Source organism: Rhopalosiphum padi, chromosome 3, assembly GCF_020882245.1.
Source record: "Rhopalosiphum padi isolate XX-2018 chromosome 3, ASM2088224v1, whole genome shotgun sequence".
Taxonomy (NCBI): Eukaryota; Metazoa; Arthropoda; class Insecta; order Hemiptera; family Aphididae; genus Rhopalosiphum; species Rhopalosiphum padi.
The window spans coordinates 36,840,537-36,904,405 of NC_083599.1; the positions used below are offsets into that span (position 1 = coordinate 36,840,537).

General features: G+C 33.2%; 1 protein-coding gene across 2 annotated transcripts; it reads right to left on the reverse strand.

Annotated features, from left to right (window-relative positions):
• Positions 1-6,048: 6,048 nt before the first annotated feature.
• On the reverse strand, positions 6,049-59,105 carry LOC132924067 (merozoite surface protein 2-like). Of its 2 annotated transcripts, none has more exons than XM_060988146.1 (5): positions 58,140-59,105; positions 26,820-26,859; positions 17,880-18,018; positions 11,785-11,891; positions 6,049-10,301 (listed from the first exon to the last, which is right to left on the reverse strand). In XM_060988146.1, the coding sequence occupies exons 1-5, from the start codon at positions 58,160-58,162 to the stop codon at positions 9,756-9,758; spliced, it is 855 nt and encodes a 284-aa protein (XP_060844129.1). In that variant the 5' UTR covers positions 58,163-59,105; the 3' UTR covers positions 6,049-9,755. The 2 variants fall into 2 exon arrangements, with proteins under 2 accessions (XP_060844129.1, XP_060844128.1); XM_060988145.1 differs by lacking the exon at positions 58,140-59,105 and adding an exon at positions 32,167-32,563.
• Positions 59,106-63,869: the final 4,764 nt, after the last annotated feature.

Here is a 63,869-nt window from a genome sequence, read left to right on the forward strand (position 1 = left end):
TGATAATTCGATATTAAGGAAATATAATTTGATTTAAACTGTTTTTCACGTATTTTATATTATTATTTGCATTCACATGTTTTTAATGTTTTTAATAATAATTTTAATATTTTGTATTTATTTTACGTTATTACAAGAAATTCCAGAATAATACATATATACACATAATGTACCTATATATTACGAGCGAACAAACATTAATAATAACAATTCCCAGTGTTGTAGTAATACACTGAAAAAAGTTATGATGATTATAGCCTCCCACCACCTAAACAATTTGATCTTTGCGGCGCATATGCATATACTCAAAAATTAACAGTCATAGTAATAATAAAATCATCTGGAAAAACAATAAAGAGAAAGAGAGAGAGAGAGTAATAATAATATTAGCAATATAGTAGATATATAGGTTGCAGAATACCTACTGCAAATCTACGAGCACTCATAATGCTCTACAAAAATCGAAATAAAACAATGTCGCGTCAATAACAACATAAGATTTTAATAGAAATGACTGGTAAAACGAGGTATTAAAAAAAAAAATCGATTCCAAACGGAACTCCGGAACTCGGCAGTGTTAAAAGTGAAGTTGTGAATTGTCGTTTTATGTAAATTTTTGATGCTCAAAAAAAGACTTTGCTTGTACCAAATGTGGAAATTTAAAAAATACGTAGGTATATCTAGAATATGCGTCGTGTAAGTATACAAATATATTATAATAATAAGTATATGAACTGTTGTTAACCCGACATTAAAACGTCGTGTCTTTGATTATTAAGAACATGATCAGATAGCTGTATAAGTAAACATTTGGTATAAACGTATAATACACGTGTAATGTACTCGTATAATGTACATATATACACATTATGTAGGTACCTACTTCATTATGTATAATATTTAATACTCGAATCCTTGTGAAAATAAACAATTATCATTTAAAATTGAGAAATACGATAGACTGACGGGTTAAACAAATATTTTTGTGGTTTAATCGTATAATTTTTTTGGACGCTTCTCTTTCTGATAATCAATAAATAAAAATATTTGATTTTTTTAACATTGAAAAACTTGTTTGTGTTCACACTTTTTGTGATTTATTTTGAATTTTATTTCAGGTATAAATATTAAATAATTATATTTTAAAACAATAGCGACAAATAATTTATGCGCACAAAACGATAAAAAATTAAAAGGCACTACGAGTCGAGTTATTGTATTTTTATCTTACACCATTCAATTAGTAAAAAAAAAAGAAATCTCATCGAAAATCATTTTCATCCGTCTCGATTAATATATTATTGTCTCTTTCGTATATTCAATGTTTTTTTTTTCAAACGAAAAACGGCGATTAAAAATAAATAATACGATTCGGTACATCACAATAATACGAAACATTATGTTATTCGACGGGTTCATACATCGGTGAAAGCGATTTGTTCAACATCGCAGCTGACAATCGACCCTCCTCATACGTATACCCTCAACGAAATTATATTAATATAATAATATGCGGATCGTTTAAACAGTTGCTTTGCTTTAAACGATTTATATGAAGAGGTAGGTATCCATTAGGAACAATTCAATTTTCGTTAATTTCTCAATTATAGTAAACGACAGGTGCAATCGTCAAGCCACCGTCAAACTACACACTTGAAAACCGTACAACGTACAATTGCTTCGTCTCCGTGCGTACCTTTTATTATAATGGCATTATATTATGTATAATATGTTCTTATCCCTGACCATCTGCACAGGACGTGGGACGGACACACGCGGCAATAGTATGCGTATACGTACAACACAATACTAATACGGTCGGGTTGTAATTTATTCGGACTTTTTGCCAACAAATATCGATCGGCGGTGCCGTGTACCCTGTGTAAATGCTATAAATTCACATACCGTCACATACTTACGAAATTCCCATTTTTAGATCATTTATGAGCTCCGGTGGGAGATCAAAACATCGGACGTAAGCACTTACCCAATAATACGCAACGCTCATCACCGCTGCCGATCAAATTCCGTCTTTATTGCCGTTGGTGCGTCGTACGAATATACATATAAATTACAATTTTCTGCAAAGAAAATCATGATTACAAAATCAATCGATTGCACCACTGCGGGAATTATTCGAGTGGCCTATTGCAGCGTTTAACGACGATCGTCCGATAGTTGTTTATTCAAATCGAATACGCTTTACATATACTTAGGATAATTAATTACACCTATCTTCTAATATTATTTACGTTGGTATATATACACGTGTATAGCTCGCTCCAAACGAGAAATCATTTGGACGTTTTTGACGTGGAATTCACGAAGGCGTATGTACTTCTATTATAGGTGGTTTAATATGAGAGAAGTCCGAATAGTATATTCTATAAAAATGTTGGCCTCTGTGGCCTTAAGCGATAAATTACCAAATAAAAATGTTGATGACCAACTGGCGACTAATCGAGCGTACCTTAATACTTAAATACTTTTTAAAAATTATTTAATATAATGAAATTTTTATAATATCATTTTATATTTTCTACATTAAGTCTTATGCTATATGACATGCTTGATAATATCAATTAAGTATGTGCAATTTTTTTTTTTTTAAAGAGTTAGTTAAGTAGGACGATAGTGGCGATGGTACCATATGAGTTTGATCGTTATACAAGCAAATAAAAACATTATGTGCCGTACCTACGTCAAAAAATATTTTCAAAGTTATTGCTGAATTAAATGACTCCTGTGACTAATTTAAAATAATAATGTTGGGTGTGATTAAACAATAAAAATAAAATTATATTACCCATCTATTATTTTTTAAATTTAAACTAGATAAAGATAATAAAGATTTATTAGATTTACCGTTGTGATTGTTTCATTTTAAAATGGGTTATTAACTGATAGTCAGTACTGATTATAATAGCATATTTGACACTTAACACGAACAATTTATTGCTTTTAAAATGTAATCAACGTCATAATAAACACACGCACGCCAAATCGCCAAGCTTTTTATTATAGACATATTTATTTATTTTAATTTTGAATATCTTAAATATATTCACTGCGACGAAATAACTTCTTATTCATCTTCTAAGCGGTTAGGTACCGGCATCACACGAAATGTAAACTTCACGTGTTGTATACACTTTATAGTTAGTTTATACTTAAAAACATAATAATTCTAAGTTTCTAAAAATACCAAACATTGCAAGTAACCTATAATAGTATACTACAATTAATTATTGGCTGCATACTATAGCTGCGGTCACAGTAAAGACTGAGATTTTACAGTGATAATAAAATGAGTTAAAAAAATTGGTATTAAAATTAAAAATATTAGTAGTAATTAGTATGATATTATAATAAGTATACCAAAAAAAATTAAATTTGATATTTGAAGCTCACAGTTTTTGAGTAGTCCAATCTGGAATTTTATTTCCTATGTACAAATTCCATGCTTAAACAAATGCATTTATCTAACATATTATTAGAGTTAACTTTAGAGTTATCAAATACCCTTGATATGTTTATTCTGTATATAATACAAACGGTTCCCAACCTTTTAGTTGTGCGACCACCAATTTTAAAAAAAAATCTTTGAGGACTTGAGTTCCACTAAATGACTAATAGCACACATTATAATATACTCGTAGATATATATATATAATATTATTAGGTACATAATACAAATATATAATAATATTATATTAAACATATACGTTATTAATGTTAATATTATATGGTCCACGGCCCATAAGTTGGGAACCGTTGGTATATTCTATACAGTTATCTTAAATGATTATCGACCATCACCGTTACAATAAAAGACGATACGATAATTATAATATTAAACTTCAACAGAAGTCGATCACTGTTGTTTTTTAAATATAAAAATATTCATTTATTTTTGCGCTTTTATCCCACTACTGAGGTGCAAAAGCGCAAAACTAATTTTAGTTTTTGGTCTATCGAAAAAATAGACGACGATTTGCGCTTCTAGTTTTCACCGAGACCAACAATTGAGTAACCGCAATTAGTAGGTAAACTTTTTGTTGGTTGACCGCAACTAGTATGTAATTTTTGATTTTGACCGCAGCTAGTAAACATTGCAGTTTTTTTTTTTACATATTAAACTTCCGTGCATTAATTAGATCTATTTTTCTCAATCATAATTTATCGTAATAATTCTTAAATTCATAATGTATAGGCAATATAATACCTACCTATTATAATATACTATATAGTAAAATTAATTATCATTGCCATCATTTTGTTAATTTTATTAATTCAAGTCTATATTTTTGTCTACAAACAAATGTTTTATTACGTCACTCAAAATATGCATTGAGCCTCGTACATTTGGAAAAAAATTGAACAAATTTAAATTAGAAGTTATAGTATATAATTATTATAATTAAAAAATATACATTCCGTTTCAAAAATAACTCTGCGTAAAAGTATATCGGTACCTAAATGGCTAAATTAACACTATTTAATCGAATTGCTCATCTGCTGTTGTGTAATATAATACATGTACAGGTATAGTTTATTTTAATATATGAGATAGATTACAATAATAACTCAATCAATTGATATTGTTGGAAATTATATCTTTAGAGTATTTAATTTTTAATTTTTTTAGTTTGAAATTACAGTGTTCCTGAAAAATTAACCGCGATTTACCTATATGCTTTATTGTAATATTAGGTAACTGCAATTACATCTGATGTTTATACTATCAAAGTACGTCCTTTAATTATTCATTGAAATCTAGTAATTGCCTAAAAGTTTGCCTATAATTTATTGGTAAAAGCAGAACACCCAATAGGAATGTGTTCGAAAATTGATTATAATATTTAAACATGATATAAACTATTTCATTTAGAAAATGATTCCGATCAGAGCGCAAATTATTCCAAAAATGTTTAAATGTTGTTAAAATTTTACGCAAAAACTTTTTGAGATTTCTTAGTTTTCAAAAAGTTTTAACCGAACACATTTATAATAAATACAGGCAATACAGTACAGCACAAACCCATAAGTTATGGCTGTCATTTATATTTCCGTTCCCAGTGTTAATTGAAATAACAGATGGAGTAATGCGTATGTAATTGTATAAATCGTGCCTAACACGCAATGATCAAATTTCAGCTATTCCAGATCTCCTCGTCGGCGATCACAATCGTTAAGTTTTTATTAGACTGGGTAAATTGATCATGTCGTTACGTATTACGACTGTTCATATTTCGTCATAATCCGTTTGTTTAATGTCTCTACGAGTACAAATACCTATGACGAGCTAATAGTTTATGTTATTATCGTACTTCACGATCACGTGCAAGTTTATATTAGCCGGATCCGTCATCAACGGGTTTTTTCAAAAACGTTTCCTGAATAATATGGCGCCGTGTACGTACACAATAATATATAGGTACGTGTTTATTTATATAGCAGCCACACGCTCGCAAAAAAAACAAATACCTACCTCGGAAAAATACCTTGTGCTATTTTTAAAACGACATAATAATATACCGACTGGTCGTGAAACACTGCATAATAAATCGCGTAAATTATCTATTAGGCACGCAGTCTGTCGGCGGTGGAATTATTAAAATAATAATTGTTTGCTGCAGTAGAGCGACATGATGGGATGCGCCGGTGTCCACGGGTCAGCCAATAATATTGGTATAATATAATATTGGCGGGTAAAACTCGCATGCACAATATAATATTATAATATACGCCGTAGATGGTGTTCATATACGTAGGTATATTGTGTACATTACTATTATATTGTACACTCGTCTTAAGCAATACACATTATCGTATATTATAAAATATGTGTTTGACATCACTCGAAACTCGTGTATATACTAATAGTATTCGACAGAGTAGCCACGGCGATCACCATCGCTACCATTATAATATTATTATAATATGTATAATATGCACACTGATTGTACACAATATTATGTGTGTATACTTATGATATTGAGTATGCATTTTTCTTAAGTGATTTGTTTTTATTGTTGAAAATAATGGTTAAGACATATTTTGTTTATTATTACAAAGCTTAATACATTAGGTTTTTTTATTTTTATTTTGATTACTAAAAGTAGTAGTAGTAGTAGTAGTAGTAGTAGTAGTAGTAGTAGTAGTACATTATTATTAAATCGCATCGCATTATGGCGAAACAACAAACTCACATACACACAAACATACACTCTCTCACACACACACACATACACACACACAAATATACATGTTTATCACACGACCGGCTACCTATACTAGTGCTGGCAGTGCTTGAATTGTGGGGTGACGGAGTCCCTCTTCTTTTAAAAAAATATTTATGCGTACCCATATATCTTAATCGATACGATATTATTTAAATATTCAGGTACGCAAATTTTATTTTACACTCTTGCATCCCCTTTCTATTTTTTTCGCAATTCAAGCACTGAGTGCGGGTATACATATTAAAATATAATATGGTATAGGAGGAAAGTGATGGGACAATAGTTGGGACGTGCAATAAGCGTACAATAATTATCGAATAGCCGGCGTGAAGTTTAAAAAAAAAAATAATAATACATGTTAGCGAGCGGCGATCTGCTCAGGTACCTAATAATAATAATAATTATAATAATATGTTTTGTTTTTATAATAATAATAACACGACGACGGTTGTTACCATATAGTATGATGTGCCTGGTGGGGGAGAGGTAATAATAGAGTTTAAATTGGAAAAAAAAAATTAATATAAATCGCTTGTATTGTACATTTGTACAACACATTGTACACATGAATTAAAAAAAAAAAAAACACAATAATAATAATCGTAACAATAATTATGTTAATGTCTATGTATACGTATATATATATATATATATATGCATATATTATATAGTTACAAATCAAATAAAAATAAATTTGTGGGTGTTGGGACAGGGGACGGGGCTATGAAAATAAAAACACATAATTACTGTGGATTTTTTTATAAATTATATATATATACATACATATATATATATATTATATTGTATGGCACCGGTTAACGCGACAAGCGTTTTAGAACATTACAAAAAACATGGGCGTGTGGCACTACCAACACGCTCATCTAAATATAGTTAATTATATACAACGTTATTTTTAATACTGCTAAATATTTTGGATAAAGACATATCGTCATAGACTTGTGTTTCAATAATATTGGGTCAGGTATTATAGATGTACCTGTACTAATATGGTGTTCACTGACGTCGAAGAGTCAGAACATAAAAGCGTAAAATTATTTTGTATAGTAGGGATGGTGTCACATAAATTATGTAAAAATGTATGTAAAAAAAAAAAAAAATTATAAAATAAATAAATAAATAAAAAGGGTGGTAAGGAATTTGGGGGCGGGGAGGGGAGGCAACTAAAATGGTACAGTTCCGTGTATGTACATAGTGATTATATATAGACAATATTTACAAGAGAGAGAGAGAGAGAGATAGAGAGAGAGAGACAAACAAAAAAATAAAAACGTTCATCTCATAGAGATTTATCGATAGTACATCGATATATTTTTTTTTTTTTTTTACTTACGTTAAACAATATATCATCCGAACGCGGTCGGTTCTCCTAATTCAAGTTTGTTAATTATTATTTGTATATGCTGATGAAATTTATACTGTATGGGTATACATTGTACAGTAGAAATCGTTTATAAAGACACCGCGGTTGTATAATATTGTCATAATGTTGTCGGGTCCCGTGTGAACTAAAATAATGGAGTGTCCGAGACTCCGAGAAAAACTCCCGTACATGCCATTCAGTTGTATGGCGGTTTGTTATAATGCTTATGACCTACATTTACTACTGGTCCCTCGAACGTCATTATAAACGATTTGCACTGTATAACACAGATATTATGTATTTAGTATAATCATCTTATATTATTCTCGTGTTTCCAGAACAGTTATCATCATCATTATTAGTGTTACTATACTACACATGAACACATTATTTATTTTATACTTATATGCTTAAGTCCGGCAACCCGTGGTTTGATCAAAACGAGACGTTACAAAACGGAAATATACTTATAACCTAAACTGTACACGGAGTGTTACTACATTATTATACAATATGAAGGTACACGCAGTCGGTGAAGTTTAAACGTTATCTATAAATTATATCCTCGCTGAAAAATAATTTAAAACCGTTTTAACTTTTTTTTTTTTTATTATTTATTAAGATTAACAATACACACTTTTTTTTCAATTTAATATGACTATGCTTGTACCTATAATACCTGATGGACACTCGTGACTAAAGAATTGTTTAAACGCTACAAATATTTTATTTTCTTCCCATAGCTTTCAACAAATGATTTTTTTTTTTTTTAGAAATTAGAAATATTAATACTTTTTGGTATTGAGAACGTTTTACTCGTTATATTTTATGTAGGCTCTAGATACGCAAAACAATATAATATATTATATAATATCATAACACTATATAGTTCAATATTCTACTATCGCGTTCGTTACTTCGTATTTTATTTCTAAGGCGTGAAATTACTACACAATGTTACGTCATTTTACGCTTTTATTTTATACTTGATGTTGTGGATTATAAGTGCTTATAATGGAAAGGAAATATTGACTAGATTTATCATACTAAACAATATTACTAAACATGTTTTCCGTGACAATTCAAATAATAGCATTGGACTCTTTCATTTTAACTATGCGCATTTTGTTCTGATGGCTACAATATGGTACACTGATGTTACCTGCTTATAGTATATGATAATATATATTATAATAAGTAACACGCGAGTAATATTTGTTGTCATTCTTATGATTAACGAGGAGCCAATCGTCGCGAGAAGGGGAGGTGCGGAAATAACAGCTTATAATAAAACACAATATACTTTGGGCGGTAAAATAAATATTAATCCCTATAATTATAATAAAAGTAATAATAATAATAATAATAATAATAAAATGTAAATCGGTAACATGCCCAACGGAATGTCAGACGTGCCCCCGGAGCAACGGTATGATATCATGGCATATAGAATGGATCATCCAATTTCGTACGAATATAAAACTATTGTACATCGGTCCTACAAACACTGGACCGTTCGGTTATCTTCGGGAAACGCGACGGGAAAATCCGTAGTCGATACGCGCGAGCACAGATTTTTCACCTCTCTCCGGGTAATGAGTGCACCACGCGAATCGAATCATTATGACGAGCACACGGTGTCGTCAACGACTGTAGTAACACAGTTAGCTGAGATACGTTTGAAAATCAAACAAAAAAAAAAAACGACGTTTAAACATTGCATTCACGCAACAAATATAAATATAATGATAAAAAAACATTTAAAGAAAAATAGTCCCCCCCGAGGAGGGTTTTGATTGTGTACCTACGTAAAAATACCTCAAACGCCACCGCGATCGTTAACCTATATAATATTATCTACCTATAAATCGCAGCAACATCGTCGGGTGTTCGTAGATAAAATATAAAAAAAAACTACGACCTATGCGTCGATGATCGGGAATTTCGTTCCGTTATAAATATTAAATTTACAATAATAATAGTAAAAATTGTGATGATAACTGCTTGGTTTTTTACGAGTCTGGTGTCACGAGAATACTATAACGATGACGATAATAATATAATTATAATAATAATAGTAATAGTCATAATAATAATAATAATAATAATAGTAATAATATAATACTATTCTAGTCTTGATCTAACGATTGAAGGGCTTCGGGACGGTGTCTGTTGCGTCGGTTGTGTCTGAACCGAATTCGACTGTGCTTGACTGGTGGTTTAGAAGAAGGATGTGTTGACGGTGATGGTGGTGGAGGTGGTGGTGGTGGTGTAGTGGTCGTTGTGGTGGTGGTTGTGGTGGTGGTGGTTGTCGTCGTGGTGGTCGTCGTCGTGGAGGTGGTCGTTGGCGATTTTCTGTTGTAACCGCCACCGGACGACGCAATCGGTTTCTTGGACGCACCGTTGCGCTTGCCTCCGCTGCCGCCGACCGCGATGGTCTTGCCCGACGAAGCGGCCACTTTGCGGTTGTGGTCGCCGATGTCAAACTTGGTGTCCAGCTTGAGGAAGTTCAGGCAACGGTTCAGCGGGTCCGTGTGGAACACGTGCCGCCGCATTGGACGGCCCCGCCGGTTGAAACCTATGTACCGCGACTTGTCGACCACCGACTTGTACCGTGTGTACCCGGTGGAAAGCATCTCCTCGTAGAACAGACACTTGGGGCCGCGGAAATGTTTCTGAAAAGCAAAACGAATTGTCGTAAATTAATAATTAACGCGGTGTTTACAGTGCATAGGTGCTACTACGTAAATATACGTAGTGTTTTGCAAATGCGTGTTTACCACGCGGTTCTATGTAATGGTATAACTACGCCGAAGAGCGCAAAACTATATTGGTACTGAAAACAGTGAAAACACGTAGGTATACCGTGTCACCGTGAAGTTTGACGTTTGAATGAATAGCCCCCATTCCCGTTAATTATTACGGATCAACAGATTTGGGTCGGATGTCTTAGGTCCCGTAACAGTACATAACAATGTTGTATATAAAACAAAAATACACTATATCACGCGTAATCGTGAATACTGATCGTTTGAAAAGATCGGGTGCCACGAGATTGTAAATCAATAATAATGATGATATATTTTGTATTAAAAAAAAAATTAATCTAGTAGGTAAGTAGTATTTTTATATTGTGATCGTTATATAATTTTCAATACAAATTATGTTTGAAACAATCGCTTAAAATCATTATACACATTATTGGGCATATGTAGTTTACTATGAGGTAAATTTTTAAATATCCTCGATATTTTATATAATAAGTAAAGAAAATGATTGCACATTAATGTGTAATAATTTCAACACTCTACCATCCCCGCGAACTAACCGATAAAAATTATATTAGTTTAAAATTAAAAATTATTGAATTTAATCGTTTTGGATTATCTAAAAAAAAAAAAAACCACAATTGTAAAGACTTGTTAAAAACTGTTCAAGTGTAAAATGGTATATACATAGCAATATAAACGTAATCACACAACACAAATATTTAATTGTTCTTAATTCTTATGTACTACGGGAATATTATTATAAATATATAATATACTATTGTTTGTAGACAACGATCGTGGATGGGCACTATTTCGTTCGTTATATTATATAATACATAAGTAATAATAAGTGGCTGAAAAGATTGTGACTAAACCACACTAAAATTATATTTCTATATGGCTTGTTATATATATAAATACATTGCATTACAAAGGTAGAAACAGGCGTATAACAATTACTGTACGTATGATATACCTAATATTGTAAAGTAATAGTAATAGTGTCGACATTTATTTAAGACGGCCGAGTGAAAAATGTGTTTTTTTTCGAACATTCTTTTGGTGTATTTACTCAACGCACGCATACGATAAAAAATAATATTCGAGTGTGCTAGATTGTGAAATTCATCTTTTAATGTACATTGAAACAATGTGCAGGAGATACGCAGCAGTCATATCGGTTTATTGTACATCGTAAAAAAAAAAAAAGGAATTCGTTGTGTGAAGGGTGAGATGCGCGCTTCGAGGACCTTGTTATTCGATATTTATATATATATTATTTAATACAATATATATATATAAGAAATACTACATGTAATAGTGTGTAGTTGTTGACTCTATACTGTTACGTGAGCGTTTAATATAATATAATATAGAAATCACTTACCGAACCAACAAGGGACCATTTGTTGTTGAAACACAAATACCGATGCGACTCCTCAGCGAATATCGACAGTCGAATACTGAAGTCCAGGGATTTGACAGTCAGGTTTTCTGTTGATAAAAAACAAAAAAAATAAATGAAAACGTTAAATTTATTGTATATTACGAGTATACATACTCATGATGAGACACAGTTTTGTATAAGTTTAATATTATATTTTATGCACGTCATCATCCGTCGGTAAATAGTGGGACTTTGCTGATAAGTAAATATAATATGACTTTTCGTTCAGAAATAAAAAACGTTTCGTTCAAAGTTAAAATGTAAAATAATATTATTTTGAATTGTTTATTCTAATTTTAATAATTCAGTTTTCATACATTCAATCAAATCTCAATGGATTTTTTTTTTTGCTGCAGTACAAAGATACGTAGATTACTATGGAACTTTTGACGATGATCGTTTTTAAATTTTCATTTTATTTAAGTCTTATTTTATAATTTTTCGTTGACTGTTATTGATTAATGATAAATACACGTCACGCACAAATTCACAAATATTTTTCAAACATAAGCGTTACGATACGCCGGGTTTTAGCCCTACAATAACGATTTTAGAGTCCCTAACGAGCTCCGGACCGGGCGCTGACAACGTGTTAATTACAATTTATGATATTAAATATTAAACGACGCGTCATATACCGTAGGAATTCTGTGTAGGGGTCGGTTCGTTTAATATTTTGCCGATAACGTAACGTTATACGTACTATATTAACCGAGACAATATGATTATATTCATAAAATAGGGCCCATGTCGTAAAAATCATAATAATATAATATCGACGAGATGTTTTCTGTGCGTGTGCGTGTTAAGTTATTGGATAAATACATGAACAAATCGGTGATCAATCAACGACCACACTATACCTATATTAATGCGTTAGTGAGTCGTTAGATTATCTGGGGTGTACAATATATACGTACATAATAATAGGTATACGTATTATAATGCAGTGTACGTACGAGCGTCCGGGACGAGTTGCCTAAAACACTCCGTCCGACGTACCGTAATAATACATTACGCCGTTGTATGGTAAAAAGTGCATTAATTGTTAATTTATTGTGATATAATAATATAACGCAGTGGACTTGCGTTATGGTGTGATCGGCGTTTTGGTTGGACTCCGCTTTTCGATATTGTTACACACGCAATCCGTACGTAAGCGCCACAACATAAATATACGCCATACGCACCACGACCATCATCGTTTGCCGCACCGCTTCATTTCGTATTATATAATAATATTGTCAAACGCATAATAGGAACCAGTACTTCAAATTTCTAGTCACGATCGGTCGAGGAATGTAAGAGAGCGTTTCGTATTAACTGATTTAAATAATAATAATAATAATAATAAATAAATAAAACAAACATACAAGCACATCATCACTCGGTATATATACATACAGAAAATATAACGTTTTATGTCTTGTGTGTTTACCATCCCGCTGCCGCTATGGCGGTTTTATAGAAAAGAGTAGGTATTGGACCGAAGACGACAAACACGCTTTGAAAAAAAACACGAACTTTACAACGATTTTCCATTAAAATAGAAATCCGCCCGTTCGTAGAGGTACCTATATATATTCAGTGACGAATTAACAAATTTTGTTAGGCACCTCGTCGTCGTCGCACTCCCTTTATTTTTTACCTACATAGTTCTGTCAAAGTGTAAAAGCACTATAATATCATTTTTTTAAAGTAGCTCGCTGCATTTTACAAGACATTGTTTTATTGAAATATTGCATCCGTATCGTTAATCGGACATTCTGACATCGTCGTGCGAATAATAATAACGGATGTAAAATGTTTGGACGAGTGTTAATTCCGCCAAAAATACTGTTTGGTCAAATACGTATGAATAGGCAAATCTATAAGCATACGCATACCTAATATTGTAATGCTAATATTCAATTAAAAAAAAATAAAATCACATAAGTTAGGTTATCAAAGTTAGGTTAGGGTAACCTCATTATCTAAGTACATATAACTCACGTAGGTAAAAATAATTTCACTCACCCAAACGAATTATTTATTTTTTGGTCAAAATTATAACACTTTCCCACCTATTATAACAATATGATTGTAACGTTTAGTGCTATATTAGTGCTTTTATTGTGATTCGCGTCTATATGGGGTGCCGATTTTCTAGTATGAAAACTAAATTGATTCGTCTGCGTGAAAAACAACTTGAAAACATACTCTCACTAGTTATTGAGTAGGGTCCTATCATTTTTGTTTAACATTTAAAAGATAAATTTCATTAATTTTCATTAAATATATAATATAATTTATTGTTTGAGGCTCACATAATAAATTGGAACACCGGCCATGATTAAATTATTCCTTTAAAATATTCTCAAAAGACAAGTGTAAATGTTTTATATTAAAATATATTCTTCTGAAATAAATTGTATTATGAATGTTATAGGTAATGGTTAGAGCAAATAAAGGTTTCGAAAAAATGTGAAAAAAGTGTGTTTTGCTACATTTGGATTTGCGATGCGTAATTATATAGTGTATGTGACTGAAAATATAAACGCGTTTGTAATTTATTGTGGTTTTTATTAGAAACGTTTTTTTAAACTGATTAATGCTTACCGTTTTTATTCTTTTGCCAAACATTCAGCTTTTAGGGTTGTATACACAAGAATCACACTACTGACATTTTTACAATTTATATTAACTTTGGCCGTGGCTAAAATTTTAATTTGCCTGAAGTCATACCTCAAAAACATCAATTTGAAAACAGCGTGACGGCGGTAACTGCAAACATGCGTGGAGGAATAAAACCGGCGTAGAGCGTAAACGTTGTTGTATCGTTTATTCTCATAATAAACGACTATAATAGGGCTTAGTTCAGCGTTTTCACGGGTATATCTAAGTGTTTTTCGGAAATAAATACGACAGCTCGATTGGGTTAGGACATACACGTTTGGGGTCAAGTCCTCATTGTGTTTTCTGCATCGTACTTGCAGGATTTTCGGGGCTTTCGGACATTGCGAGAGCCGTTTGCCGAAAATCTGTCTGTTTGATGTCACGTAATATATTTATCCCAAAATTATTCCATTATAGCGGGGCAGGGAAAATGGACCTGAAAATATTATTTTAACTGACACGTCGAGTTGGGTGAGAGTTCGTTACTCTCCGCGCTACCTGTTGCACAGCGGCGGCGGCACACGCGCGCGGTTAGCTATATTATTACACCGTATACCACGTATATATAACGCGGTATACTATACGATATACTTAAATGTTTATCGCGTCTCTGCTGTCATTGTTCTCGGTCGACGAAAAAACTACGTTATCGACATATCAAATAAGTGCATGCGCGCGCCCGTGTAAACGTCGTACCTACACGTACATATATATATATATAATATATAAGGTACTTTCGAAACGGCGGCGTGAGCACTATCGTATATACATACGACGTCGTCGTATACCGCCGACGCCAGAAACACCGATAATAATATTATTATAACGATCCGTGTCGATTCGAAAACACAAAACTGATATTATTCGTGTTTGGCGGCGGCGGAATCCATTAATATTCAAAGAACATAAACTATAATATTCGTGTGTGCGCGCGTATTCTCTTATAGGTACATACGTCATATACATTATTCGTTTACTATGATATTATATATATATATATAAACGCGTATGCGTGTGTGTAAGGGTCGGATGACGACGACGACGACGACGACGATGACGCCGCCGCCGTTCGTTTAAATGTCCATCTTTCGTTCCCGAAAACGAATAATATGATATACACCGGACGAGTAGATGAGTCGGCGGCACGCACCGCCCGCGTATTAAAAAATAATATTATATTATCTAGTCTCGCGCATAATGATATTATACACACATGATATATACGCGTATATAATACTATTATCGTAAATACTATTTAATATAATAATATGCGTGCATGATATATACGTCGGGTGTATAATATTAAATGACGTACCGCGGCTTCGGCGTGTGGCGGCGAAGAGCCGCGCACTGCACGCGCCCGACGCGCGATGAGGAAAAGACGAAAATAAAATATAAAACCGTATAATATCGTGTTATGCGTACCTGTATGCTATGACGATAATATTATGCATAGTGTATATATATCTCGTCGTGGTATATAGGCCCACGACTAACCGTGGCGATACTATACCTGGGTATAGACACTTTAATATTAGATATATATATATAATATACGTCATAGAGCTGGTATATATCGCTGTCGAAACGAATGGAGGCGGACGGACAAATTTTAAAATAATTTCATTCGAGACGCGTTACCTATATACGATAATAATTACGTATAATATATATAAGTACACGAATTCATAGCGATAAAATATTTTGTCAAAACTGCAGTATTTGATATATATTTATTGTACTGGTATGGCATGATGATATTTAATGCCGTCGGAAAAAAGTTAGGTCGGCTTGGTGTTGGAGCAAAATTGCAGACATATTACATTATGCGTTATTACTGAGCTTTAATAAATTAAAAATTAAAATTGAATTAATACGTTCAATTTAAATCTAATTAAGTATATGACTACAATTGTTTGTTTTTTCGATTAGCTTTAAAATGTTTAACATGTTTAACGTTTTTAATACGAGTCTAGCTAAGATATTAGATTTTTTTACTAATTGCTTCTGATCGATGTTATAAAGTATAAATACGTGTATTAAATAACCCAGTCGCGTAGCCAGAGAAATGCCCCCCATCGGCCGTATCAACTTAATTTAAAAATGAACTGTTATTGTTAATCGTTGATTATGTTTTTTTAGTATTTTTGGTTTGCCCCCCCTCCACGTTTTAAAACCCTGGCTATGCCACTGAAATAATCTACCTAAAAGTTAAGCTATTAAACTACTAATAGTCAACTATATTATACTAAGTTTAAGATTAAAAATCAAACATTTAAATTGAATTAATATTTTTCTATTCGAATTTAAGTATTAAAAAATGTTTAATTAACTTTAATTTTTTCTTGTAATATTAACTTAACGGATTACAAAAATGTGTGAATATTTGTTCGTCCTTATTATATACCTACACAACAAAGTATACATAAGATTCACTGTATGTACATCACTCTGGCCCCACACATTTACAATTTTTGAAAATTGTCTTTACCAATATTTTAGTGTGTACCTAATTTGTATGAATCTGTACGACAGTTTTCTAAATTTGTACGATCACAGTTTTCCAGTTTTTGAAGAAAAATAGTGTGTGGGACTAGGGTGATGTACGGTGTTTACTGTTCTATACTTTCGTTCGATTTGAAAATATAATAAAGTATCTTTGGAATAAATGTATATATTATTATGATGTATATGTATAAATTATCGTCGAGGAACACGCCACCGCTCGCGGAGGAAACCTGCTATAGTATGCGGGAGTAAGTATATTATACAAGCGTTACACGCAAGGAGCGTAAAATATTATATATTTGGATATATGCGTACAATAGGACGTGCATGTAATAATATTATCATAACAATGTCAACGGGAGAGAAAAAATCGGTGAGATTTACATTCCTACACCACTTATATAATATTATTATAATCATCTCCCTCCGTCCATTCCATGCCGCTGCCAGGACACGACAAATCAAACGGGCTGTGGTCGGAGGCTAAGAATTCGCCGTTCGGAATGAACAATCATAATCGTGAGCTCGGTAGTTATCGCTGAAATAGTACTATATGCTTATATATGTGTGTGTGCGTGTATGATTGTTTGTTAGAACGCTCACGAACATGGCGTTTTCACCACTACGATTATTCCCACCGCTATCCCACCCCTGTGATCGAAACGTTGTTCAAATTTTTTCTCGCCACACAAACATGCGTATAAATTATATTACTTGTCGACCTTTAGTTTTATCGTTCGTTCCGATGTCGCAATCGATCCCGAGAGTGGTGTTCATTACTATACGCCATAAACAATATATTTAATGGACGACTACGTTGACGATGACGTGTAAATAAAAATATGAATATAACATATATGTTATATACTTACGAAATGGATTCGAAGTCTCGTCGTCGGCGAGAACTCGTCCCCGGTAGTCAACCCTGACATTTCGACTACTGCAATCGTTGTATAGTCGGACCCCAAATCCATAGCCAGGGCCGCACCTCCAAATGTCGCACAACACCACCTGTAAACACAAATCGTAAACGTTACTACACCGATATTTGATAAGAAAAAAAAATAACGATAACAACTGTAATCGTGAATTTACGTCGTAACGGTCTTTTATGTGACCGTTCTACGTTTATACTCGTATATTATGAATATTATTATGATATAATAATTATAATACTATCGCAGAACTATTTTCTGGAAATTTTTATCAGTTATCCATGTAATAAGCTTCTACGTTCATATATTTTAGTGTGCAATATGAAATTCCTATAGATTAAAACGTGTAGTCGTAATAACGTTTACATTTTCCAAAAAATAACACTTTTAAAAATTCTTTCCCCTCAACCATCACCACAAAGTCGGCTGATTAAAAGTGTGAGGCACAAATTGTATTAAAATATAACTTCGCTGTTGTGTATACACTTTAATAATATACATATATAATAGAACGTAAGTACCTACTATATAATTATTTAATACATAATATTATATATTGGTGACGTTAATTTGATGAATTACAACCCGAATACACCACCCTTGAAAAGCGTCATTTACACGTGTTCGGAAACGAAAAAAGTAGGAGGCAGCAATAACAGCCGCATCGGCCATGAAAAGTTCAGAGACGTCCGCCTCCTAAACGCCCCTTTCTCAAACACCGTCAGTGCAGCGGTTTATTTCACTATGATATGACGGGACAATATTATCAGTACTATATTACACTGCTTATATTTGTATATATATATATATATATTATACTTAGAAACTTAATAATATGTGTATAGTAAACATAAAAATAATATTGTATACACACGTCCCTGTATAACCACCCAATGTACGTGCGCAAAAGTAACAACGTCTTGACATTTTGACGTCTGCTGACGCGCGAGACGCTCATTGCAACATTATAGAGCAGACGTGTGGAAATTTCAACAATGTAATAATATCACATTTTTAAAAACGAAAGAAAAACGCTCGCCTATACGTTTAATTCTGTTATTATAATTAATACACGATTGAACACGATGACGCCTAGCAAGCGCCTATATATTGGATATATTGTATTATTTTATACCTATATCAATCGTAGTAATGCTATTACGCACACGCGGTATGCCGGTACACCTCGTTAAAAATATGTGTATATTAAAAACGTAATTTTGTCGAAAACCGAGCACATCTATACGTATATGTGCCTAATATGCGCACACTGTGCGCGCGTGCACTGGCTGCATTATATTCGTTTTCGGGTCGGACGGGTTAATTACTATATATATTATTATATAGCAGTGCCGCGAGATAGGTAGGTCAATATAATATACCTCGTAAGAACGGAATTTCGGTCCCGACAAACGGACACCTCCTTGGCGCGAACGCGCGCGCGCAAACGATAAACAGCGGCGGCGGCGGCAGAGCTGCAAAGAGAGATTGCGGCGGGTGTGATATACGATCCGGACGACGAGGGCGTGAGACGCGGGGACGACCGGCGGGAGGGATAGGCGTTTCGAAAATTTTCTCGTAATTAAAACAACGGATTTTCACTTTGGAAAAAAACTCGATTTAAATTGGGTACGGTTTTCTCTCTCCGTCTCGCTCGTTTGCTCTTTTCGCTGCCTCGTTTGTGTCCGGGAAGCGTATCGTTTCGTTTTTCGTCTTCACGTGCTCGGCGGCGTCGCGACGTAGTAATAATTACTTTTCAACATCGTCGTCTCCATATCGGACGCTATTACATGTATAACAACGTGTAATATGACCGTGCACCGCATACCTATATACATATCGTGTAGGATATAATATTATGACGTGGGGCACAGAATTTATTTCTCGACAAGCGCGATAACCCACACCCGACCGCGGCAATATAACAGTATTACGTGATGAATCGTGATCCGGTACGTGATACGGACTATGGTTATTATTCTGTACAGTTTTTAAAGTGCTCGGTGGATTTTGTGGAAATTATATATTATACGCGTGTAAAACGAATGGAACGGAAATGCAATTCCATTTCCCGCGAACACGTTCCGTAAAATATTGTTTATACTCATCAATGACAAATTAAAATATTGTTATTAGAGTGGGGAACTCCTCGACTTTGTGGTCAACAAGTTAATTTTTATGCTATTACACACGTCTGAAGACATAAAATAATACCAAACAGTGAGATAATAATTGTACTTTTGGGATATAATAGACTTAAATAAAAAAAATCTTACTTATCCTTGTGCATGCAATAATATTGTTTATTTTATTTTATTATATAAATCTTATTAGGTGACCGATTATTTTATTTATTGAGTATTAATTTTATTGTTTTCATTATTATTGTTATTATTATTATTAATTCATCCTCGTAATATACCATAATAACAATCATCGCGTTTATATATCGTTCACATACTTATATGCACATATTATGTATATATATATATATATATATATATGATATCCCGACGGGGAGTCGTGAGCGTTATTAAAATAATACATACACCTATATATTAATAATAAGAATAGTACGAAAGTGTGTTTGTTTCTTTCTTAACGAGGCGAACGAACCTTGAGGTAGAGAAATAATTCACTCGGAATAAACTCGAAAACACAATGAAACAATGCAACTGGTGCGCTACAAGTTTTCAATTACAAACACTATTTATTTGCGTGTGTAGTGTTTAAATCTCCAAACGGCAGAAAATCTTATATAATAATAATTATTATTATTTTATTCCGACTGCATCTCCACTATTATTGAAGGAATATATTATAAATATAATGATGAGCAAAATAGATGGAGAGGAAAAATTTTTGAAAAAAAAATCCCGGTAACATGCAGTGAAAGTCGCTCATTACGTATCCACTTGTTGACAAAATACTTGTATTGTTTTTTTATTTTTTTTAAATTATTCTTGCACAATACCGTTCCAAGAAATCAGTATGATGTACTGTTCATGAACGCTGAAATTTTTGGTACTGAGCAGCTAGTACAAATTATGTTTTAAAATTGATATACCGCGTCATAATAGGTACTATTGATTGTTACTATAGGCCAATTTGACGAGCACAATATAATATGTAATATAATATTTTCTCCTAGAGTGATGTGTTGGTCAATGACGTTACAACAGCAACTAAGATTTTACAGGTTATTACACTGATTGTTTATAATTTGTATTATAAGTTGTCGGCGTACATGAATTTATCACTGTAGTGAAAATCGAGTTTGGTCAATGCATGTTCAAAGTACTTCAAAATTCTGAAATACATTTTAATAATTATAATAAAATCACAATCGGACATTTTGCGTCTTAGCCGCATAACCATTTAGTTGCGTTATACGTTTGATGTGGTGACACATGTGGTGTGAGGAAAATAAAATGTCGTATCGTTCATCGAGAATCCTAAAATACCACTCATATTTATAGAGATAATGATGATGATAATCTTCGACAATAAAACACACCTGGGATTATAATAACAATATATAATATAAAATATATGTATACAAATATATGGGCGTGTAGATGCAGTGTGGTATAGAAACAATGCACGTTGCAGTCGTAAACATAATTATGCACAGTCGGTATGGAAGAAATAGGTGTGCATATCTAAATCCGACTTACTATATTATAATTGATTATATTTGTTCGAAAAACATTTATCTCGTGAAACCGCGTTCTAAGTCGTATATCATATGGGTACATGATAGTCAAATGGAAAAAACTCATTTTGTTTTTTTCCCAAGTATATTATAATATGTCAGATATATATATTATAAAAAAATTAACATCTGACCTTTCTGAATAGTAAAATTATAGTTTCCGGTATTGTCGATCTTCTAGTCCGGATTCACTTCGAATGGGTGAATATTATACAAAATAGCAATGGTGGTTTTTTGGAGGGAGGAGAGGGGACCGGATTCGTCGTTGGACCGATTTCCAAAATGCTAATTTTGACTTTTAAATAATTTGATAAATGTTTTTAAACGAAAAAACCAATAAAACATTATTTTCACATTAATTAAATGCAAAAAACTTTCAGGCTATCATGTTCAAAATAATCATAATGTGATGGTAGAATAATGTTCAACTATAGAAGTCCACATAATAATGTATCTATATAATACCTATACATGTAAATAATATGTAAAATCATTATGCGTATTTTAAATATTTTTAAATTAAATAATTAATATATGTACGCACCACGCAATATATGTTTATAAATATGTATAATGTATATATAGTAATTGATACATAATCAGCAGTAATTGTATAGTAATTAAACGAATATTGAATTGAAGGCGTACGTGAAGGTTTTTTCTAATTGGATTTGAGTATTAATTTGATATAACGTAGTATACGGTATTGTTGTTTTAAACGACATAATGTTTAATCAATTGTAATAGAACGTATAACATATAAACGCCATTCGAAATTGATTGACATAATAAATTATGTATAGAAATTATTGTCGATTGTTATTCGATATATTATATTAACGGGCACAATGATAGACCTCGATTTTCCTAAGGCCGCCTATAAAGAATTGATTGAATATTTATAGGCGTCGTTTCTAATAACAATTACGTTTAATATCAAAAATATAGCCGATCGCCGGAGTCGCACGTGGTTCGAACCACAACAGCATTATGATAATATTAATATTAATTTAATATACATTTGTAATAACAATGATGGTAATCGGAAAGAGAATATACGTATCATAATAATATTATTATTATACGCGTACCTACCAATTTCCAGGGCGTCGGGGCCAGATTTACGATTTTTGAGGCCGGTTAATGTATACAAATTTCGATCCGATATTATACATTTGATTCAACCAGCTAGCCTATTATTATAAGAACACATACTCCTCGTAATAAATATTATCATTTATCGTTATGGGAAACCACCAAATACCTATCGATTGGGATTGTTCTCAACAAATTTCCTGTTCAGTTGACGCCTTGACGGTATTTCTCTACAGGCGAGTTTTCCACTAATCCCGTTGGTGCTGAACAGAAACGCACCGTACCAGTCCAATAGCCTAAATCGTATTCGTCACAGAGCAATAAGATATATTTTTTTTTAATAATATTATACGATTGAAATTTATAAAAAAGGATTTTTTAGGAACTTTTAAAACGCGGGGGGGGGGGGGCAAGTGAGTACCGAGGTATTCGCGTAAATTGTGTAATGTCAGCATCAAGTATGGTAATAATGATTCTGCATAAGCCACCGACGACGACTTTCCAATATAAGCTGAACGCGGGTCGTAAAACAGAGCAATTCCGGTCCGTAAGAATATTTTTACTTGTTATGTTTGTGCAATGAAACGTTCAAAGTGCCCCGCCGTTTCGGCGGTCGTGGCCGAACGCATCTTTGTCCGGCGTACAGGACGTGTGATGGCGCGAAACCGCCCGCCGTATAATACATATCATTATATACATTCGAGTAAGACGACCACCGCGCAATAATGATAAATGATAATATATATTATTATTTATTACATTATGAAGTACGGCGCATCACCGACCCAATAGTAACCATCGTAAAAACGCGAGTTTCGAGCGCCCGAAGGCCCCCCTCCGCCTAGGACCATTAACGAAAGACGTGCCTACCTATATAATATACGACGGGTTATAGGTATTAAAAATAAATAAATAAATAAATAAATAAATAAAACGAGTGTTTATTGATTGCTTATTGCGCCGAGAAAGAAGCGTCTGGTGGCTTCCAAGATAGGATTTCTTTTTTTCTCGCAGAGTTCTCCGTTCTAGCACCTATAAAGCGCAGCAGTGAGGGCGGTCTGCAACACCTAAACGTGGCCTGTCGCAATAGTGTTCGCATTTATTACCCGATAATGAGGTGCCGTCACGATCATTTTTCGTTTTTTTTTTTTAATTTTTTTATTATGCTTTCCATACACGTTATTTCACCAAACGTTTATTATCTATTTACTTTTATGACGACGTCGGCGGGGCGCTAAACTCGACGCGCGCGCGTCCAATTTTTTGGTGTAAAAAAATTCACACGGCGGGAAAATTATCGTACAATATATTACCCATCGGGTTACCTGCAGCTGTTTAAGTGTAGATACATCATATTATACGCTTATAATATATCGTGTTAGTTGTACGTTATGTCGTTTTTATTTCTGAGAAACTCGGCTTTTTACGATTATTTACATAATTTTATTATTTTTCTATATCATATTATTGTATATCGGGATGTGGATAAACAAAGTGCGGCCCGCCGTAATAGCGACCGGACGTATTAACGTGAATTATCGATCACCACCACGTCACTATATTATGTATTATGATATTTTTTATCGACATTGTACGCGCAACCGAATAAGATTTTTTTTTACTATATGTGTGGAGGCCGATATCAACGATGACGTCCTGTAGAGTGCATATTATAATGTATGTCGTAAAAATATATTTTTTTTCGGAACCATCAGACGTTTTCTAGCACTCCAAAATATGTCTAAACGCTTGTCCGATATTTAATAGTAATATATTATATTATATGGTGTGTAAACTTACACGATACACTTGAAATTCTTCATGTTCGTTTAATTTAGAAAAGATTATAGGTTCCGAAACTGTAGAAAAAAAAACTACATAAAACTACATGGTAGTTTAACTAGTGGCACTAATAATGGTATAAATATGATCAAATGTGTGAACTCGGCCAATCGGCACCGATATTAAACTGGTTTCTGAAACGAATCTCTATATATTATATCTACACGCGTTGAATTCGTTTCGGCCTAGTCTATAATAAAAACGGTTTTCTAGTCATCCAAACGGTACGATAACAATTTTTAGAAAAAAAAAAAATAATTTAACGCCCGGCACCATTAATAACGATTTATGTTTGTTTTTTACGACTGTGTATACACGCGGAAAGTACTTCTTCGAAAATATTCCCGATCGGATAAACAAACATTTAATTATTATTGGACCATAGCGACAGTCGCTATTTATTCTAACATATATTATATTTCCGGTTCGTTTTAATTATTTTAACCGATAAAATATAATAACATAATAGACGCGTGTTGGTCATTTGCATAGACTCCGTGGCAGGTAGGTATGTCGTCGTATGTATATAATATATAACACAATTGTAGGTGTCGGCTATATTTATTGCTACGCTTGACAAAAAAAAAATAAAAAAATAAAACTGCTAATGGGTATCGTATTTCAAATGTCAATAATATATTTTAGAAACCAGAAAACATACGCGCAGTATATTGGTAGATTAAATTTGAGAAGTCAGCTGGTGCATATAACATATACACATTCGTATCTACACGGCTATACATATGCACAACAGTGAATATCAAAACATTAAAATAATAATATTATCATAATCGCTTATGTATGAATATTAAAATACTCTGAACACGCTCTATTTTAGATACCAATGAAACCCAAATGTAAAAATTTTAAGAATACTAATATAAACGGCATACTAAATTTCTGCTTGCAATTTTTTTTAAATTATAAATATAGGTAGAATCAGGGTTGATGTATGCGTTAATAAATATTTTCGGCATGGTTCGGATAACCGTTGATCAATGTTCAGTTGTTTATTCAGGTGCTTTAATAATATCTGGTCGGTGAACACGTACGGTCGATATTACGCATCGTTTGACATTTGCCCGCAGTTAAAAACATTCAATCAATCGATATTAATTTATGTTAATCGACATTGTGTCCGTCAATTAAACTCTACGACTGCGTAATAGCTAAAACGTAACTATAACATAATATGCCGTCGTGGCTTTAATATATCATTATCATACGGAATGCTTGTATGCGTGTAAATTGTACTTTCGTGCACCCAAGTTCCGGACATATTATGAACAACGTTATTATCAAAATACAAAATCAACATGATGTCTATTTTTAAAAGTCGTACATATTGTACTATTATTGTAGTTAGTCCATAATTACAATTTTGTTGCTATTAAATAGATGGAATGAAGTTAAATGAAAATTTGTTTTACTCAACTGCAATAAGAACAGATTCCAATAAATGTGCATTATAATTTATTTTTCATGTTATTACTCACTATTTTGTATATTTTTTTAAACATTCATTTTTATAATTTAATAATTTATAATTCTTTTTGAAAATCTAAGTAGAAGTTCTGATTACTGATAGTACAATGAGTATTTATAATGTTGATTTTAATGGATAGTATTTGATATTTTTTCTAAAAATCTTTTATTATAACTTCATTGTTGTCTGTGGCACTTTTCGTTGATTAAAATATCAATCGAAATTTTACGTTTTATTTTTATTGGTTTGCATAGAACAATATTTTAAAATGTAAATGTAAATATATGGATAATAATTGAAACGTTTTATTATCATTATTATTATTATTATCATCGTTATTGAACATTAATATATTTTTTATTTTATTTAAAAAAAAATTGCATGTTATAATATTTTTAATTTAACAACATATATATATATATTGCAAATGTCTGGGTTCTAATTTTTAATAATTTATAATAAATTTTTTTTCTTAATTTCTAATTTAACATATTTTAATACATACAAGCGCGTGCATATTAAATAGTTTTATGGTTCATAGGTGTATTGAACAGCAGATCAAGTTATAACCCAATACCCGACTACCGTCAAATACCTGTAATTAGTTTTCTAATTTAATTTTGACGTAATAATAAATTGTTATATCACGTCAAAGGATTATAAACTATGATATGATTATATACTCATATATATATTATAACGATGTAACTACGATAAAAAAAAAACGTGCGCTACTCACCATTAATAGAACGAAAGCACTCTGGATTATTTTTGTTAACCTGAAACGGAAAAAAAAACTAATTAATAAAACGTCAGTGGTTGATAACGGATTGTGATGTACGTATATTATTATACAATAACTTATAACAACATTAAAAAAAAATAGTAAATATTGTTATTGATTTTGTATTCTATCATAGTTGTTACTAATTATATAAATGCAGATGCGAAACCGATCAAAATTCGCTCGGTACAGTTTGGTATAGACGCGCCAACAATTTCGCCGGCGTTTCGTTTAGGCAAAACATGCACCATAAACGACTTGATGTGAATTCAATTGGCATGCGTTTAGACTTTAGGCGAACACGAGGAAGAGATTTCTATATTCCTTTTTTTCTTTAATCGCGTATTTTATTATATCGACACACACGTGCGCCCGTTGGTACTCGACTGAACTCGATTGTAGTAGTTGTAGGCGCAGAATTTATTATTCAATTATTATGACACAATATATTATATTGCTTCGGACGTGTTGCTTGCATTATCTACCTATAATAATACTATGGTATCGTTGTGGTCGATGGGGGACTAGTTTTCCGCGATTAAGTATCAAAATAAAAATATATTCATCGCTCCGCTCGGAATCTAAAATATAGCCAAGAGAAAATAACGAAATTGCCACGACGCATTGCTTATTACCGCGTGACAAAAATTTAGAATAGAAACCGGTTGCTATTTAATAACTATTACTATACATAAACAGTATTAATAAAATAAATCATCATGAAATTTATGTAAAAGTGAAAATATTAAAAAATATAAATAATACGTCACTTGATTTATTAAAATCACTTGTCACTAAATATAACCATGTACAAACGGGTTTACTACCTTATAAAATAATTAATACACACTAGTGCAGTAATAATATAATAATAATATAATATTATATAAAATATAGTGTTCACGCGGCGGATTTAACGTTGGATACATTATTATAATACTCATTAGATAATGGTTCGTCACAATACAATATCGTATTGTAATACTAAATCATATAGTATTAAACGGACGGTGTGATAAATTAAAAAACCGTTTTCGACTGTTGCGTGTTTTTTATTGATTTTCGTCATCTGGATATTGATATCGTATTGACGTCGACCGTGTGTAATGCGTATAATAGAAACATATTATTATATATTTTATAACGAATTAGGCACGAAAAATAAATATACTGCAGACAACTACAGCGGGTACGCGATGTTATTTATAATAGACATCATCGTAGAAATCGATTAAAATATTCGATAGCCGAAAGCTCGAGGCCGTTTTAGGTTTTTACATATTATAATATACACATACCGGCGCGAATAGGATAAACGCGTGTGGGATTCGAAGTATTTTTTACTCGCGCAAACGGTTGTCGTACGTATTATATTATTATTATGGGCGTAATACTTATATATATATATATATTAACACAATACGCGCATTGTGTTATTATACACACACACACACACACTCACATCAGCGTATAATAATATTATACGCGTAAACGGCACCTATGTGACCTATGTTATGTGTGTGTGTGTAATGCTAACGCCGTCCGAACAATCGAATAATACGTATATAACGTCTCACGGGGGACATATGGCGAAAAGAAACAAAAAAAAATCTAAGAGAAAAAAAAACCACCTGATTTATCGTTTGAGTTTCGTTTTTCGGCGGCCGAGACTTCCCACGGCGGTCTCTGGTACAATATAATATTATATATTATTATTATGTTCTCCGACGGACACCTCGACACCCATTCCACTCGGTCCGTCAAGTGAGTTTTTCGGCCTGGACGGCGCCAGCGTTTAGCATAATTTTTATTACTATTGTATTGGGTTTTATATCCCATAATTCATCGAAAATTAATATACTGTTTTTTCGACTATTCAGCAGTATATACTCATCGTCTAAACTCCGCGTACGACGGGTGACGCGGTGTTAGCAACACTCCACCAAACCAGTTGTCACAAATTCATTAACTTTATTATAATGCAACGTAGTTACTCGAAATCACTAAAACTATATACATATTTTATAGTCTATAACTAGGCACCAAATCTGGAACATGAGTATCATTGAAATGTTTTAAATTTTTATGCACCTACACAAAAACTAGTTAATTATATCGACTATTATTGTAACAAATGAAATAATTCTTCTCAATTGAAACATTCTTAATTTTCTTACCACATTGTTCACTTAATTATGTAAATAAAAATAAAAGTTTTTAAAATCGATCACAATACAGGTATGATAAATTATATTGTATCGATATTATATCGTATACTATATAGAACGTCCGCAAAAATTTAATAATTTAAATTTTAGTCATTCGCATAAAAAAAAAAAACATTTAATATTTACGTATAATAACTAATAATAACTATTGGTGTATTAAACGAACGTTTAAAACGTTTCATTGCAAGAAACAAGGCATCCAAAAACTATTCGTTTAGAAGTAAATAATAATTTATTGAGCTCACGCGTCTTCTCGTCCTAATTAAGCGATTACATGCGTGTTTATCGACGGTAAATTAGCGTTTTCCTGTGGTTTGATTGTTACCTTCTGTCTATAAATTATAGAAGCCCGCATGTAGATACATAGAGCTATGTAATGTGCCGCGTTGAAACGATGTTTTTCTTCGATACATTTTTATGTTGTTGTAGGCAAATCCATAACCACAGTCGCAGCATAGTTATACGCCGAAGAAGACAATAAAGAATGTCGAAAATGTTCGGGTTGTGTACGTATATATTTTATACTATGCTAGTTTTAATTCTATTTAAATTACAATAAATTATTCGTGTGTATCCCCCGACGTATATTTTATATTATAATAATACCGTATTATATATACATTAAAAAACTATTAATATTTTGAAACACAGCCAATGTGTAGGAAAATAATAATAATATATACCGAGAGAACCGTAAAAAAACGTTACAAATATTGCAGTTGCCAAACAGAATAAATAATAAAATAAAACATCAAAGTGATCAGTGCCGCTTGTAGCGTGTAATGACTTCCTTATTGGAAAAAACAACGAATACAAATATATCTATAATCATAAAAACAAAAATGAAAATACGATGTTTTCGCGCATCACATTCCCGTCATCGATGTATTATGATGAGCGATACTAAAATATTATTTTATCTAGAAACGTGGCCAAATATCTAGTTAATAAAATAATAAATGCTAATCTAAACTTTTATTATTTTTAAAAAAACACAAACTACATAATATTACGAAAAAAAACTTGCAAGTGCATAAATAATGGCCTATATGCAGCTATAAATGTTTATTTTAAATCAATAAAGTAAAAATAAATAAATAACTGATTTTCTGATGAGTATTATTATTGTTTTTATTTATTATCCGGAAAAATATTATTAAATTCCTGCCAATTTAAAAAAAAAATTACCTAGGTATCTATTATTGTGTTTGTATTAACAAACCGTCATATAACCGTCAATATAACCGTCATTATAATATTATTTACCTATTATTAAATATTGTGAATCAGTTGGTCAATTGTTATAGAATACTGAAATTTCACTGGTCAACATTTTTTTTCTAAAAAGTACTGAAAACCATCTGAATTATAATTAATAAAATACGTGAAATACTTAGGTTTACATAAATTATATGAGGGAGGCGATATTTATCAATACGGCTTTATATGATTACAGTATTGTGTGTAAGTGTAAGTTCTGTACGATGATATCAGATTATAATGTTGTCGTCCGTTCGGGTGGTCGTTGTTGTGTTTAAGTCCACGAAAGACTAGCGTAAACCCAAATACACACACACGTACACATACACAAGCACACACGTATTTCATAATCGAAAACAAGGAGCGCACGCCGCGAGCATAAATCGTTTTTACGGTCTGAAACTACCGAGTAAAAAATATAATCGTGTGCGGTATAGTAATAGGACGCATGGTGTGAGGCCGCGATTAAGAAAATATAACAAATCAAAAAATGACGAAACTGAGCGGATAACGCGCAGACGACTGCCACCGAACCGCGAATATGCTTCACGCGTGTTGGCAAATTCCCGATAATACACGAGCTGAAATTTCCATACGACGCGTAAACGCCTAAGGTACGCATAATGACTAAACTATAAAATCAGATCATATCATTTTCAAACACTTGGAATGTACGGTCTTTAACCAACCGTTGGCTGTGACTAACGGAAAGGCGTGGACTTTTTACACTTATTTTGGGGCCGAACCCGACGAATTTACACGCATTTATAGGGGACCATTGCAAACTATTGTGCAAGATCGATCACGAGCCTCTCTAAAACTGGTTTTTATTATGTAGTAGCACGGCGCAGATAAAATGATTGGTAGTTTATTAATTGTTATATTATTATCGTGTTACTATAAAATGGGTACTTCCTTCGACTACAACTGTAAATCGTACCCGGCAAATACGTACGCGCGGGTCTGCGGAAACGGCTGACGCCCGCACTATACATTATATTGCGTTACTGTTTGGATTCGCAATATCTGGACACCGTGTTTACCACACATACACACTATTTTGTACTTCGGCGTGATCACCACTACACCGGTGTGATTGCTGCGGCGTAATAATATTACATTTGGTACACTCGTTATGTATATAGGTACCTAGTAGTCGTCGTCCGCGTATTTATACGTTTCCCTGTCAGAATTATCACGCCGCGGCTCGCATTCCTCTCGCCGCGCACATAACATTATAATAATATTATATACCTATACGTGAATTTATGACACAAACATAATTAATATCGGTTCAACGGGTTCCCCCGCGGGTCGCCGCCACACACCCCTTGACCCGGTCGCCGTGTAAACCGTTCCGAGTGTGTCGATAATGAAAACTACCTGTACCAAAAGGAAAGGAAAAAAAAAACGTTTATAAAAATCGATATATCCATGTGGGAGTGGGTAAGGGCGATCCGGCGGACGAGGAGCGGGGGGGGGGAAGAGGAGAAGAAGACGACGGAGGAGATGAAAACGTAGACGAGGAAGGAGCCGCGCGCGAGAGATTATGAGAATCGATAAAGAACTGCGGCGGCGCTACAACAGGTTTTTAATCTACTCTGATAGATCCATTATAAAATGCTCTAACACGGTGTGAAATGAAAGCTTGTCGTCGAGTTAATAATACAGCAGCGTCTTACGGGCCGGCGCGATTCGAACGCATATACGTACAACGTACTACATAATATTATAATGTGTAATGCGTGCCCGTGTCGTATCCATACACACGTATATTATAATGTGTTATGACTTATATTGCGATATATACTTACACGGTATAAACGACGCGCGCGCACATGCGCCCACCACGTGCACCACTGCGAGCCGGTCAAAAGTATAATAATTTTTTTTTTTTAACGCGCATGTTACACACCACCCGAATATAATACGATGTATATATTACGCGTATAATAATGTATTGTATTTTAGATTTTAGACGGCCGTCGTTGTCGTCGTCGTCGTTTTTTCTCCTCTTCTTTACGGTTTTTTTTTTTTCGGTGGTGGTCGAGCGGCGAGCCTGCCGGAGAGCGAAAGAGATAATGATCGGTTCGCGTTCGTCGGATTAATAACGTATCGATGAAAACGAGTCTGTCAACCGACGGCCGATGGCGGCGGCTGACCAGATGAGAGAGGCAGAGAGATAGAGAAAAAATACCGAAACATGTGTTTATAATAATAATAACCTATTACGGTGTCTTAATGATTTTCAATTATTATTGCCGCGAACCGTACGGGCTAATAAATCGTGATCAATCAAACTATATATTATGCACGCGCGTGCGCGCGCTCCCGCTCCCGCTCTTTTCGACCGACGACCAACTACACTGCTCTCGTGTCTTCGTGTGCAACACAGTTTTCGAAACGACTGCGATACACGTCGTATACACCTCCCGTATAAACGTAAGCATAATAATAATAGTAATAACAACCGTGAACGTATAAATAATATTATTATTTTCGATTCCGTACACGCGATACCGAGCGCTGTCGACCACACCGCGTATTATAATAATAACAATAATATATATAATAATAAAGTCGACTACCGTTTTCACGTTGTCCAATATGGCGTTTTGCTTTTTTTTTTGTTATGTTTTCCACCTTTCCGAACGGTGCTCTCGCTCCGCACGACCCGCGATTGTGTTCCACCGCCGACGCAATATTTACGGACAATGGACCGAATTTTGTATGATAATATAATAATATAATATAAGAGTGTACATAAATAATTATATATTCCGAATAAAGTGTCCCTGTCCAGGTCGCTCTCAACCCTCCCCACCCAGCCGGTCGCAGCCCCCTTACCACCGCCGCCTCCGACGTCGTCGTCACGGTTGGTCGCGCATAAGAGTTGTGTGATGTCCGTCGATTGCCGCTGCTGGATATATGGTCACCGAACAGTGAGCGTCCTTATTTTGTTTTCGGAATTCGTGTGTTGCACCTGCACCACAATTTTTTTCACGCCACCATTTTTTCTCGCAATAATTTATGTCGATTTACTCACGGAACGCGAGCACATATATACATTATTAGGTTTAAGGCCGCTGGTCACTGGACAATACGATATTGTAATACGACTATTATATGAATGTTGACGATAATATTATTGTGGCGAATGGCGACCGGAGAAAGGAAAAAAATGTGCATTCATATCGATAAATTAACAGTCGTCCCGGGACTTCATGACCGGACGGCTCCGCCGCATATCCCGTGGGTGCGCATTATATTATATATTGTAGTGGTCACTCGGTATTTCTTTAATTATTATTATATTTCATATCGGTACTTCACGCGCTATAGATATGAGCCAACATACGAATCTCCCAGGACACGACGATGATAATAACATTATTTTATAGTTTCGGTGGTATGTCAATGGTACGTTCTAGTGGCCGTTAATTTCCCAACGGACTATTGCTTTTATGTCTGTGGACCGTGAACTCGATTGCACGAGCATAATTCGGCCGTAGCTCATAGGTATATTAATAATCCTTTGAAGGAGAAATAGCTGTTTGTCCCAGCATAGATGGAGGTCAGGTATCGACAACGTATGTGAACGGATTTAGTTCGTAGTCCCGGACATATTATAGCGCATCGGATTACATTTTTAATTAAAAAAAAAAAATATTAATACGAGTATCATAGCCCATAGGTACTGTTTGAGAGTCTTCCCGTCACATTACGTTAAAATCTGTTATTTATAGTATAATGTCATTAATGTATTATACGCACCACGTTCAAAGTTTCGGTATCGAAAGGGTGTGCTGCAGGTTAAGTGAACCGTGTTTATTTCTGGGCTGCAAATTAATTATAACCGGTTTGGAGTAATGGAAATTTAAATTAACGTTTTTTTTTTTCATAATCATTATTTTAGTTTGAATAGAACAAAAACACAGTTTTTTGACTTGTTTACATGAAATACCACTTGACTACAAAAAAAAAAAAAAGATAAAAAATAACGACAAAATATACAAAACGAACAATATGGTGAGTAATTATTATAATTATTATCATCCATTGTTGAAACGAACCAGCATGTCTAAGAGAAACGCCTTTGAATGGGATTGGCAAGAGCGTTTAGCGATATAGTTGTGAACAGTTCGTATATTAAATATATATTGTTAAAACCAGACGGACGTTTAACTGGAAGTATCGTTATTTTTCAGAATTTCGGAATAAGTATTTTGTAAACGAAAAAAAAATCCAAGTCACACCTCTGTGACATAAGTGACGAATGCTGAATCAAAAATCAACGCCCGTCCGCGGTCAACTAGATATACCTCTTAGTCTATACACAGAGAACCCATTAAAGCTGGTACCTATCGCCTACAATTATTTGGAGAGTGAAAGTTCGCGCGGTAAACGAACGGCCAATAAATAAAGTTTCTATACCTATAAGAAATTAGAAAATCACCCTTAGCCGTAGACGGGGCGAGCGAGGAAAGTGTAATTTGAATAAATATTATAATAATAATTATAGATTATCGAATATCCGACGTAGCACTGCCGACCATCATCGTATATACCCGGTAAACTCGCGTATCTTAATATGTATACGATTATTGTCATCGTCACTATATTGCGGTATTTTTGTCATTAACACCTGTATATTACAATAATATTATATTTTTATTATAGTCGTTATCGGCTGATTGTGGTTTTCTTTACCTTTGACGCAGGCGCGTGCGAGTTTACGACGGTTTATATCATACACTAACACTATATAATCATGATGATATTATATTATATTATATTGTATAGAGGCACCCACGAATACGCATAAAAATTAACTTAACACATAATAATAATAATACGTATTACTATTGTTAACAGCAGTTTGCCATGCCGACAGCCGGCAATATTCACTATAGATGCCTTATTGTATGGATTATTTACTTCTATTTGAACCTCGTCTTCTTCCAGACAGTGCGATTATTTAGATCGGATTGTTCTCATATGTCTTGTAATAATTTGTCCGAATGTGGGCATTAATTAGCTAAACATTTAATTTTTTTAAATTTTTAATCTAACTAGTTGGTTAATTGTTTGATTAACCTAAGAACTTAACTAACTAAATTACTGTTGAAATAACTGACTGGGTGTTTTTAGTCGATTCAAAAATAATCCATCAAATAAAATTGTTTTTGAATTTTTTGGTTTTAATGGTTTTATACTTTTATTACTGTATATACGAATAGTGTACTTACTTATACCTACATGCTTTTAAATACAAATAAACTAATAGTATAATAATAATACTATAATTTATGTTATATTTCTTGATAATAGGTATATATTATTATATATCTATATAGATCTTTTTTATGTTATCCATATACTAATAAAAATATAATGATTAACTTCTTTTAAACTGAGATAAGTCAATATTTTTTTTCATATTAACTTTAAAATTGTAAATTGTTAAATTGATTATTTGTTAACTTCTAACTAAACGGTATCGAGTTCATCTAACTTGAATTATTTATCCCTTTTATAGTTTTATCAGCTTATTATCATTAACTTACAAAGTATATTTCAATATACTCCATGTATTACCAATCGTTAATATTAAACCGCTATTATTTCGATCGCTTTCGTTCGAAACGTAAAAAACGAGTACGAAATAATACGATTACTTCGACACGTCAGGCCAAATATATTATGTAGTGCAATGCGCGTTATCTGACAAAAATTACCGGAAATCAAAGGGTGTTATATAAAACGACTATATTGTTATGATGATTATTATTGTTATACACATTATAAAAATTAAAAATATAATATAATATACCCGTGTGCGTTTCATTTTTTTTTTTTTAATATAAACGTGGAGATAATACGATTTTGTGTGTGTGTGTGTGTGTACGTGCGATAATTGCGTGGTCGGACATCGCGCGCGGACGTCGCCGCCGAGAGTCGTCGAGCGGGGCACGGCTGGCGCCACCGTCCCGTAGCCGACGATAGCCGCCGCGGAGTTTATTGCCTGGAAAACCTACACGCGCGGGAGAGAGACGATTGCGAAGACGATGTGACGGGAGTAATATAATAATAATAATAATGTATGATATACGCCCCGCGCTTAGACACACAATATTATACGTTCGTTATGTGCGCACGTATATAATATTATTATATTGTTTTTTTATTCATCTGCAAGTCCGTTTTTCTTCCGCTGCCGCTGTGTGTACGCACAGAAATTTCAAAACACGATAGATCATTATAATCGGCGTATATTTAGCGTTCAACGGCGGTGTGTAAAACCACCGCAAATATGATGCTATATGCATGTTTTAAATTACTAAGATAGTAGTTTTGTCTCGTTGTTTTCCAAATCCTGACGATTAAGAACTATACAAATCGGTAAAATAGAAACATGTGTTTAGAAACGCGTTAGGACTTTTTGGACGACAAAATATGAACATTATACACGCGGATAACGGGTACCGATCAAAGTAGGTACAGATAATAATTAATTATTAAAGACAGTCACCCTTTTTATGAGTTTTTTACACTTTCTCCCGACGCGTGTTTGTTTGTAAATCGGCGCAAAGCGATGTCTCAGAAAATAATTACTACGCGTATTATATGCCCATAACACAAGATTGTAAGCATATTATAGTATATACCACGAAAAAATATGAATGCGCTAGTTGTAAATATTATATTAGTATATAAGTACAATGTACTATTCCGTTTTACTATTGTAATTTGTACATTTGTACAACACTTGAGAAGTGTCGGCAAAACCGAAGTCCCGACCAACAGCGTACAAGCATTACAACAGCGATATAATATAAACGGTACATCATCGTAATATAGTTCAGTATAATAATATTATTATATATAATTACCGTTTAGAAACAACGCACTTATGTATAACAATATGCAGTAACGGTGTAATAAGTAACCTAAACCGCATGTGTGCGAGTATATAGAGACATGATAATATTATTATGTAGGTAAGGCATGATATTCAAGTAAGACGATATGACAAGTGTGTGTCCGAATTAAGGCGATTACGTTTATTATTATTATTATTATTATTATTATTGTAACTATTTTTTACCGAAGCCTTTTTATAAACTTGACGCGAAAACGCTATCACTGCTAGTAACGATTGTTTGCGGTCAGAAGGCACGGTTTATTGCGAGCGAGAAATTGTTTTCCACATTCCAATTTAAGTTTTCCGGAAAATACAGAATATTATAAAAGTACAAATACGCGCACAACAGTTTATAATACAGTATTTTATGCAGTTGTCATATAATTTTATGTTAATAACGATGTATAACCCTTCGTACAATATTATTAGTTATTATACGCGTAGACTTCAATTGTTTAAAATTCTTATTAGTACCTATTTTTAATATTTAAAAAGTATATTTATAATAATATGGCGATTCGAATTCCGTCTTACAAATGTATGACAGAAAATGTATGTTAAGCAATTCAACTTATAGTAAAGTGAAATGACCTATTATCAAACTCAAAGGTAAGAATGTTATCTGTGTTTACATTTTGATTTTTACGATATTTTAATTTTGTAACAAGTTACGAGTGTATATAATATTACAATTTAAAAATTATAATATCGTAAAAAAACTCTATTGAAAATATAGATAATATTCTTACCTTAAATTGTACTATGATAATAGGCTAATTCACTCTGTTATTAAAGGTTACTATTACATAAAATCGGAACCGCCGAAAATAAATTTGCTATGTTGTTCGTATATAATATGACGAAGACCACATAATAATATGCGGGTGTGGCGTTCTCTTAATATTATACTAGTTTTAAGTTTAATACGTATAGGTAGTGAATTCGTTGTTTGCAGCTCCCGGCTATGTATTGTTATTATGCGCCAGTAATTTAAATAACCTTCGGCTTTGAATGATCGTCAATCTCCGCCTTACGGCAGATATTTACAAAAAGCACATATTCCTAAATGTAGATACTTACAAAACCTATAATCAACCGATATAATGTATATAATAATATATTATGTAACATATGATATTATTATAGGCATGGGATTTGAGTTATACACATATAGGTACTTTTAATATTTATGCATACCGCGACGCCTTATCAGACCCACTGCATATAAATACGTATTTTATAACTCTTTTTAACGTGACTCGTTTGTGACACCTCGACTAAATACCTAACGTTGTTCGAATACAGGTACTAGGTACCCGAAACGACAGTACCTATATAATATATAATGTGTCAAATAGATAATAACGATATTTATTAAAAAACAAATAACAAGCACATTTTTTTCCGGCACTTCGACGAGTGCCCGGAATGGCACGATTCTAATATTGTTTTCAGAAAACGTACGTATAATCTTATAACAGATACCCAATCGTTATTAATGATCCGAGGGCAAATGGTTTTTTTTCTTTTAAACGCGTTCTTGCCGATACGTGTTTATAGTTGTACGCCTCTATATTATAGCGTACCCCACGGGATGTGCAAAGTTTAAACAGAATAATATTATGGTAATTAAAAAATGTGTTTGATCAATCTAAATCATCGAAGTGTGTTAATTATTTTTACTATTATTGTGATCACGATTGTTGTTCTTGTGTGTACTTGGTAAATTTTTTTTTTAAAAACTGATATACCGCATGCGTCCTTTTGGGGTTTTTTTTTGCGCTTCTATGTATATGTATATATTGAATAAAAAACTCATAATAATATATTATATGTATATTGTCACTTGCAATAATATCAGCGCGTGCTGTCTTGCTGTCGCCGCAGCAGTGAAATTGCGTTTCCGATATAAATTCGTCCGCCGAATTCTAAACGACCTATTTGTATACGGATAACAATGTCGTAGCAGGAAATACTACTGCCGCCGGTCAAACCGTTCCGGAGACACTAACGTATTATATTATTTTTATTGAAAACCGAACGAAGTACAAAAACCGTCTATAAAATAATATCACTTGTATGTGTGTGTGTGCGTGTGTGTGTGCGTAGGCATTAATAAAACCTTCGAATGTAATCATATATGAGCCGAATACTTGTCGTTGCATTTTATTGGCTTTTGCCCCGGATTATATGTTACGCGACGTTAGACATTTCTACGACTTCGATCGATTGTGTGTACAACCTACATATAAATACACACACATACACACACACATACACATATATATAGTAATAAATTAGTATTATTATATCGGACGTGGACAAACGGCGCGATGACGATAAATACTGAGACGATCGAGCGCAGCGTATATACGTATTTACAGCACGCAACCACACTAGCACTCGAGCACACACACAAACGTAAACGTAAACCGTAGAGATATAATATACATATTATATTATTTAAATCTGTTTCCACTCTTTAAAATGAGTTTTAGATATTATTATACGACGAGTGGCAGTGTAATTCGAGAATCAATCACAACGATAAGGTGGTCACAGTCGAGTGTCGCCGTGGCCCGTTTGTCTCATAATTCGATTTATTGTTATTATATTATAATAATAATATTCGTTTCGTAAATCGTTTTGCGTTTATTGTCGCAATTTGTATCGCTTTAAGTCTTAAACATCTCGGAACGCGTATAATATATAAATATTTTTAATATTCACATTATGACGTTTCGTGATCATAACAGTGTAGAACCCAAACTATACGTTTTTGGACTTTCCAATGTACGTATTATTGACACGCGGCGGAGCAGTATCGAAGTGTGTCTACTACTAGGAAATTGTTTTTGAAGTATACCTCACCTACCCGAATGTAGTGGTTTGGCAAACGGAGGTTTGAACTATGAAAGTATTTCTCGGAATCGTGTGTTTTGAATATTATATTTTGTATATACCGTCGTTTAACGTCTGCAGCAGTATAATATTAATACGCAGTGGATGCCATGAATAGTTTACAGTAAAAACATTGAATTTTGATAAAGTAAAATATGACTTTGGTCTTTGGTGGAATTAAAAATATATAGACGCAAACTCGATTGTGGTTTTCGCAGAATTCGGACACAAAAATGGCACTATTTTCCGGAACGATGTAATACGAGTTTATCTGTACACTGCCGAGTCGACGTGCTTCTACGCCGCGCTGTTGGGATAAGTGTTCGACGGCATTGCTCTCAGGCGAGAATGACGTTATGACGATACTCGTGTATATACATTACAGTATAGTCGAAATGTTAGCCGTTATCATTATTGTTATTAATCATTATTATGGTATCAACGAGTATGCTTATCGGTTTTGACCGCGAAACACGCGCGTATAACCTATTATATTATAATATATTGTATAACGTACATTAAGAGTAACGATGCATTATGTATAATAATGTTCTCGCGATATATAGGGCAAAATCGTTACAAAACAATCTCGAGTGCACCGAGTATTGCATAATGCACATTATTAAATTATGTAGGTACCTATTATGATCTATATATAGTTGCGTCACGTCTTAGGCACGTCGACCCTGCCGCGGACGCGCGTACAGCAGCATAATATTATATCTACAATTTTTAAAAATACTGCAGATCCGTCGGCCGAGGGAATGACATTCCGTACAAACGCAAATTTTTTTTAAGAGTTAAAACCTAACCCAGCCTAGCATAGCCTACTGCATTTATTTCCGTCGAAATTCGGAATAATAAAATATACATCCAGTGTTGAAGTCGAGATGAATTTTCGTAAAAATTGTCAGGGGTTATAGCGCAGTCGTACGGCTATATATACATATAGGCGGTTTCAATAAGAACGGTCTCCGTCGTCTGTCGTGCGCTCCTCTGCGACTCTGGCATCATTTCCCGCACGAAATCGCTCGATCTCACCCCCGAGTTATGTTGCGCACACGTCCATCGTCGTTCGTTTTTCTTTAACGCCAATAATTACGTTTGCATACACAAAATAGTGGTGGAAAGTATGTATATTTTAATCGCGTGAGATGTAGATCGCGAATGTCGCCGGGAAACTCGTAGACCTCCGATAGGGACGTGACGCGTTAAAACCGGTCGCCACTGGTTGGGCGTTATGGCTGGATCGCCCGGCACGTCCATTGGTGGTCATTGGTGACCGTCTGCGTGCACGTACGTAAATTCAATACAATATAATATATACATATATATATATATACACACACATGCTTTTACCGAGTCGGCGTGTGTGTGCCTCGTTCAGATACGTAGCGCGATAGCCCGGCGGCGAAGTTAAGTTTTTCCGGCGACCGTGAGATACGAACCTAAATATTTAGTGTATCGCGCGCACAGCAGCCGGTTCGGCGAGTCAAACGAGCGGCAGCGGCTGCTTTATTATTATTACTATTATTTTAATTAAGTTATACGTGTGTGTGTTTGCATTACATTGGAAATGACACACCGCCGCGGGTTCGTTTTGTTTTTATTTTTTCCCAACCGACTAGTGTAATTGTTTTTGCCAAATTAACATAAATTGATATAAATCTTCCGCGTCAATACAATTATTAAAACACGCGTGTTACATGGCGTATCTCTAAAATTGTATTGAGTACCATTATATACTTTTCTGTTTTTGGTCTAGCCCTGTTTTTTTTTACAAGACACTATTATCGTATACTCAGTGCTTGAATATAAACTGTGGCGTACAGTTTTCTTAACTTTGAACTTGGCCCTCGAACACCGATTATAAAAATGTTTAAAGACATTTTAATTAAATCATTCATCTATCAAAAGTATTATACTTCACGGGAAGTTTTCGGTGTCCGTCTGCATTCGTTATGCGTGTACGTTGCACATAGGAATTCGGTAAGAGTATTAAGAAAGACAAATCGATGAAGTAAAGAATATCCTTAGGTATCCCTTATAGTGTAGCCAATGTATAAAAAGTGCTCAAAAAGTGTAATTATTTATGTTTTGCGTATTTATCAAGTAAATTTTGAATTGTTATATTTTATCATCTGCAGCAATTATTACGATCAGGCATAGAAATATGTATAATTATAGTTATGTACCAGAAATATTAAGTCGACGGTTAATGGTTAAATAAGATTTCGTGATCTCCTGCAAAATCTGCTTCTTGACGTGGCCGTTGCGCAGATGCGTTCGTTATATCTCTTCTGCTCCAAGTGCGTTTCTCACCAATCACTATCGCACATTTGAAAACACTATTAAAATTATTATTTTTATTTGTTAAAAAAAATTTCACCGAAAAATACAATACAATAACATTATCTTTTGTACGATCAATTTTCTGACTTGAGTCATATCAATGATTTTCAAATCGTAATTTTGCTTATACGTGAGATTATTCACGAAAGATAAATGACAAATCTGTCAGGGTTATCAACAGGTTAATCTATTAAACTAAAAAAACCTTACATTCAATATTTTTAATCTTTTTTTTTTATGTCCAAAAATGTCCTACCTCACATATAAATGTACAAAAAAAACGATATTCGAACACGTAATAGTAGATGTTTACACTATATTACACCATATCGATTAAAAAAAAAAACCAATCAGTACCTACGTCAAGTTAAAAAGTTAAAATTAAATATACTTTAAGCCAGACAACATCCGGTGCACGTACGTCTAAAATATATGTTGTGATAATACTACGATAATGTTATGCCAAATAATTTCTGCTTGTAAACAACGTTTATATTTGTTCTGTTTGTGACAGTTGTTTCGCGTTTGCGTAAGTACCTATATACCGTGTTCGCATGTAATGCGCCATTACAATGTATATTATAATATGGAATATTACTGTTGCGTTCTATAATATTAAAGTACCTATTCCGCACGCTGTAATCTATTGGTAACGGACGTCACATATAATTAGACACTCGGTCGACGTTAAAATATTATTATTCTAACGACAACGTAACACAATAGTATTATAATAATATGTACGTATACCTACCGCGAACACCTATGTAAATAAATATAGGTATAATATACATGCCGTAATCCGCAATACATGCTTGGTTGCGCAAACACGTGCAGTGTATGTACGTCGTAGATCCGTCGACGACGTCTGCCGTGGTCGTTAAATGTGACATAATATTATATTATTAATATATTATTGTTATTATTACCACATCGTAAATATTGTATGATTATCTATTTATTGACTAATTGGGTGATTGTTGGAAAATCGTAATAATATGGACAGGTCGTGTTATAAGTATAGCTGATACATGTCGAGTATAATATTGTATCCACGAGTCATTAGATTATGATTTGGATAAAAGGTTTTTTTATTATTATTTTTTTTTTTTAAAACGATTACGTCACGATCTGTTCTTAATCTATCAATTTTACGAAGGTTTTACGTTATATAACGAATCCGTATTAGAAATTAATACAATTTAAGCGTGTAACACGTAAACGTGACATTAAAAATGCGTAATTAAATGATGGTATAAATCTATAAAAGTAATAACTATAATAACGTTATTTCGAGTGTTCTTATTTTAAATGATGAACCGACGAGATGATAAAAATCAGATTCTAATCGAATAATCATAATCAGGAGAAGAAAGCGGACGCCGTGTCGTTAAAACATTTATCCATCATCGGATTTTAATGTTTAAAAAACCAAAAGCCGTTTAAAAAGTGAGCAGTGTTTTGATAACACTGTAAATCGAACATAAAAAAAATATACGATGGTTATAAATTATGACAGTAACGCGCGTGTATAGTCATTCGATGCGCCTCGGGCGAAAAATGTTTAATAAAAGTTTAATAATAGTGACTATAATATAGGTAATAACAATATAATAATCAATAATTATACCGACTGTTAACAAAACGTTTGACATCTCAAGTAAATCTCGACGAATAAAATTCTGATGAGTTACGACCGAGATCGGTGCGTGAATATAATAAAATGCTTTATCGGGACGTCGGTCAAACCTAGGCGGCGAATGTCGATAATAATATATATATTATTACATATATTTTATAATGTGCGTCGCGTGTTTGTGCATGACGCTGCATTTTCTGACTTTAAATGTACTAAAAACAATATATTTAGTCGCCGAAACGCGTGAAAATATAATAATATAGTAAAAACGGTACCAGTCACCCGCCCTGTTATTCGACATATTGTTATAAGACTAAATAATATTATATAATATTTATGATAGTGTGCAATCTCAGAGAGATCTCATACGACGGGCGTGTGAGCGCGTATACACGATCTAACCGTGTAATACGTCAAGACGCGCATTAGCACGGATTCGATTATCCCGACATAACATTATTACCATATGTATTGTTACCTATATATAAGTATTATAATATACATAGTATATATATATATATAGAAGCAAGTTGGACGACGATTATCGACACCGCGGAGGAGGTTGCTAGAAAACGACGTCGTCATAATATTATATAGTTCGACCACATTCGTATATTATTATTATTTAGATTATTTAAATGTAACGTTTTTAAAATTCCATTAAGTATAATATATTATTAAATTACGACGGCAGTCGGCCAAGCAGATGAAAAGCACATTGTACGATTTAATATGACATATTGTTTCTAGCGAAAGTTTTGCGGTGTACAACACTGCAGCAGAATACACTCAACGGATGACAGTGTGGTCGATTGCTATTGTTTTACTATATATAATATATATATATATATATATATATATATAATTATGTTACAGACGCGCGGACGACGCACTGCAGTAACACACATGGATTTCGATGACGTCAGCAATAACGTGACGATGGAAAAATACGGAGTATATTTTTCGTATCGTATCAGCCGCAGAGTTTCTAGGCGAAGATTTGCGTGAAATTTGCAGTCTGCATCGCGTCGACCATCTAATAACCGCACTAGACTATAATGTAGTATATAATAGCTTTTGTGCGGCAATAAATTGCAGTCAAACAGTTTCCGAGCCGTTTCCATGTTATTTTTTATGAACAGTTTATGATTTACACCCACGATAGCACTACATCAAATAGTAACTTTTGACGTCTCCACGGAGTTCACCGATCGATGTCTGCTCCCGATTTCTTTTGACCGGCGTTTAATAAATTATTTGTAAGTATTGTTGTAACTCGTAAGCACAAAATATTTAGCCGATGTCACTAAATCATTGCATATTACCGCTTAAGTATATATATATATATACACACACGTCATATTAGACGAGTATTTGAGCTGTAATTTGTGCTGCTTATCGCAAAAAAGTGCTTTGTCTGACAACTTACGATTTATAGAATCTGCCGTTTACTCGATAGATGCATATGAAGATACATCGTAATATTATATAGTATAATAAATTGGAAATGTTGTAAATACGTATATATATCGGAGGTATAGTTGAATTATAATAATTATTACTTGTCCTTTTTTTGTATAGCAGATGTCGTGTACGAATAGGTACGTATAACGTATACGTAAGTTTATTATATTATGACGGCTTTATATATGATATTATTTCCAATTTCGTAATAAAAAAGTTTTGTTGACACACACACGAACGCTATATATTTTGGTCAGACGTAATCCCTTCCGATGGCATCATAGCGACTCATTCGATTCGCTGAGGCGATTTTGCAAGTGAACCGACTACTGATGGGGTTGTATAAGAAACCAGTCACCACCACCGACGCCGACACCGGTTTACGTGCGTCATTATTATTATTTTTATAATGAATCGAGATTATTGCGTCGAGATTACCCGTTTGCGTTTAGTTTATTTTTCTATGGGGCCTACCACTCCTCCCCTTAACCCCACCATTGGATTGCGATCCGGATAAACAATAAAAATAATAATAACACCGCCACCCGCGAACGCGGACAGTGCAGGCGATTTATATTGTCATACTTAGGTTCGCGCGCTCGGCATTAATGGTTAGATAATAATAATAGTATATAGAAACGGTTTTCGAAAACGCATTGTATATAGAAACGCGAAACCTAAAGGACAGACGCGTATTGCGACACACGCGCGCGAGTGCGCGACCCGTATGCAGCGGTCGTGCAGGTATAATAATATAATAGTTGTATATAGTTTTCTGTGTTTCTGCCGTGTCTTTTGTGATGCGTTTGAATTTGCGTTTATTTTTTTTCAAAACACGAAGGATCGTTTTTCACCGGATGGTGAAAGGGTTGCCCGCGTCGGCCAATTTAAATTGTAAATCGGCCGGTATGACAATAAAGAGGGAGGGGAAAATCGTACATGTATATATACATATTATCCTGCAGCAGGAGTCGCGGTGCACCTTCGTTTTTGGGGTGTGCGCGGTTTGGACTGGTAACCGAAAGGTGGAATTATGCATTATTATATTATTAATATTATTACTTTTCAACGCACGTCGAAAACCGACGAGCGCACGTACATTATGATATTACATTGTGTTTTAACGAATGCGTAAATCACACCACCGCGTGCTGATGTATTGTATGCTTGCGAAGGGTTGAAATGTATACATATTATATTATAATATCGTTCGGACGACGGACGCATTTTTTTCCTGGGCGGTGGAGGGTAACTCGCGTGCTCGAGAGAGCAGCAAAGGGGCATTCTAATTCGAATATCGTATTGCCCGCCGCGTACAAAACGAAACCGTTTTTTTATATATACATATAACTGGTACCGATCTGGCCACCGGCATTTTTTTTTTCTAAACGAGTTGTGATTTGAAAGGACTTTTAAAGCACACGGCGGACGTTTGAAACACTGTATAGATGTCCTGTTAGTGATTAATTGCCCAACGTATCCGTTCCCGCGGCACTCCAGACGAAGTGGTGAATCGACGAGGGGAAAGTTTCGACGACTTGTGAATGGCATATAGAAGCAGCATGGTACATTTAAGAATTTTATGGGATATTTGGTTATTTTTGTTATCCGATCCGCTGTAAACTATAGAGCCGCAACATACTCGTTTATCGACGATCTGGCGATTCGGCGTCGAGCGTTTCGATGTGCGTATATTACCTATCGTATTGTTTAGTCGTAGCCCAAAAATACATTTTAAGTTTTTTTTTCGATCTCGCAGGGGGTGGGTTGTGAGGTGATCTTTTTTTCTAGACGCCGATTACGGGTTACGATCCGGACGTCGAATAAACAACCCGCGGTCATGACGTTAACGACAATTAGTAAACATAATATATACGTATATAATATAAAATGATAAATTATTTTGTAATTTGTGTTTATTTATGTTCTTTTTACGTATCTCGCGCGTCTGAAGAGACCGAGTAAAATAATAAAAAAAACAATGGAACGTCAAGTTGTATCCGCCACGTGCGTACGTATATAATAAATATTACAGGTACGCTTGTATTTCCATCGACGTCCGGACGCAAGCCCATTCGCCACCGATAGTTTCTGTTCACGCGAATACATCATTGGTTCCGCACGGAATTATTGCTGCAAAAATACCTACAACCTATACAGCTTGCTGCATACAGGCGCATTATCATATTAATATGATACGCGCGATCAACAATGTACGATATATATATATATATATATAACGATAACCAACAGTAATCTGGTATTTCAATATCATAATAATAATAATATATCATTATTATTACTATATTGTCGTCTAGACCTGTATCCACATGGATAACTCCTATATTATACATATATATATACTGCGGCCACAGGATCCGTTGCCAAGGGTCACTGCACACACACACATATGCGTGTTCACATATTACACGCAATCATATTATACACCAGGCGTGCGTACCTTATACATTTATATATGTAATATACACATATGTATATAGGCGTTTTATTGTCCACCTCGACACCTCCGTAAAGTTGTTGGTTTTTTTTTTTTATGAACACTTAAAAAACGCACTCAAACGCGCGGACGGTATAATGCACCGGTAATTATTGTTCAGCCGCGCTGCTGCAGGCCGTACAGTACCTGCCTACATACGTATAGGTATAAATGAATTATATACAATATACATTATATTATCATGGTCTTTCTGCCATATACACTGCAGCACACCGGTGCAGCTGCACTCTTCGGCGCGACAGACTCCGAGAGAGCAGTTGTCAGATTATTATTATTATTATTGTAGTCGTTGTTGTGCAAACTATCGTACGGTGGTGTTAAAAACTGTATGCGCGAACCGCCTGCAGCTTGTTTACACCGCAGCGTCGAGTAAATATTATAATAATATGTTCAAAGCGAAAACTACCTATTCTCATTAACACGTCGTCGTGCAAGCGAAAACCGTGTTTCTAAACGCGGTGTTTAGATTGAAAAATAATACACATTATAGAGGTACACACGTGCCGATAGAAACCGAAGTATGTATATAAACATAATATTATAATAGACGTCTACGTTTTAAAATAGTGTGCTGCGGTGTGTGTGTAGACGTGTAGTATTTAGGTGCACGCGGTTGACCTCATCTGTCCGTCGTCGGCCGTTTACAAACCGAGTAAATAATATTTCAGTATACCCATACGAATTTCCTATGCACATTTATAAACGAAATAATAATATTATGATAATTTAATATCTGTTAACATATTGTATTATCATATTATAGTGAAATATTATTCTTAGGAAGTTTAGATTAAGTAAAATATCTTTTTAAATCGAAATTTTGTAAAATGTGTGCGTACATTGAAAACAAGATATTTTTCAATGTTATATACTATTATTATTTGTTAACTGTAACAGCCAGCAGGTATGTCTATAATATATTAATGACTCGAGCATTATACGATCGACAGATTAACGTGTTAATGCAACCGACCGGAAAAAGGAAAATAAATAATAATTATTAATAACATCATGCCGGTCAAAAGTCGTATATTGTTTTCGTAAACAACTGCAGAAACCACATAAAAATCCGTTTAATGAATAATACAACATTGTAGTAACCTGTGTACAGCGTAAAAGCATGAGTGTTTGATTGAAACACCTTATAAATCGAGTGATCGGCCGTTGCTAGAAAACTTCATTATCGTTTAGAACGGGAAGAAAAACGAGCGTGATAAATATTCAAATTCGATTCTGATTTATGGTTCCTATATTTATGGCCTCTTAACAGTCTTAACTCGAAAAAAAAAATTACCGTTTGTTTTACCCGCGAAACGGTGTTTGTCGAATAGTCTTAGTGTTAATTTATATGACGTTTTTTTAGTCGGTTTATATGTGGTATATAATAAGTACATAACACAACTCAAAAAATATTATTGGTAGGCACAGTCTATCATTTAAATCCGGTCGAGTCCATCGACCACTATAGTGTTATCTAGTACGACTAAAAAAATAGTATAAGTATATGTTATATAATAACTTTTTGTTATAAATAATAACAATATATTTATTATTTCAATTTATCGATTAGATTTACGTTTACATTAGATTTTTGGCTACTCGTATATCGTAATAATAAACAGCCATGGTGGCTTGTCGTGTGAATAATATTATTAATGTGTATTAATGTGTAATATATATATGATATAAATATTTATTTAAATATGTATACTATCTGATAATGACCGCGACTGTCACATATATAGTAACGATGATACTGTAAAACAATACTATAGTTTGTATGTATTATTTAGTTGCTGTAGCATGACATTCGTGTATAATATTATTATTATGTGGGACGTCGCCGCGGTTCAAATACACACCCCTCGAATCGGCGTTTCGCAACCGACGGGTTGTTGAAGTAAAAAATAATAATAATAAAAATCGGTTAATCGGTTCGGAAACAAAGCGGTGTGGATTTTTTTTTTAACGACTTCTACGTGCCGGGTCGTACGTGATGCTGTGCGCAGCGCTCCGTCTCGTCGTGCTGCGGTACACGTACATGATGCGTTTATAATACTTACACTATACACCGGTTGATCCACGACCGTGCATAGATTATAATATGCGGATGACGTCCGTGTCCCAGTGGACACAAAAGCGCATGGTCAGCGAATCCGAGACCGCTTGTACACATATTATTCGTTTAATATATTCGTGTCGCGTATAAATATTATAATAGCGTCGTTGCGGATTTTTTTTTAATATCATATGGGTGGGTAGACCTATACGACAAAATAAAAAAATCGAACGGACTAACGGGTTCAGATTTTGAATTTAAAAATTTAATAATACTCTAATTTTAAGATAATTATATTACATAATATTATAAAACAAAGTTTTGAGTATAGAAACAAATATTACGTTTGTACGATATGTCATATTATTCTAATATTATAGAGGGACGAAATAAAATTCGATGGGAACGCAGCATACGAGCAAAGCAAAACATATTTCATTTTTATTTTTGATGTACACACCTATTACTTATATTGAAAAAAAATGTTCCTGTGTTATTTTAAATCGATTATATCGAAGGTAAGTGAAAATAATAAATCGTGGGCAAGATTGTGGAGTCCACTAGACGAAGAAAAATATCATAGAGTAAAAATTTCAACCCGAAAATCGAGAGAGATTACATGCCGTCGAAAAATGTCTTGTAAATTGTAATAGATCTAATGGTACTATAAAATATCACTTTTATCTAAATCGATCATCCGTGATATTAAATCAAAAATCGTAACGATACAAACGTAACACCGGTATAAATGAGACGTTTTAGATCTCATGCGACTCTGCGGCCGATTTCACAATTTGCAATTCAGATAACCCTTCCTCCTCACACACAATAGATTGAATATTGCATGCGCTATTTGTTTCTCAAGTTGAGAACGTAATTGAAAAAGTCGAAAGTTATAAATTAGGGAGTTTTGTATACATACGCGCGACGGCGATCGTTTTCGAATGCACGCGTCTAATCGATTCATTAATCGATATTTTTAGTCACTAATTCCTAATTACCACTACCATAAACCATGACGTCAAAGTATACCAAGGAAACGCAATTTAATAATATCTAAACATTCTTTTGAGTTTCTTATCTTCGCGTATGTATTATATTGAATATTCTATAACCCGCGACTATAAGGCACAACCTTGATTGTTACAATACATAATATTATGTTTATATGCATAAATACACACACACACACATATATATATATATTATATATACATATTTCAAACTCGTTTGCGTTTATATTTCTTGTTTTGTATTTGTAAAATCACAAAGTATATTACAGTACTTGAATGCACTATGCTTATTGCTTATTGCCTACAGTACGACTGATAACGAACGGGACGAAATACGATTGCTTTTTGCACACGTGCAGTAGTGTCTGCATATGGGCGCGTACGAACGTATTAGGCACTACATAACGTATTAATTTATATGAATACGATCACCACAACTATAAAACGTACGATACTATTTAAACGTCAATAGAGCACGTATAGCATTTTTTATGAGTTTATGTATTCTCGAAATCAAAAGGGTCGGTCTCACGGTCTGAGGTTTTTGTTTCGACGATTTCGCGATCTTAACTTAACCGTGTACAAGACAGGAGGTATGTATACGCACGGTTATAGTTACGGTTAGTTACCCCTGGGCGGTACAATTTGCAATGTATGAATCTAGTGGATGGTGTTAAATAATTACAATTCGCTGTGAACATAATAACGAGTGACGTACCTCTGGAGATAACGTCTGTTCTTAAGAATTTTGATAAAAACGAAAAAACGTAATGAAAAACGTCTGGCGAGTTGTTACATAATAATTTATGAGTAACGCGCTGAATCTGTTAGACTCAGTCTGTGTACAATCAACGTTAATATCGGCGACCCACGTGACCTGCAGTAAAAAACAAATAAATGAATAAACGATCATAAAAATGAGTTGTAAGTCATTATCATCCATGGCTTGATTTAGAATGTGAGCTGTACAGTCGTATTGGTCATGTCTGGTCGTTTCGATGTATTACTATTATAAAAAACGAGTTTGATTTCAATTTCCACGATTTGGACCCCTCTTCTAAAAAAAATGCCAATAATCGAATCGCGGTAGATGACATAAATTTAAATTAATGTCGCAGTAGTCGATTCTCGTCAACGATAATTTGAAATACCCCTGTCGACCACCTATAAGGAATATTGTCGGATATAGATACGTCATTCTTAGTTTTTGTATTTTTTGATTGCTAGCCAAGGGAAATTCGTTTAAAACTATCTACGTCATTGAGGCATACTCATGTACAGGTAATGTGCAGACATTACGAATACCCGTATACATTTTAAAATAAATTTTATTGATTGAAAAAAAAAATAAAACCCATTATAATATTATACGCTACTATCACTTCTCAAACTCAGAGCACCTCGTGACCGATCCAAGGAGGACTAGTTTCAATATGTACCTTCATCGCTCCCATATTAGCCAATATTACTTATTTTTATCTAATTATTCGTTAATTTGTGCTTGATTCCTATGCTTAATCTCACCCAAGTGGTCTGTATTTTTCGAACGGCTTTGAGATTTCGAACACGCGGCCGATCGATAAACATTAGATGATAATTGTCTCGGTGATGGACGTGACGGGCTCACCATCACGAGTATCTTATGAGATGTATAACTGTTAGTGTTTTATAATTACAATTGCTCAAGATACTTGCAGCAGTAGTGAACAAAATGGTAAATGACATACTTATATAGTCATTAGTCACTACACTAGGTATATAGTTTTTTCGAACGAAAATGTAAAACGAACGTTTAAATATATTGTTTTCTAGAAAAGTTAAAAGGATTTCAATATATAGAAGTCTATTAAGTGGTCATTCGACTTAAAATATGACCATACGAGTATACTCTCACCAGAACTCAATAAACGAAATTCTATTTTACTAATCCATATAAACAAATATAAGAGAAATTGTATATAAAGTGTTGTGTACACTTTTACAAAAACAGAAAAACACATAAAAAACACATGAAATATTTTTTAGGATTTTCATTTTTTTCTAATATGTTAACTAAAAATAAAACATTATTATATCGGTAAAGGAAATTTTTATAAATTTAGCATTTGAATTTATAATAATTGTACAATAATTAAATTGATGGATAAAGTAAAACATAGAATATATGTGCGGAAACCAGTTAGAATAGTAGAATACATGTATTTTTAAAAATTAAATTCACAATAATATACTGAACCGAATATTTATTGACTAGTTGCAATTATAATATTATACTGTGTAATTGAAGAATAAGATAGAGAGAGCACAAATAAGTGAGAGGTGTAATAGAATGAGAGAGAAGTGACGTCTGTCCGTAGTTTTCGGTTAATTGATGACTCTCGTATTGACCACGAGGCACTTTCATGACAATGAGAATGAAACTGATCGCATTAGTGTCTCCGGTGAAAAAAGTTGACTGACTATTATTGTTAACAGTAACCGGTGAGATTGACCCGCGAGGGCAAGTGTTCAATTGTATGATCTCACCTTTGATCTACCCTCTTCTTCAGTGCTTGATCACGTCAACGTCGGAAAGATATCATCTGATAAATTTGACGAGCATTCTAGATTGACACCGAATAATCGAATATTTAGATGCCGACAATAATAATTGAAAATTAAATTACAGCAAGTATATGAGACTACGGTTTTCATACTTAATCATGATTGACTCATTTTGAAGGAAAATGTAAAAATTATACGGTCTTATGGTTGTTATATATTACGCATGTTTATTCGATGGTTAATAAAAAAAATAATAAACTATTCATAGTCGTATTATTCCATTCGACCGACATTCCGGAGATTGGCAAATAAAATAATAATGTTGCGCTTCCAATATTGCTCAATGACTGTAACTTTTTTTAATTTTATGACCAAATAACAAATGTCCAATAACAACCAGTGTTCAACCAATACGCAGTTTTTACTTACCACGTACCTATGTATTATTATTTATATCCATTAGTAATACGTTTCTTATAAACAATTTGCTTACACATAAAATTAACATACAAATATTTTTTTGCGATCTATAATCTGAGTTTTCTTGGAAAATTCTGTGACTAAAATGCAAAAGGATTAATGAAAGTATGTAAATTTTAAACCAATAACATACTTTATAATTTATTTTAATAAATAAATAAATATTAATATGGTCTGAAGCTTATGAAAAATAGCTTCTTTAATATGTTTGTATTCATTTCATATATAATATACAGTACTACAGTAGACACTTATAAATTTATAATAATAATTACCTATTAGTTCTATGTAAATACATTTTTATCTTATGAAAAATATACCTAATTTTTATCAACTTTACTTATTCATTACTAAAAATAGTATTATAAAAATATTAAGAGTATAAAATAATATATAATATTATATTTGTCTAAATTCTGTCTATATTCATCGTAATAATATTTAAATTTTATTAATACATTCTGAAAACTTTCAAAAATTTCGATTTTGATTTTTATGAACTCTATTTTCAATGGTGGAAAATAATTCATAGATGTCTATTAGTTGCTAAACGTGAAGTTTAGCTCTAGATCATTTTTATCTGTGGCTTTTTATTTAATAGTCTTATGCGTTATGAAGAAACTAGAAATCCCAATTTCCACATGTTACCACCTTCGTATATTACATTTCTTTTTTCCCGGTTCAAGGTTTCGAGCTACGATGGTACATGTGACAAGACAATAATATAATGATTATTATAAGCATAACGCGACTCGTGTAAACAAGAAGACGCGGGTAATGGAGCATCCGGAGCCTTATCTTCGGGTCCCCACATTATATATTATATTATATATACTCAATACTGGATTGCGTCCTAAGTGAAAAACGAAAGACACGTACCTCCTATATGCAGTACCAGGTAGGTTCTATTAATAACGGATATGTATGTATGTGTGTGTGTTCTCCTGTTAGATATTTCGTAAGTAAACACACTCACACTCATACACACATAAAACGACAAACCCCGGTTAATTGCCTACAGTTTACTTAATAATCACTAGGATCCTCCCCCCCTCTTCATTCGTCTAGCTTGTTACACAGCGTGCTGCATAGTCACCTGAAAGACCGAGAGGGGGAAAAGTTTGGAATGTTCTCATAATAATATTATAATACCTATATTATAGCAATGTGATGGATTTTCAAAAGGAATTCATTAATATATTGTCGTAAACGTGGCCACTTAGAACACGCGCGTGCTCGTATTCCCTATCCCGGCGACGAACAGATTACTATATATAATATTCATATACTATTATACAGCTATACAGTCAGTTGAACTCTTTTGGTCAGTTGATCCGTACGGGCGCGAGATTGGGGCACCACGTACAGGCTAAATTACAGAGTTCAACAAAACTCGAATGTCTTTTTCAAGATAGTTATTTACTTAATATTAATATTATTATTATTATTACTATTACTATTATTGTTATTATTTTTGTCATTCAGGTGGGAAAATTGTTGACTATGACCCACAAAATATAATATAGGGAGTGTTAATAAACAGAAATAAACGACCATGCGCACGCGCGCACTTACGTATGTGTTAACGAGTGTTGTAATTGCGGTGAAAGTGAATTAAACAATAGTTCGTAATTCAAGAGTTTCAAAAGTTCTCTATTATTAGATATTTAAATTTTTCAATCACTATATTATATTATAATATAAGGGGACATCCGTATTACTATTGATACTACATACTATACATAGAGGTCTGTCATGTATACCAAATAATTTGTAACTCGTTACTTAAGTATTCACACCAGTAAAATTTCGATAATTTAAAAATATTATAACTATAATATAATCATTTGTTTTTACTTTACATTAATATTTTACTAAGCATACGCGATTAGTCGCTTACAAAATAAAATTGATTTATATATAGTAATAAAAACTTAATTTTAATTGTTAATATTATCAATAGACTTTTCTAAGTATTATACCTTACTTACTATTTCGGATTAAATTAGGTATGTTGAAAAAAGTTTTATTAAATGAAAAAAGGATGGTTTCTGTTTTTTTTTCTAATGGTAAGAGTATAAGTAGGTATAATAAATTATCGACCAGTAATATAGTGTTATAATTTAAGGAAAGCTCAATTTTATAATTATAAATAATTAAAATCATTGGATTTTGAAATAATTATAATTCAAACTCATATAAGTTATGTTTATACGTTTAAATCGTATACTTTCATGCCAATATTATATTATTTATGCAAGTGCTTAGTGAGTTGAATAATTAAACAGTACAACGGTCACAAAAAACGGTTTTATCATCTGTTGTCGAAATTAAATTAATTTTCATTTGCGGAAATTGATTTCTCGCGATTAATTTATACACGTTTTTAAAACAACACAAACTGTTGATAAAATTAATTAGTTTTTAGGCGTTTTACTGGATAAAAAAAGTAATAATAATTATAATAACCACATATTTTCTCGACCGTTAATCATAGGTAAGTGTTTTTACTCGTTCACTTGGCCGGTTGGCGCCTTAATTAACGCATAACAATTTTGTATTATCTTTAACTTGTGTTTTAATTACAAACCAGCCCCCTAGACGGTTTTTAATCACCGGTCAGCGCGCGTACACACCCACCCTCTCTGAATACCAATAAATTGACCGACAATCGACCTCGACAGGTTAACGTGACGGGTCATTTTATACGAAAATTGAAAAATTATAAAACATTATAATTTCCTTTATGATTAACGCCACCACTTGTTTTTCATCACTTTATACTTTATTCCAATTACATCCCTTAAAATCCCTAGATTTACCATTTTTTTTTTTTTTTTTTTTATTGAAATAGATCACTATAGGTACTCTTGGAATTTTATCAAAAATAATAATATGAGTAGGTAGGTGTACTTATTATATTTTTATTTTATGTTTTTATGTTTTTCCATTCAATTACGTGAAAAAAATATTAGTTATGTCTTATACATCCACGTTAAAATATATTTTTGTATTCAAACAATGTAACATAAAATATTGCTTGGTTGATCGGATAATGTAATTATTTGTATATATTTATATTATGTAGGAATATTGTATACATATTATTTGAAAAACAATTTAAATACCAAAAAATTTGAATACACTACTGGCGGCGCCTCGGATGACTAACGTATACGGGATTAATATATTGTTAGATTTAATCATCGTGACTAGATAAAAATATTACAGTGAACAAAATACGTGTGAAAAAATGCGTGTGTGAATGTGTTTCTAACTTAGATTTACACATTTTTTTTTATTATATGTAAATTAGATAAAAAAAACGCCTACTGCGGGCGATTTGTACACGCGGTTTGAGCTGTTGCCGAATTATTTATTCATCCGAATAAGGCAACGCCGGGTCGTTTTCACACGTTTTTATCCAAAGGTTTTAAATTTAAAAAAATATAAATACAAATAATAACAATAATAATAAGTATAAATAAACCGTTAAAATATATTATAATATATCATATTATACCTAATAGATATAGATATTAACTTACTAGTATATATTAGTATAACGCAAACGCACACATGATCGATTGCGAACATAAATCGATTGACCACACGCACGACAGGTCGTAATAATTATAATAACAACAATAATAATAATAATAATAAGTAATAACCAAAATATTAATATCGCCCGTACGATAGATACGCGTTTTATATACCAGGTATGGGGTAACAAGCATCATGGCGGGAAAACCGCGGACACGAAAAACTGGCCGAAACACTTTGCCGGACCACCGACGAAATTTGCATACACCATAAGTACGCGTCATTATGTTATAATGTTCAGGTAATAATAATAATACGTTGACAACATAAATATCTATATACTCACGTAAGTGGTTGAACGCGACTCATGCAGCAGGTGAGAATTCAGGTGCGTAGCGGCGGCGGCTTCGTCGTCGTCGGCCACACACCATGTCTGCACGGATAGACCTGCCGTCGACCTTTGGCCGGATTTCCCTCCGTCCGTGCCAGCGGCGGTGGGCTTCTACCGAGCTTTTCTCGTGCACGCGAGATTTTCAGACGATTGTCACTGTTGTTCGCCTCCGGCGGGCGGTGAGACGGCCGGTAAACTGCAGCAATAATATGTCAGTGGTTATCGTTCTTGCCGCGGGCGTATGTCGCGGATCTGCGATTACTGGAGATTGTTAAAATCTCTGACGATCTGTGGCAGATCGGACGCGGAAAAAAATCTGCGGTGAACGTTTGCGCGATAAGTAGTATACACGATCGAGCGAACGAATTAAAAACAGAACAAGATTAAAAAAATGATCTATATTATACGAGTGACATATATATATATAATATAAAACACGATTGTCAGTTGCGGTTCGCAACGGTAATTTTCGCGGCAGCGTTGCAATAATAATGATAATTATTGCCGATTTACCGTTTGGTCCGGACGACCGGCGCGCACCGTTTCGCCGGCCGGTCGAGCGACAGCGTCGGCGACGGCGACGGACCGATCATAGTGACCCGCCGGACTTCGCGATATCGCGGTCGTTTTGGCCGCGTGGGCGGAAAGAAGGGAAACGATTTTAATTTTTTTTTTTTTCAAAAACTACATGTATAGTTAATAAGAGTTGATAATAATAAAAATAAAAAATAAAAATAAAAATAATAAAAAAAAAAAATTCGCAAACTGTTTTCGACTCGGCGGCGCCCCAAACGGACGAGGACGGTTGACGGAGTTTTTCCGCGGCGCGGACCCGGATCGGGGGAGCGATTGAGCGGGATCGACGAGACGTAATCGGGAGAGCTGCGTATGAACGACGGCCGAACGCAGACTGATCAAATCCAACGGTCGCGTCGCGGACCCGGCACACCGCGAGCGCCACACACACACACACACGCACACTCGCACACACACACACTCGCACACACACTCGCACACACACTCGTACACGTACACACGCACACACGTACACATACACACACACACACACTCGCGAGCGCGCGCACATCGCCGCCGCGGCCGCCGCCAGCCCGTCAGTTCGCCCGCCCGCCAGTCCGTCGGTGCGAGTGCGCGCGCGCCCGCCCGCCCGTCCGACCGACAGTTCGCCCGCCCGCTTGTGTGTGCGTTACCCGACGCGCCGGCGGCGGCTCGTCGTTTTCTTTTTCCTTTTGATTTTCGTCTTTGCGTTTTGTTAATTGTGCCGCCGTCGCCGCCCCCCCCCACCCCCCGAAGACCCTTTGTAGCGAAACTTTACGCAGCGTCACCGTCACGGACTGCCGAGTCGGACGACCAACGCCACCGTTCCTTGTTCGCGCCTATATTTCAGCCTTGTCGGACTTGGAAAACGCTGTATCTAAATAATACGCGTATATAGTCGTAGTAGTATTTACAATCAATTTACAATCGCCGTTTTTATTTGAATTTCTCGGATTTACGAAAGTTCATAATATCGAGATTTATTACGATAACCGATAAGTTTTTTTTTTCAAATTTGTATAGTTACAATTTGAATTTTTTATGACAATAAAATATTGATATAATTTTATACACAACACATAATTAACATTCGGTTTATTATAAGTTAATTACTATAAGGTCTTCTTAAAAAATTATTAAATAAATGCTATTATTATAAAATATACTAATTTAAATTTAAAAACGAAAAATTTCTGTCATTATAATTTAAATAGTCTCTGGATAGTTATACAAAAATATGCATCGGCCCGTTAAAAACTTTAATTAATAGTTTTTAATTAATTTATAGCTTACTGCACTTAGCAATAAATTAAATAAATCGAAAACAAAACTCATGCAAAAGCATCAACATTTAAGTTAGCCTTAATTACCGATAACACCGCGCGCGTGATATATTATGCGCTGCGTCATGACGGAGGCGTCTAAATCGATTTCTGATGTGGTTTTTGGTTTTAACCATTATTGTTACCTATTGGTGTTGTAACTTATAATATTAGTATATGACAAACGGCGAACGACAATTATTCGTGAACACGTGCTTGTTGTATTATAATATTATAATGAATATCTAAATGTGATGTTATATACTTAGTATGTAATAAGTAAGTAATAAAATAACCGAGTTGAAAAAATAATAAAATATAATATATCTATAAATAAGCTATTTTTGGTTATTGTTGATATTTAAGCTTTAATTCGATCATATTTTGTTCAATTTTAGGTATACAGTGTATTCAAATTAAAAAATATAATATATTTTGAAGGTTTCCGCATTTCTGACAAACCCGTTCTGTTGATCGGTGTGCGATCCTATATATTCTTACCTGCATATAGTATATAAGAGTTATATATTCATATTAGTTATGTACAGTGACATTTAAATATATATATATATTTCAGCTAGGTATGAGAGTGCTTGTAATACTGAATTGTGATATCGTGTAATGTCTCGCGTTCCATTTAAAGGCTACTGGAAATATAAATCAGTGAGCAAAGAGTAAAATCTTATATCAGATGTGAGCACAATTTCTTATACCTAATTAATTTTCAAACCCCAGAATTGAACTTTTTTTTTTGCAGAATAAAGTACGTTTTTAAATACAGATCCGTCACACACAAATTTAATTATTTTTATCATTTTTGTTGTGATAATCATTTCATATCATATTTCTTCTTTCTGATCAGATTCGTTAAAAGATATTTTCCAAATTTCGGTATTATAAATTTTTAATTCAAAAATATTCAAAACAAACAAACCATAAAAAAAAACATGAAGTAAGAACACTAAAATAGAAAGTATGAAACCACCCATGTACTCATTAGTATATATACACTCGTATTATACAGGTATACTCCTGAAAAAAATAATATCAAAATATATATTATAATTTTTATCTGATTGTATTCTTACTTAATTGAAAACCCAAAAACTCTCCATTACTATTTACTATGGAAAGGCACGTGCAGCCAGTGTCAGAAGAGATAAACTCAATAATGTTTCTTGTTCGTCTGAGCGGCGTGACTGCTATAGATTCCATTAGTGTCAAGAAAACGTCTTCACTCGTGGTTATCGAAAAAAAAATATATTGCAATGGTGTGAAAAACTTAATAAAACCATCACGTTTGTCTAGGTGTCGAATTCTCAAGGGGCTTCGTGCGAGACATCTGAAGCCTATGTAAGTGTGTTTTAATAATATTCCGACCACGGCGATAGAAATGTTAAAAAAGCAAACGTTATTTGGAAAAACTAGTAAAGCTTCGGGCGGAAATACGTGAAATTAAAGACTTAGATGGTCTTGCAGCTAATCCAGTGGTATATTATGTTCAATCCCTTTAATAAATGTTTCGTGTGAGTTTCGTTATTAATGAACGACATTTAAAACAAAGTTCGTATTCTTAACATAGTCGTTTTGTTCATAATAATAGTACATTAATATCTCGCTCGATACAATATTTTTCTGTTAGAAAATTTAGTTTAATTTCATTTAATAATTAAATATTATAAATATTAGTCATAATAATTAATTTTACTCGTGAGAATTGTTAACTTTAATATTATATTGATTTATCTATATTTCTGTAATACATTTGTGACGACTAAAAATGTTAATAATTTCATTATTATTAATATTTAAAATTAAATTAGTTTTAAAACATTGTTGTGAAGATATATAACTTATAATTTATAGATGTATTTACTGTGGTTTAAAAAAAAAAACACCATTTTACACTTAAACTAAATAATTGCTTATGATTTGTTCTAATTAAATTATATTATAAGTGAGGCAATTAGTGTCATATCGTATCAGTACTAAAAAAATAATAAAAGATAAAAATAACCGATAAAATACTTCAGAATTAAAATATATTATTATGTATATTTTTTAAAAGAAAATTACTATTTTTTTTTTTTGTAATAGTGTTGAAACGTTTATTTTTATTTTTCAATATTAATTTTAAATAGAACAATATGATATGTTACACTTAATATAATTTAATTATATTGTGCAATAATTCATTCACTATTTATATCTTAAAAAGGTATAGTGATTTGTAATGTTATATCCAACATTATCAAACAAAATAATATTATAGTAAGACTACTATATTTATTGAGCTATCAATCTATCATAGTTGTGTACTAGTAACTTTTTAATAATAATAATAAAAAAAAAACTATTTTTATTTATATCATTATAATTTTCTAGTTATTTATTAACTGCAAAATTATATGTCTGTATAAAACTAGTGCATTTGTATTGGTAAGCTCTTGATGCCAGAATATTGTAAACAATTTAATTGAAATAATAAATTATTAATTGAATTTTACATTTTAATCAATAAGCATTTATAAATAGAACTTTTTTTTTTCGTTATCACGCACTAATAACACTCGAAATTTTTATTATTTTGAATCTAAATAATAATCTATTTACAATATAGTATATAAATTATACAAGTAATATTTAATTTATTAATGAAATACATTTATTATGTAAATGGATAGTACTGTAAAATGTATATAAATAATAATATTATAAAGGTACCAGATTTAAAATCGTTTTATTTTCCTATATTATAATGTATGATAATTTTATTTTAGGAATACTATTTTAAAGCACATAAATTGATCAATTTGACAATAAAACTACACTATATTAAAATTATTGGTCTTAACTCTTAAAATATAACCACGTAGTATACAATTTTACTAGTTAAACGGTATGGATGGGAACTTTGTATTAAATTATTATGATTTAATAAGTTGATTACCACATGATATAGAAAACTCAGATCAATCTTTTTGGTGTGAAAACCAGACACTCAAATCTTTCAGAATGCATGCAATCAAGATCATAGCGGTCCAGTTCATGATAAGGCTGAGTGAGCTACATTATTATTATTATTATTATTATTATTATTATACATTTATTATTATTAATATTATTATGTAGAAGCATATGCCGCTGACCCAATACGATGTTAGATTGAATTATTCTGATGAAGGCTCGTAAAAAAAAGAGATAAAAATAACGAATCAGATAAAGAAAAAAAATTAATTAATAAAACCGGCTATCGCACAGAGAGTACAATGTATTAGTAGTGCAGGTACTGTGAGCAGACACGTTAGAAGGTTGCAGTAATACTCGATCTGCTTATCAGTGATTAACATTTCTAGCCACTTTAATAGTCAAATGCCCGTCATCAAGTATTATTATATTGTATAAAATCTTAAATAACATAATGAGATTAAATGTATTCGATTGTTTGACTGATTTCGTAAATATGAGGCATTATCATTTTATTTTTATTTTATTCTTCTATTATTTTTTTTTCTTTATTTTTATTATGTTCGTGCCAATAATTACCAATAATTGATTGTTTGCTCTATCTTTACCTGCCTCTCTCTCCCTTTTTCCCTTTCTCTAAAATTGATTGTAGACTTCATCATATCATCACAAGGTTTGAATATTTCAAAATGATAAACAATAACGATAAATAGTAAACTTATATCAACAAAATATGTAGATTTGCATTTTTTATAGTTTAAATTCTGAAAATATTCTCAATTCTGTAACGTTAAACACTCGACAAAGAGAAAATAAATATACAATAAACATAATATCATAT

Coding starts and splice junctions, on each gene's coding strand:
- LOC132924067 (XM_060988145.1), bottom strand. CDS start 32,192: ATGTGCGCGCGCGTCGTTTATACCGT. Junction 18,019..26,819: donor GTGCTTTCGTTCTATTAATG/GTGAGTAGCGCA, acceptor TTGTGTTTACAG/GTGGTGTTGTGCGACATTTG. Junction 11,892..17,879: donor CGAGACTTCGAATCCATTTC/GTAAGTATATAA, acceptor TTTTATCAACAG/AAAACCTGACTGTCAAATCC.